The following is a 72,089-nucleotide window of genomic DNA, read 5'->3' as shown; positions in this document are numbered from 1 at the left end:
GACCCACTTTTAAGTCACTGTAATGGAAAGTTGGCTTGACCCTGATATAGAATCATAACTGTTTAAAATGTGGTTTAGTTAATTTGCAAGCTCAGGCGACTTAAACATTTTAAGAACCTACCATAGAAGGTATCTACTGTGGTGTTACTTTTAAAACTTACAGCACATACTGTCTAAAAAGAGTACGATGTAGAAAATGTTTTCCTTATGAGAATCCTATGAAAAAGAATAACCCTAGCAGACCGCTGAAATTAGATTTTATTTCCCCACGAATTGTGCTTTCATTCATCACATTATACCTTAGAGGATCTGATTGGTCAAAAGACAAATAACAGACATCAGAGTTGGACTGTATATGAAAAAAGGTTCCTTGGGGGTTCTTCAGCTGTCCTGTTGGGGATTTATTTCTGTTTGTTTAAAGGTAAAACTTTTTGGGTTCCATGTCTAAACTTGGTCCAAATGTAAGTGGAGTAGGCCCATTACGCATTAGTTCCATTTCAGGCCGTTGACCGACTTCGATCCACACTCCAGACGCTTTCAGTGTTACAACTGAATCGTTAGGTAACTGTGTTAGAAAACCCGTCCAATAGGAACCGCTGGCGGTGGTCACATGATACAGTTTATGTAACACTTTTTTTTTTTACAATGAGAATGTCTTTAATGGTGTACGATGATATCGTCTCAAAGTAGTGAGCTTATAAGGGAGAGAAGACCTAAAATAACTAAATGAACAGAACCCAACCTGTTACTTCCAAAAAGGGAGGCTTAATCTCGTGAAACTAATCAACAGCAGCAATCGATATGGAGACAAATAATACAGATGGTATGCTGTTTCTTGCGGCAGAAGCGTTTCAATCTAAAAACTTCGGGCTCGCAGCGGACGTATACGAATGCCAACTGCTGCACCTCCGAGACCCAAGTACGCAGCAAGATCTGCTGTTGAAGCGAGCAGATGCCCTGGCATTTGATGGGAAATTGACCGAAGCATTCGAGGTCTACCGGAAAGCTTCAGAAATCGAGAGACTACAGCCAGTCCAGCTGGATAATCTAATTGAGTATCTATCTACTATTATTAAAACAAAAGATAGGACAGACAGTCAAACCAGACAGGAGACAAACTCTGTTTGGGTTGGATATGATGCATTTGCCTGCAGAATTTGTTATGGATTTCTATATGAGCCAGTTACCTTGCCTTGTGGACACTGCTTTTGCAAAAAGTGCCTGGACAGAGAAAAAATGCCTCTCTGTTGCAAAGAGTGCAATGACTGTACCAAACTCAATGATGTTAAAAATTATAGAGTCAATGTTGTTCTTAGTAACTTGTTGTCGAAGTGGTTTCCGATTCAATTGCGTGCTGTACAGCTCAGACGTGAGGGAAATGGACTATACGCAGAGAAAAGAATGGATGCTGCGTTGGAAAAATACAACGAGGCAATACAATTGGGTAGGTTATTTTGCATGTACTTTTAAATCCGAATTAATACGGTAAAGGGATGACCTTTATCAAAATACCGCTACAGTAGCTCCTGCTTCCAGTCTGGTCATTGGGTAGTTAATTGACCGTTGAATCAGTGATGTAACGTCTGCGTTATGTAAGCTTTGCTACATAACAATTCAATATGGAAATTATTCCTAACAATGTGTCTTGTTTATTGCTAGGCTATAAACACTACTTAAATGTAATGATTTCAGACGCGGACAGAGTTGAATGTGAAGGCTGATTAAGCTGTTATGGCACCAAGAATTACTTAACATGTGGACAATGCATTTTTTCCTTCTAATTCTGTTACACAGCAAAAGGAATGTAGGTCAAGAAATGGTAGTAAAAGTTCAACCGCAGACGAATAAACTTAGATTGGTTTCGCTGTTGTGTGTCCTATTGATGTCGTTATTTAAAAATTGTCTTCAAATGTTGAACAATAATATTATCTTTAAACAATAATTCAAAATCCTGCATTTTCATTGTTATATAAAAGAAAATGAACATGTGTATAGTTGTGACAGAATTCTGACAGGATGCTGGTATTGAAGAGGTGATCCAGTTCAACTTCTATTTACGTTTCTATGGAATTTGACTTTGATACATACTGTATCTGTAACATGTGTATATAAATGTCCATCCAAGTAAATCTGTTCATTTTACTATCCAGCTCCAAGGGACCATGTGCTCTACAGCAACCGATCACAGATCAATTCCAGTCTGAATAATTACGAGGCTGCACTTAATGATGCAGAGATGGCTTGCAACCTCATGCCTCTTTGGTCAAAGGTGGGTGTTTGACATTTTCCTTTTTAATAATTCAATTTACCTTTTCAAATTCTCATTGAAACAAAACGGTAGGGTTGTACTGTTTACTGAACATTTGTATTATTTTCTTCCAGGGACATATTAGAAAAGCACAATCTCTTGTCACTTTGGGTAAATGTGAAGAAGCATTAAGAGAGTACCTGATCGTCATTACATTAGATCCTGAAAGTAAACTGTCAAGAACAGAGGCTCAAAAGATTCTGAGTGATCTCTTGTCCCCTGTCACTGATCAAGTACACAACAGAATCTTGGACAGCACAAACCTACTATCTTCCAGAACGAGAATCAAAGGTAGCATACTGAACACCTCAGCTTCAAGCTGCATCACCACCACTTCCTCTAAGTCTTACAAGGTAGGATCAGTAATCCTCCTGTCTTTATACATTACGCAGTATTATTATGCAGCAGTAAATAGCAATAAGTAGTTAAGAGCTGGTGATCTTAGTAAAATGTTCTTCTGTTACACTTTCTTCTAGGACGGCAAGAATGTCATCACCTCTGATGAGAAGTTGACATTGTTGCCCTTGCTGAGTGAATCTAAGAGCGACAGTTCATTTGAGACGATGTCATGCAGCGAAAAGAAAGGAGAAGATCAGGTTGACCTGAGTATCTGCCATCCCACTGTTATCGACAGGAGTGTCTTCTTCAAACGCAAACGTAGCTCTTCAGAGGACAGCCAAGTAGATAACGGTGACATCTGTAAGCGCTCTAAATCTGGTGAGTTTAAAGCTCTGTCGTTGGGCCTTTTAACATTTTCTACAATTTCAAACTAGCTTGAGATTAACAATCTTACTCAATTGGTTCTTCTTTACAGAAATGACCCAGAATGAAGAGGCAACTTCCTGGAGTGCAGTCCTTGCTGACCTCATAGACCCATCTGACCTGGAGTGTTCTCTGTGTATGAGGTAAAAACAGTCTTCATTCCTTTCATCTGTCCATGAGAATACTTGAAGAGGAGTTCTAGTATTTGCCACTTATGTCTAAAAGAATAGTGCCACAGAGGTCATCATAAGTCTATTTCTAAAAGCCTCAAGTGAACACAAGATATTGATCATCCTTTTTAATATTATGAAACAATACAGACGCATAGGTAAACATTTAGCCTTCTTTTACCATTGTAGTCTACACTGTACGTAAAATGAACTCAAATAAGATAACCTGATGGTAATCATTAATGGAGAAGTGAGAGATGTTTTGTTATACCACTCTATTGCATGATATTGTATTATTTTTCTGCGGTATGTCCCTAGGCTCTTTTATGAACCAGTCACCACTCCATGTGGCCATACTTTCTGTTTGAAATGCCTTGAGCGATGCCTGGACCACAACCCCAAGTGTCCCCTCTGCAAGATGAATCTGGAAGAGTACCTGGCAGAAAGTAAATACAACAAGACTGTCTTGATGGAGAACCTTATCTGCAAGTATCTGCCAAATGAGCTCATGGACAGGCAGAAAGTGAATGCGGAGGAGATTGAAGACTTATCCAAGTACGTCCCAAAGCAGCACACAGGTTCTTCCAGTGCTGTGTAAAAATTACATTTATTCCAAGTTTCCTCATCTGTTGCTAAATATAAAGTCGTCATCCACAAAATAATACTTTTCTGACAATACTTTCCTTCTCCAGTCTAAACAAGAATGTGCCTATATTTGTTTGCACCATGGCCTTCCCCACTGTTCCATGCCCCCTTCACATCTTCGAGCCCTGCTACCGGCTGATGATCCGTAGGTGCATGGAGATGGGTACCAAGCAGTTCGGAATGTGCCTCGGCGATAACCTCAAAGGGTGAGTAGACCCTGGACGCAGCAGAGAAAAGCAGTCTGGAAGGTTCTGTGGTTAGGCTCTGGGTATCGCTGTCACCTGGCAGTAGATTTGAATAGCTCAGGAGCCTTAGGATGGCACCGGAGCAGGTTTTGGATGTCATATTGGGTAAGCAACTTTAGATTGTGTAGCTGATACTCTGTGGCCCACTTGGCGGTCAGCCTTTGAATGTCTTATTTTTCTTACTATATTTACTTGTGCCTTCTCCATAGGTTTGCAGATTACGGTTGTCTCCTGGAGATCCGAAACGTGGAGTTCTTTGCGGATGGCCGCTCTGTTGTGGACACCATTGGGAAGAGAAGGTTCAAAGTCACCGAGCATCACCAGAGAGATGGATACAACACAGCAGATATTGAATACCTGGAAGACGTTAAGGTAAATATTTATCTAAAAAACGTAGCATTTGCAGGAGTCATGCGTGTTTCTTTATTGTGCCGCTAATAAAGGCAGTTCTGGTCCCTTATAGGTGGAGGGTGTGGCAGAAAAGGAGCTGCAGGCTCTTCATGATGCAGTGTACGACCAAGCCTTAATCTGGGTCAACTCCCTCAAAGCAGAACAGAAGGAAAGGATTGTGGGACACTTTGGGCCCATGCCGGAGAAAGACTCAGAGCCACAGGTACATTTAATTCTGAATTCTGAATCTTAACTCTTTCTTTTAACATGAAAAAGTTTGTCAGGATTCTTATGGTTGTTTGTGTCTCTCCCCCCTGTAGTCCAGTCCAAATGGGCCTTCCTGGTGCTGGTGGCTGCTGGCAGTCCTTCCTCTGGAGGGTCGAGCTCAGCTGCCTTTCCTAGCTCTGACCTCCTTGAAGGACAGACTCATAGGCATCCGGAGAGTACTTCTTTTCATATCCCGCAACCGCACCTCTCGGTAACTTTAAACCTCACACAACTACCCATCTCTTCCATCTGGGGGTTTGTGTTTTTTTGTTTTGACTTTTTGTTTGAAAGACCAAATTGTAACAAGCCTTTTGTGAAAATAGGTTACTATTGGCCAGTGGGCTCTAATTAGATTGCCGAAATGTAGTGACGATTGTTCCTTCTGAGGATTGGAAAAGGTTACTTACGGACTCAGTATTTTAATCGGTATGCTTTAAAGACAGAAATGATTGATTTAGCGTTTAGAATATCTTATTATTTATGAACAATGTGTGCATGACAACACGTTTACATCATGACAAACTATTTCAATGATGACTTATTTTTTCCAAAGGGTTTATTATACACAAACTGCATACTATCAATACCAAAACCCCTAAGAATATGTAAAAAAGAATGATAGAAATATTAATAGAATAAAATAGATAATGACAATACACTACATTACAAGTTCTGCTTATTATTATAAAAATGTTACCTGTTTTGGTGTGGATAAGTGCAACACACCTCCAGTTGAATCTACTTATGGAATATTTATTGGTATTTATATTATCTACTTGGCACTTTAGTTTCAGTAGTCACAGAGGTGCGGCACTGTTTTCCATGCATGGCAAGCAAAGGTGGGTTGTGCTTTGCCTTCAAGAAAATACAACTTTTATTGTTTTGTTGGATGTTACATATTTTTTTGCCTGCCAGGCTTTTTCATATATTTTTTTTTTTACTGTTATTTTTGTGTTTTATTGATCACCTTTTTTATACCGACGATATTGAACCAGGATGGTTTTGTTGTGTAAATGTGTTGTTGATCAAAAGTAATATTTTGTATTCCAAGGGCCAATTTAAAAATATTGTATTTATGTAAGGCTGCCTTTACTCCAATATTATATACGGCAGGTATGCTTATACAATAAGGATAACACAAGTGACAAAGAAACGAACAGTGATTGCAATAACGGTTACTACCCTGTGTAGCGTGATCGCTGGATAATACATAAAGGACAATGAAGTGAATGTGAACATGTAAATAATCCTGGACGAGGGTAATATCAACTTGAGTCTGGAATGTGCCGGATTTATCAGCCTTACCATTATTACCACTTTCCAATAGTGTCAATTTGATTTGAGAAAGAAGTCTTGAACTAGACACAATAACATTACTGTCCTGACACACATAAAGGGTCGGTTCAATACTGGACCGGTCGAACCATTCTATTAACTCCTGAACATCTTTTTGTCCCCTGGAATCATAAGCTGTAGCATACAAACCCTCAGTGGTTTCTAATCTTTTTCAACATTTAGTGCCTTAAGTTGAATTTCTTCCATGATGCCAGTACCATAAGGCTGAAACTCAGCAGGATTTAGACAAAGGTAGCATTCCATTGAGGAAGACCTGGCCCAAATATCATTTTGTTTTGCTGAATATGTGATATTTTCTTTCAGGAGGACTGTCATTTTAAGAGTCCTTTTTTAAAACAGTCCTGGTTCATTGTATGAGAATTTTCACTGTGTATCAAAAAAATGAAATAAACAACATTTTTTATTGGACTTTAAACAACAAAAAACAACATTGAGACTTTGTTGATTGGCATGTAAATTCAACTAGCTTCAATTTCCAAAGCCTTACACTTTTAAATGTATATTAATTTGAGCTGGCTATTGCATGAAAGCCAAATTGTCATTCATCAAATATGCATTTTACCTATTTACATCAGAAAATTCAAAAACAAATATACAAATTCCTTACCTTTTTGAATTCCACAGTGATGACTGAACCTTATGCTATTGATCTAAGTCAAATCTACCTCTGACATACTGACCTGTAGCTCTTCCACCACAGAACATGCTAATCCATTCATATTGACCTTGGTTTCTATGAATGGGGTGAACATGGGTCTTATTTTGATGGTTGTATAACACTTGTATAATTGCCTCTAACTGTATGTGTTTACAAAAATGAATGTATGTTGTAGGCATCTTATCCAATGTTATATTTCTGTTTTGATGGAGTTGTACTTTACAGTGGAATTGTATTTTACAATGTTAAACAATGTACAGAAAACAAACTTCTGAATAAAAAAGGCTATGCTCTGAGTTTGCAAAATTAGAGCTGAACCAAAGGTCATGAAAGTTTCTGTAGTCTGAATTATTTTCTTATGCGTTTGCCCATCTAAAGTTGGTTCAGTGTAGCTCCTCCACAAAGTAAAGAATGTTGGGTTGGAACTGATAGCTTATATAGAGCAGCATTGAGTTTACGCAATACTGTAAATGTAGGTCACGGTTAGAAGGAAGGAAACGATGTTCCACTCCCCCTGCCCCACTGACCCACATTCTGCAGTTCTACCCCCTGCCTGTTTTTGTGAGGAAATGACCTGACCTATACCCATTACTAACTACACCACAGCCGGCCTAACTGGCAGGGAGAGGGGACATACTGCACCAATGTAATTTGCAGGCTGTCTGTCTGTCTGTCTATCTGTGTTGTGAAAGGGAGAAGCCAGTAGGGAAATGTTTAATAGGGCTTACATAATGGGGGCAGATTCAGACGTTACGCAAACTTTGAAATTGGGTTAGCATTTGCAGTGTCAGGATATCTTATTGTCCCGCCTTTTAGAGGGTCCTTTTTCAGCAGTCAGTCCAGGAATCACAGCAAAATGGCAAGGGATAATTTCTAACTGGCTTTGTTCTTTTCTGTAAGGAGCCATGCTGTTTATTTGGGACAGAAAATGGAGGAACTAACTTTAGTGAGTGACAAGCTGGCATGAAGCAGTGTTGTCAAACTGTACAGAAAGTACAGCCAGAAATAGAATGCGTAAAGATAGCCTACTGTTTGTCAGTATATGCCATAAACCAGGCCATGTATCAGTAAGGCCTGGCCAGAGTCAGGCCACATAAAACCAGTTTTATATTACGCGCCAAGTAAGTTTATGTAACTGGTTGGATAAGGTTACTGGATGAAGGGGTTGCTATAGGAACTTGGCAGATACACCTACCCCCAATTTTATAAAACATGTAACACACTGACAGAAGTAGGGCAATGCAGTGCATTATGGGAAAGTGGTTACCTAACTCACCCAGAAAAGGCATCTGGGAGGTTAAGTGCCCTCTCTATGTGCTGGTGTGACAACAGAATGCAAGCTTAGAGCTAATAAGCCCGTCAGAAAACTGTGGGAAACTGCGTGAGACGGGTCTGTGTGGCGTAGAGGGTTACAGTGTGATCATGTGAGAAGTCGTAATGGCGTGTGCCCCAAGCTTGCGGATTTAGTGTGAGACGGACTTCATGCGCTGGTGTCTTCAATAAAATGACCAGTGGACAGCTGCTCTTGACAGGCTGGGCCGGGGAGGATCCCAGTAGTGGCTGATACCTTGCAATGCTGCCTGCATACGCAATGGAAGGCCCAGTAACTGGGCTCTGGTTGCGGTACTGTGGGCTGACTGCTGTTGATACACCCATGCTGTAACACTGTGCTTGTGTAACGTGCAGACAAGCTGCGCTAATGTCTCAGCCTTAAGCTGCTGGTGGGGCTGAGGCGTCAACACGGCAAATCAATGCTTTATGCATAATCAAAGTGTTGAGTAATGGTAATCATATTTAAGCTTTGATTATAATGGTAGAAATCATCAAAGATTTGGCACAAAAATAAAGAGCACTGATCTTAGTTTAGACTTGTTGCTCAACTTGTTTTAAAGCGAATGCGTACTGTGTAATGACCACTACAAGGGCCCTGGATGTCCTCAGTTTGTACAACACAGTTGTGATTCAACAAAGTTTGTCTACAAAGAGATGTTTACACAGGAATTTTGGCCGCAGCAACCATCGAGTACATGCTGATTCACCTCAGTTTACCTCAAGTTGCTGCGTGGCCATAGTTCATCTTGTATTACACTCACTCTAATGTGAAAAAAAGGCTTTTTGAACGTCAAATCTGAGAGAGCTATCGACAGGAAAGATTTCTACAAATGAAACGTTCTTGAATTTTGGGAATGTGTGCTCTCTGCCTCCAACAAAACAGTCCTGCACATAAGCTTAACACATGGACAAAATTGGAAGGTTGTGGAACACAAATGTGATTTCACGCATCAGTGCCTCAGTTAACTCCCCACTCCTATCCACTTTTGTCATCTGAATGTAAATGGTATTATGTGTGTGGTGTAACAAATACCCAATCTCCGGCCAGGTCACTCACAGTCAGTGGGTTCAGCATCGGGTGTATTGTGGAACAGCACAGCTTTACTGACCTGGCGTGGCCAAAGGGTGTGGCTCAGTGCACTAAGTTACAGTGAAATAATGGGCTGCGTACGATTTGGGAGGATTCTGGTGTGTGATAAAGACCTTGTTGTGAGTACTGTGCTTGTGTAACACCAAAGAGATACATCGCAAGAAGGTCAAGCAGACCACGCCACACCAAATGGGGTTGTATAACATGCCATTGGGTGCAGCAGGCTATGTGGTTATAAATACAATATGTTAAAAGGAAAGAAGAAGGTGTGGCCGCATAGTCATGACATCAAAAAATGTTATTCCATTGGTCGGTGTCGGACGGGAAAGCCTCACCCCATCAGGCCACGTCCACTCCCTGTGGTAGATGGGGTGAGAGGACAGGATTTTTTTTATTTTTATAAAGGACAGACAAATTTGACATGACCACGTGCCCATACCAGCTGTTTTTACTGGATAACATTACAAGCTGGCTGTTCCAAGTGGAAGGTAATGAGCACATTCTGGTTGTTTCCTTCCTCAGTGTCTTTCAATAAAACTTTTCACTGCATCCATCACATCAGGGATCATTTCGGAACATGATTTGGATAATATACATCCTATTTGGTTGTGAAAATAATAAAGAATTTACATCAATGCCATATATCAGAGGATTCTTAAGAGTCAGACGGATGAGGGGAAAAAATAAGGTCTTCACAACAAGCATGCAGAGCTATGTATAACGGAATGGGACGGTGTTGCAATCTCATGGACGAGACAGGAGTTTTGAAGGTGCTACACATGGAATTGTCCCCCATGTGGAAGACAGGTGAATGGCAGGAAGAATATGTTTTGTACAGAATTTGCATTAAGAATTCCTTTCAAGTTTCTGTTTTGAATAGTCATATCCACAGTATAACCAAAGCAAACCAAAAATACATTTCTTGCTTGGAGATTCCAGATGAACAGTGCTAGACGACATTAAATAGGCTTCTTATCAGTTAACAAATCAATCTCAGCTTGCAATCTTATCGTGATTATTGCCCGTATGCATTGTAACAATTGGTACCTTACTCAAAACCAAAATAAGTCCCCAGTGTAGAAATATAAACTGATAAATGTATCATTCATAGGCACTATTACACTTATATTTGTAATATTTCAGATTTCTTTCATATTTTCCATACACCCATTTTCTACACTCTTTGGAATGGCTGCTAGTTTAAATTGTTTTGTATATCTTATTTAGATTATTATTATTTTTTATTCACTTATTACTTACTTCATAGATGTCGCGTGCCATATAAGAATTTCACATTTTGCGCTTTTGACAATAAAAGACTTTGATATCTTACTTGATTTTTATAAATTCCCTCAACTTAAAGGTGAACTGTGGAGAATCCTTCCTCTAAACAATAAAACAATTTGTTTCCTTGTCTTCCCTTACCGAACAAGACCAAAATAGTATTAGTTAGTTTAGGGCGGGAAGGATAATACTGTATCTAAAGCAATCTAAAGCGTGTATACATTGATAACTATGCTGGAGTCACTGACAGATTGGCGAGAAAGTGTAATTGGGGAATATCTAATGCATTCTGATCAATTTCATAGAAAAAGATCATTTGAAACATTAACTGCAGATTTCTACTGGTCATTTCTGCTTGTATTTCTGCTAGTAATACAATAAAGTAGGTGGGAATTCTGATTTTACACTCTGATCAAATTGGTTGGGTAAGCAGGGCCTCTGATTGTGGGGTTCTTGCTAGTGTTGACAACTTTTTAGGCAGTTTAAAAACTCTTGGAGCTGGTGAGTACTTCCAGGTTTAGTGACTAGTGTGATTAGCAGAATGGTTTAGCGAAATGTCCTTGATGGATAAATCATCTTGGGACATCTGGGACTTCTCCGAGCCTGCTTGTAGTTGGTGCGATGAGGTGAAAGTAAGCTCTTCATGAAATTAGGAGAAACAAAATAAATACATGTAAATGATGGACACATTTATTAAATAACACAATTAATGTCATATATACAGTGCACTTCAGACATGGGCTGTCTTGCTAGCATCTGTACTCCCTCTAACCCCATTTCCATGCTACTGCAGTTCAAATGGAACAACAGTGTGTTTTCTGTTTAGGTCAGCAGAGCTTATCTTGCTAGAGACCAGAGATACTAGGAGTGTTCTACAGGCAAACAATGATGATAGGTGAGTGTACAGTCCTCACTTTACAGGCTTTCAGAGTTGAGTGACCACCGACATGGCGTGAAAGAACGATAACACTCACAGATTAGCAATAGCCCTGCTGTCGTGCTTGTTCTGCTATGGGAAAAAGAGTTACAGCTGCTCTCTTTAGGCTTCTGGACCGATCCTGTTTCAGGTGAGTTCTCCCACGCTCTGGGCTGAATTGACCGGTCCTGCTTCAGGTGAGCTCTCCCAGGCTCTGGGCTGAATTGACCGATCCTGCTTCAGGTGAGTTCTCCCATGCTCTGGGCTGAATTGACAAACCTGCTTTTTTTAATGCTCAGATTCCATCATAAAACGTGATTGCTGGCAAGCTGTTTCTGCATCTTTCTCATGATCAGCATGATGGGCTACATGAGGAGGTTGTGATCCAGATATCTATAATGACGATAAGCTTTTACAATGTTTTGTGTCATAAAGTGTTTCAAAAAATGGCTGTAAAGATTACCAGTGTACTGATTCATGTACTGCCAATTCTGTCATTTCAATGCAAACAGATGCATTGATTCCACTGGGACAATGCAGTAAGAAAACAATTCTGAGTAAGCACCATGCTTATATGGGACATCTACAGACAACATATTTAGATATCATTGTAGTCTTAAACCAAATATTTTGTATTAGTTCTAGCCTCAACAGAAAGACAAAGACCTAAACCGGACAGTGATGAAGGTGGACGCGTTAAAACAGGAACAGGTTTGACAATGTGTTGTTATTTGAGCTGCTGCAAGTGATACATCCACTGGTGTGCTTTCTTGGCGAATGCAGATTTTGTTCTTCCAGAGGTGGGTGGGTGGGGGGGTTCCTGAAGTCAACCACCAATTCAATGGTATTGTCTGGGTTGCATTCCAGGTTATGTTGACTGCACCAGGCAATCAGCTGGTCAACCTCTCCATTGTACATAGATTCAACAACATCAGTGATGGGACTGACCAGAGTGAAAACTGACCAGAGTGAAAACAGATGCGCAGCTGGAAGAACAGTTGCTGATGTCCAGTTGGGGTTTAAGTCTGGGATTTGGAGGCTGTAGATGGAACACTTTAAAGTACTAGATTGAACAGACCTCAGAGCCCCAACCTCAATATAATTAAAACTGTGTGGGTTCATTGGACAGGAAAAAGACAAAAAGCAGACAAGGAGAAGTTGTGGCAAATTCTGCAAGCAAACTAGATGTTGATACTTTTCGTTGTAGTAATGGTTCTTGTGTTAATCTGTGCTTTTTATTTCAACCAGATAAACACGTACTGCACAGATGAATGGCTTCAAACTATTTATATGGTGGCCTAAGACAGAACTACTTTCATGTATAGTAACAGTGTCTACTCTTTGTCAGCACAATTGTCAGTAGGTACAAAGAAAAGAGTTACTAACGTTGCTATATCTTGCAGCTTTTGAGGTTAGGACAGATGACCAACAAGGACAGTGATTCTATTTGTTCTTTACTGCACATTTTATGTACAAGACAATACAAAAATACATAAAACATACGAGAGATTTAATAAATACAAAGAAGAAACCTTAAGCTCTTTCCATCCATGCTTATTCATCCCTCAAATTAAAGATCAAGGCTTGGTTTAAGTTATCGAGACACTTGAAACTCACTCATACTAGGAACACTGACAGCATCACTTAAAAACTTGAAACATAACTCATTCACTCATTGGTTTTTCTGAAGACAATGTCAACTGAATGTAATATCATCAACATATAACTCAAAACTCATTTGGCCCAATTCCTGACTGCAGCGTGTCATTGGTCACATGTTGAAACCCTCCCAAATCAGAAGCTTGAAGATAGCAGGAGAGTAGAGGACAAAAGACGTACTGTGTGTATTCAAATGCATTCTGATCCACCAATGGGTGGATGGTTATGCCCGTCCTCACTGCACTATCTGAGGCATCTCGCTCCAGGCTTTGGCCTTCTTCTTAGCAAGGGCCATCCATGGGGGCTCGTCCTGACCCAGGGAAGTTGGGGCGGGGTGGGCCAAAGCTCTCTTCCCCTCATTATCCACCAAGGTAGGCTTCGAGCTCTCCAGGGAACACAACACTATATCCAACAAGAAAAACAAAATATTAGATAATCAATCACTCGAATTCTCCCAAATATTAAAATCAACCTTTCATCAAAACGGATTTTAATGTCAGTCACAGATCAGACATGTAATGTGCACACAGAATATGTTGTTTCTAAGAGAATGTTGTTGCAATTGCAAATTTGGTCCATGTTGGGGCAGCAGTGTATCAATCACACATTCCCCCTTTTCCGATTTGCCTGACCAGGAAACCACTAAGTCAAGAGTTTGATCCATGATACATCTGGGGAAGCACATTGTGAGGTACTGAAGTGTCTAACCTTTTACAGAAGATCCCGGAAGCTTGGTTGTGTCTTTGAGGACATGACTTGTCAATGCAGGTATAGATGTTTTGGTCTCCTCCTGGGAAGATATGTGGTTGCATGTTAAATCATTCCAAAATACCATCACATGAAGTAAATAGAAGCCACACAACTTTGCTGTCAAATAAAATCTGGTCTTTGGGTCAAAAAAGGTTGCCACGGTCACAATAGCAGAAAAACGATGAAGATTAGTGCATCAATGGAAGGATTGACAGAGTCATGCTTTCCTCAGAAACAATGGGCTTTTCATAAAAAAAAAAAAAGCCCTTTTCATATTTTTAAAAGAAAATATGAAACAGCATGGACTATCCCTACCATCTCTGAAGGGGCCTTCTTCTCTGTGGTTTCCTCTAATGAGTTCTCCTTGAAGATCCTCTGCTTTTGCCTGGCCACTGAGATCCAGCTAGGTGAATCAGATCCCCCACTGGGCACTCGACCCACAGACAGATCTGAGAAGACCACAGGAAAAACATTTTCAGATGTCTGGAGGTTTAACGTTTGGTTTGGTGTGAAAATATAAGGGCTTATTTACATTACGAGAGAGAAAATAAAAACACCAAAAAGACATGTTTGCACAATCCTATCCATGGCTTTTGAATTTACACTTGATGTTCGAGACGTAAAAAATTGATTACAGGATAACTGAAGGATATGTGTGAGCACTGTACAGAGACTTGGTAGAATTCCGAAACAATTGTCTTCACACTCGAAAATGGGGCGCATGCTACCTTGGACAATGGTGTCTCAAGCTATCAATATCAACAAGTTTACACCAAAAAAAATCAAAAAATTATATATATCTCTCTAGCGTCTAGAGGCATCTTTGATATCGCTTGAATGATCAATGTAAATATTCCCTAAGATTAAGAGGTATAAAATGAAAAGACAATTAGAATGCATGAAAGCAATACCATTCAAATACACACCAGCTAAATTGTGGTTTGATTCCATATTCCTATAACATTCAGTACATACTGTGAATACATATATTAATCTGAGCTCCATAAAGCTCAACATCGTCAAACAGATACAAACGAGGTGTCATGGGTTAATGTTCTTTTCCTGTATCACTTGTGTCTGATTGGTGTGACTAGGACTAACATGGTTTTAGTACCTGGTTTTCTCTTAGGCTTGACAATACAGTCTAGCTCTGTGGGCTTCCGGGGCAGAGCAGGTCTGCTGTTTGGCTGCGGATCGGCGCACGAGGCCCTCTGTGGTTCTATAAAAACGGAGTGAGCTGGGGAGGCAGGGGGGGTTTCACTCTCAGAGCCTAAACGCAGCATACCGAGGGAGGTCTTCCTCAGCCTGACACCAAACAGATTCTCAGGGGTCCCTTCCTCCTGGGCTACAGGAGTGGCAGGAGGAGTGTCGATGGGAGGGATGATGGTGGTGCGCTGGATTTGGCTTGGACTAGCAGGGACTTCAGACACCACAGGGCTTAGTGGCTCCTCTCTACTCGGGGAGTCTCCCTTGGCTGTATCCCCTGTATCGACAGGACCAGGCGCAGGCCCAGAGGGGGTGGGAGGAGGGGAGAGCGAGGTTGGGTCTTTAGTGGCCACCCTTTGCCAGGCAGGGGCGATGGTAAACCTAGGTCTACACTGCTCAGAGCCGCTAAATGGCTTCCCATGATCCTCTGTGGTAGTCTGTTCACCGCAGGGCTCACGGGGGCCCGGCTCCGGGCCGGCAGCGTGGCTTGTGACACTGGGCTCATCCTGGTCCTGGTCAGGGTGGTGGTAGGGTTCTGTAGTGGATGTCTGGAGGCTTTCAAGCGGAGAGGCACAGGTTGGTTCCGTGACCTGCGGGTCAGCCAGCTCAGCGGGGAGCTCAGGGCTCTCACGTGCTGTCTCCGGGTCGGTGTCAATGTCTGGAACCTGTTGTGCATCATCATCAACAGAGGTTGGCGATATGTCCTCCTCTTCCTCTGTCTCCAGGTAGGCTGTATGCACTGGTAGCTCTGAGACTGGTTCCTCCTCCTTGCTCCCCTCATCATCCATCTCCTGATCTACCTTCTCTTCTTCCTCCCTCCCCCTTCTCTCATATTCCTCATCTTCATCGACCTCCTCCCTCCACACCCTCTCATGTTCCTCATCTATCTCCTCCTCTTTTTGGTTGGTCTCATTGTTGTTTTCCTCCACCTCGGCCTTATACTCCTTACTCACTTTTTTCTCCTTTTCCATATCCACTAACGGCATGTCCTGATCTTCTTCAGTCAAATATTCAGGGTGGGTTTCCTCTGCAACTTCCTTTTCCTTCTTTGGTAGGAAATGTTCTACAACCAAGTCCTCAGACTCATAAGGCTCCCCCTCCTGGTGGGATTCTGTTGTGCAGGAAGGGTCTTCTGTTGGGAGACTGGTTTCTTGCTTGGGGGTTGGGTTCAATGGCAGGGAGGGAGTCTCGGGCTGGGCAGCCCTCTCATTCACCCAGCTCTCCGCTCTCACCTCCAGTTGCACCTCCTCCGTTTCTAGCACCAGGCCAGATGTCAGGGGACCCTTGAGTGAGTTCAGCACCTCCTGAAGTAGAGAGCCTCCGTCAGCTGCCTCGCACCCAGAATCCAGCAGTAGGTCATCGTCATCACCAGTAGGGGGCTCCAGGGAGTCCAGGGAGCCAGTGAAGTGGGCAGTCTGCGTGTGGAGCTGGGGTGCCGGACCCTCGGCCTGGCCATGGATACATTCCTCAGAGCCAGAATCATTCTGTATTGAGGGGGAGGGAGCATCCTGAGTCTGAGACACTTCCTGTTTGTCACCATGCTCGTTGTCTTCCTCTGGGTCTGAGCGCTCATCCTGTTCTTCGCCCTCTTCGGGAGTACCGGTCTGCATGCATTCCACATCTGGAACATATACAACTGTGTCAGTCTATAGCCCCACTAAGGCACGTCTGCATTATCATCACTTCACTGTCATTGTATAGAGTATCAACAATTAAATATTTTACCAACGTCAGCTTTATGTACATCTGATTCAAGTTATTGTGATGAGGCTTTTACCTTCTTCATCCTCCGCCACAGATGAGGTAATGAGAGAACCCAGTCCTTCCTCTTGGATTGACTCTCCCTCAGACCTGCCATCAACCCTCTAAACAGCACAAAGATGGCAGGGTTGAGTCACAATCTAATTTAACGACACCATACATTTAAAGAACAAAGTTTCCAGCTTTGGTTATATAGGACACGTTTTAAAACATATTTGGTACACTCATGAGCCATGCAACTTGATGGCCGGCTGGTGTGCTGTGGTTGGGCTAGACGAACTAGACTTAGCCCAAGGGATGGATTTTCGGCGCAGTTTTGCTCTAGTGATCCGTAGGGAGTTGGGCAAGGTGTGGAACAGCGGTGTGTTGGCCAGGAAAGGGGTGGTGGAGAGATTGTTATGGTGCCATTGGATGGTATAACGTACAGTGGTGGGTTTTCTCGTCTTGATGCAGGCCTTCTGTCGGACATCTAGGCGGTGGCGAGCAGCAGAGTTGTCCAGGCAACCCACTGGACTGGCAGGCAGGCTGAAGTCTATAGGCAGGGAGACCAGGGGACTGACTGATCTGGAGCCGGCTTCATAGGACATCTACGACAGGAGTAGAGAGACACCATTACGTGGAGGTATATGATGAATACAACCTTGTCGTCCACACACACACACACACACACACACACACACACACACACACACACACACACACACACACACACACACACACACACACACACACACACACACACACACACACACACACACACACACACACACACACACACACACACACACACACACACACACACACACACACACACACACACACACACACACACACACACGGCTGTATAGATTTAACATAGTTTCTTGATGAATCTTATCCTAAGACACAGGTCAGTCGTAATCAAGGCAAATGAGGAGCATTGAGACACAGGAAGCACAGACTCTGTAAACAGACGGATAAACAGCCTCTTAGCAGCATCATAACCTATTTAAGTCCCAGGCAGTCTGACATACTTTCTTCATTTTTATGTTACCTTTTTACAGTGATGACCTGGCCAGAGGCCTAACAATAGCAAGACAACACTTACTTAGACATTCCATTTCCTGCTTAGTTCCTCCTGACATTACTTGAATAAATACAGGCCTCTTTTCTCAGCCCTCTGGAATTGACTATTTCTGACAACAATTCAACTCAGGAGTCTGGAGGGTGAATGAACTTCAGTGGCATCCTGTCTTATATAATGCAATAGCCACCCCCCCCCTTGACCATTTCAAATGAGGTCAAACGAACAGAAAACAGAGATGGATTAAACAACACTTCTACTTTTATTACAGCTGTGTCCAGCAAGGATAATCAAAACTGAGTTCCAGGAACAAACAAGTTATTACTAGACACCGTCTAGCTATAGTATTCATTGCACTTGATATAAATTGAAATTAAAGAAGTGTAAAAAGCTTATTTTAAACTAATTTCTAATTAGAAAAGACAGCTCAAGAAAAATAAAATCTATCATACACAAAAATATACAGAAGATACTGTTGAGTCTGCTTTTTGAGGGCAGTGCAAGCCTTTGTAAATAAATAAAATACAAGTTCTGTTCTCCTTTTTGAGCACATTCCTTTTAGAACTTTAGAAAATAATTTGAAGCCCTTTGGCAGAACATCTTGAAAGTTTCAATGAGAGTTAATAGACACTAGCCTTATGTCTCTTCATTCCAATGATCCTACTGTGCAGAATACAAGAGTGCCAGATGAAGATATAACACAAATGTACATGCTGAGGTAGCAACACTTCACACAGCATTATATTGCAGTCTTTAACACTTACACTCAAAAATAACTTAATGGAATCCCATTTTGATTGTGCACCCAAATCAGAACGTGTGTCGTTTACATCCTGATGCAGTACAATTGCTCAAATCATCTAATAGAAGGTTTTTATTCCTCTAACACGAAGAGCTTCATTTAAAAACATTCTTCATAAAATTACAGTGTACTCTGAGACATAACCTCTTCTAATATATCTGGGGGAGATGAATGCACTCATAAAAATCTAATGGCAATCCCATCCACTCATCCTTATCCATCAGTTCCCCATCGACAAGTCACTCTAGTCATTCCTCTCTGGACTTATGATGTGTTCACATTGGTGATTAAATGACCAATGTGGATTATTTACTTCCCACTGAATATGAATATTCCATTATTACCTGGTCCTCATCACTGTCTGTTCCTTCCAGGCTCAGGGAGCTGTTCCTCTGCATCAGACCGGAAGACTGGAAGGAGAGACAGGATAAGCGACTATGCCATCAGAAAAAGGTGGTTGCCAGTAGCATAGCTGTACATGTAAGCATTTGTCATCCTCCATGGACACTACATAGGTGTTCAACAAGTTCCTTGAGGAATCAATGGGGTTCTTGGCACTGAAAAATAAGAATCTCATAAGCGGTGGAGTTTATTGATGAACTGGGGGTTATTATGGCCCTAAAGTGCCGAATTGAAAATGTGGTATTTGACAACATGTGGTATTTCACACTATTTATTGAAGACGAAAGGTAATAATTTGTGAAAATAAACATATCAATTTTAAGGTTCTGTTCTGTTCATAAGAGCAAATTACCGTTTGGACACTATCTTCCTTTCTAAAACTGAATAATTACACAATTAGATATCAAGTAGCAAATACACTGCTCCAAAAAATTAAGGGAACATTTAAATCACACACTGGGTCTCGAACTAAATATTTTATAGATCAAAAATTGAGAACAAAATTACATAACGGTCATTGGAAACCAAAATCACCAACCGATTGAGGCCTGGATTCAAACTCGCACCAAAAATCCAAGTCAACAATTGAAATCACAGGTTGTTCCAATTTGTGTGAATTTCATCACAGCAACTCAATGTGACGCAGTAGTGTGTATTGCCCCCACGTGCCTGTATGCACTCCCGACAACGTCTGGGCATGCTCCTGATGAGACCGCGGATGGTGTTCTGGGGGATCTCCTCCCAGACCTGGATCAAGGCATCAATGAGCTCCTGGACAGTCTGTGGCGCTACTTGGCGGCGTCGGATGCACAGATACATAACGTCCCAGAGGTTTTCAACAGGATTCAGGTCGGGGGAACGTGAGGGCCAGTCAATGGCATCAATGTCTTTGTCATCCAGGAACTGCCTACACACTCTGGCCACCTGAGGCCGGGCATTGTCCTGCACCAGGAGGAACCATCACTGACCCACCACCAAACTGGTCATGTTGAATGATGTTGCAGGCAGCATAACGTTCACCATGGCATCTCCAGGCTCTTTCATGCCTGTCACATGTGCTCAGTGTCAACCCGCTCTGATCTGTGAAGTGAAGAGAACAGGATGCCAGTGGCAGACCTCCCAACAATTCTGGTGTTCTCTGCCAAATGCCAATCTAGCTGCATGGTGTAGGGCTGTGAGCACAGGTCCCACTAGAGGATGTCGGGGCCTCATGAGGTCTGTATCTGACAGTTTGGTCAGAAATATGCACACCACTAGCCCGCTGGAAGTCATTTTGTAGGGCTCTGGCAGTGCTCCTCCTCGCACAAAGGAGCAGATACCAATTGTGCTGCTGGGTTGATGCCCTTCTATGGCCGTCCAGCTCTCCTCATGTAACGGCCTGTCTCCTGGCATCTCCTCCATGCTCTTAAAACTGTACTGGGGGACACAGCAAACCTTGCGACGGCATGTATGGATGTGCCATCCTGGAGCAGGTGGACGGCCTGTGCAACCTGAATGAGCTGCCGCCTCATGCTACCAGTAATGAAAAAGGACAAAAGCAAAACACAAAACTAGAGAACAATAAGTCAGGAAGGCTAAGGAGAGAGCAATTGTCTGTGGCCACCACCTGCAAAACCATTCCCTTTTTGGGGGTTGTCTCGCTGTTCCTCTCCAGTCCACCGGTTGTCACTTTCATTTGCACCAAAACCGGTGACACTGATTCACAATCGCTTATGCTTTCTAACTGGACAGATTGATATCCCTGAAATGTTATTGACTTGGTGTGATGAGTATGTGTTCCCTTCATTGTTTTAAGCAGTGTAGCTCAGAATACATTGAAGGCTAACTACACAGAGCACAGCTGACTGATCTTTTCACTTTTGTGTGTGCGCAGATATACTGACAGAGATAAACAAAAGACAAAACATTTGGAGAGAAACTAACCCCAACAGGATATTAAAGAAACAATTAAAGGGTTATTTGAAGAACATCTAAAGTACCTTATGTGTTTAGAACATTAACTTGAAACAGAGGCATGTCGCTAATCTGGTACGGTCCTTGCGAACATAAACTTGAGCCCATGAAGACTATTCCAATCTTGACTGCATGATGAAACATACCCTATGGGACACCCCACCAAGGACAGTGTGCAGAGTGGAATACTCTGGCGGGCTGCACGGTAGGCCGTCATCCTCCGATAGAGTCCCTGCATCATCCCCCTTCTTCACATACAGAGTGGGAGAGCCCAGCCCGATGGTCTGTTTCAACTGGAACTGCAGGGGAATTATTATTTTCAAGAGTTATCAGTATGCTACATTCACATGCTAACAGGGAGTTCCTATCATGAATTGAGTGCAACACTGGTTGATTAAGCAGAGTGTTTTAGCGGTCCATAAAGTGCAGTATAATAAGCCAGCACAATCCAGGTTCGGGGGTTTAGTCATTTAATGTGGCTTCCTTGACTCCTTGGATGCTAGCAACTTGGGAGTCTGAGTTCATTTGAGCTTGAAGGGTGGTGTGCGTATTCCTTTCGGCATGCAAATATTGGGTAATATGCTTCCTGGTTAAGCGAGCACTGTGATAGAACAGTTGATGTCGAGAAGTCTTTCAAAGCACATCCAGCCATTCTGGTTGAGTCCACTGAGAATGGCTGTAATGAAGATGTGTCTTAATTCCAAATATCAATATCACAAACTTGCAGAGAAAACTGGGGTATAAACAAGTGGACCCTGCTAGAACAGCATGAAATGCACATGCTTTCAAAGGGCAAACATTTGCAGCCGTTTTTGGTAATAACATTAAACTAATTTGTTCCCAAATGATTTACATTCATACAAGGTCCAGTATTCAAAAGTATGCACTCACAACAGTAACTTTTCTGGATATGTTTCCATTTGCAACATGTTTCATTGCTGTTGCACGACAGCTCTGGTTGTGGCTTCCGTGCAAAACATTACTAGCATTTTATTACCCACCCCTGAGTGAAAGTTAATTAAGCAACAATTCATCTTCTACAGCTGCGAAAAAAAATACTTTTTGAGTGTGAACGATATCAAATACACAAAATGACTGGCAATTTAATTATATGAGCTCAGCTGCATGCAAGGAGGGGCTGAACAACACCAGCAAAGTCTCTCTTATCTCCTCCCTGTTTTAGCATGTTGTTGGGCCTATAGCCAACACTGTTGTGCTTCAGACATATGTACATCTTAGCCTGGGCCATGTGGGAGACTGCCCAGAACACTCCAGGTGGTAAAACCTAAGGATGAGCTTTAGCTAGCTATCGGCCAGTCTACCCGGCTTATGACCAGCGTAGCTAATGTTATACCCAGGTAGTAGAGACAGAGTGCTGACGCTAATACAGATTAAGAGAGCTGAACGTTAGATAGAAAAATTAGCTACGGAGAGGAGAATGTATAATACCGTGGGTGTAACAGGTTGCATTACAGCCAGTCCCAAAATGCAGGAGTGGAACAGACAAATTATTAAACTTTTAAAAACATTTGCAATAGATTGAATAAACAAACATTTACAAAAATGGTGTTACAGTTTTCAGACAGTGACCGCTATACTGCCTACCTGTAGCGACTTGACTTTCCCATGAATGCTGTCCTGAGAAGCCCCCAAACCTTCAGTCCCCTCTGACATGGGAGAATCAGAGACAAAGACACTGTCATGTGACAGAGCCTTATTTCCCAAGTTGATTTTTGACCTTGGGAAAAAAATAAATATTACAATCGATTGAGATTCCACATTAAGTTACAAAATCAGAACATGCGAACTCTCCCCTAAACAGCAGAGGCTGGGTCAGACTCAATTCAATCTAGGTCAGATCACAATTTAATCATGTAGAAATGTATCTGATAATGTTTGTAAAGAAAAGGTATAGGTGACATAATGACAGGTCACCATCCTTGTCAGTGTCTCAAATGGCACCATATAATAAATAGTGCACTACTTTTTTTAACCAAAAACCCTGGATCCATGATTCTGGCCAATTTTAGTGCATTAAACCAGAGTAAAACACAATGTCTCTAAAATTAGGAGAGAAGAATTGGTTGATTGTTCAACAGCTTGGCCGAACTTTAACTCCCAACAGCCAACATTAGGACAAACACGTGAATTTCAAGTTGTAACCAAACAGTTCATAGAGCAGAAGTGGGCTATCGGGTAGAAATTGAAAGGCACATGTTCTGTGTAAAGAATTGCTAACATTGTGATAAGAATATTATCTTACCCAGAGCCCTTGTCTTTCTCAGAGCGGATGAAAACCCCAGGTTCTGAGACGTTGACATTGTCACTGGACTGGCTAGACTTCAATCCACTGTCTCCAGCAGGAGAAGCAGACTCTTTTCTCTTCTTCTTTGCAAAGAAGTTCTTGAATGTCTGGAACCTGGACTTCTTCTTGCCTACAATTTAAATCATATACAGTTTGGATCATGACAGAGATTATTAATCTTCTGTTGATAATGAGACATTTTCGTAACAACCGTGGTCACTATTGGATTTTATACAAGTGAGAATACAATGCTAAATAGATTTATCTTGGTTTGCATACGCCTACATTTGACACAACATTCAGGATTGTTGCCGTCAATTGTGAGAAAACTTTAGCAAAATACGTGCGCAATACACAGAAAATGTATACAGCTCAGACAAAATTGTCTTCATACTTGCAAAACTCTGAGGGTGCTTTGCCTCAGAAGGTGGTGTCTTGAGCTATTGATAACGGCAAGTTTACACAACAAAATTATCTAGCATCTCAAGTCTTCTTCGAAACTAGGGAGTATTTCAGGGCCAAAATGTTATTGACTGGCTACGTCAACATCCAGATTTAAATCCAGTTGAACATGACTTTCATTTGCTGATAGTGGTATTCGGCAAACCGCATCAAAGAAAAACATACCACGCGTCTGGTAGGGTAAATGGATCAGACGTCAGGCAATATTGACAAATAATCTGTGGCAAAACACCAAAGATACAAGTCTGTATAAATCGGTCTCAAAGCGTTTGACCGGGTGTTGCCATTTCAATATAGTGAAACCAATGTGTACATAAATCCCCAAAAAAGTTTAGACTCTATAACTGAATAGTTCCTACTAGATGTGAAATCCAAACGTTAGGATTGTACAGCCAAAAGGGGGGGGGGGGGGGGGGGAATCTTCACTATCCCAATAATTACAGAGAGCTATGTAAATGATGCCCTCAGGGAATTTAAGTGAAGTGAGTCATTTAGCCTGTGTTGGTCATGAACCCAGGTAGCACTAATGACTAAGGGGTAGTAAAATATTCCCACTGTTCCATTTACATTAGCACCTCGTGGAAAATCTCAACACCCCTTTTTAACAACTGTAAGTGCTTTTTCGTCTGTAAAATCCCCCACCCCAAACCTTTGTTAAGAAAGCAGGCCGATGTATGAGACATTTGCTGGGGTATGGTGGTATTTATAATTCATTAATACATCAAGCCATTTTAGAAACAATATGTTGACATAATCAGTAACAAAAGCAGAATAGCAGAAAGGCCATTCATTAAGGAGAAGGTCAACAGCATTGAATCCATAGAAATCTTGCCAAAATCTGGAAGGGATGACTAACATTAACAACCCTAGGATGGAGACCTTTAGCAGCCAGAATCGCAATTGTCTGATTAAAGAGTTAGTGCTGCCTTGGAGCAGTGAAGGTTGGTAGTGAGAGTCTATATTTATATACAAAGCCACACAATCCTGTGGCAGGCTCACATGCTCTGGAAAACACTTGAGATCCAATTACAGACAAGGCCTAAAGCAGGCATGATCAGACCCTTTAAATTGGGCCATTCAGTGAAAAATGAAATCCCAGTAGTACTACAGATTTATGGGACCACAGATTTATGGATAAAGTGGTCCAAATGTATTTGTAAAGTGACATGTTGGTTTTATTTGCCTCTTCACTTCAGGAATTTATATATAAAATGATATGATGACTATGATTATAGTAAAAAATTAAGTATATTACCCTAAAATATTAAATGTTCCAAAATGAGGTATTTGACTTGATACATTTTTCAAGGAAACCAAACAAAAATGGAAGTGTCTCAATTTATATATATTATAATATATTGTCCACCCTCCTAACATAAGGAGAATGTCAAGAAGCCTATTCCCACAATTTTTGGAGATAGTAGAGAACTAAGGGCTGGTTTACATTACACTACATTTTCGGGAGACATATCGCAGAAGACTCAAGCTGCTAGATAAACTTGCAGATATCTGAGGTAGCATGCTGCACATTTCTGATAGCAACTGCTCTATGTAGGAACTGTATCAAATGTTTGTGTAATGCGCACACATATTGCTAGATCTTCCCGCAATTAACGGACAGAATCCTGCGTGTTCTCAATAATGAGGTGTAAATTCAAGTGCTATGGAAATGATTATGCAAACTAAATTATAAATCAGTCTAGTGTATCGATACATTATTTTCTCTTGTATTTAGATGCACATTTCAAATATGCTAACAATCCTTCACACAAAGGACCAATCCATTTAAAAAAAAAAAAACATCCGTAAATCATGGTATTTTTGACAGACTTTCATGATGTATCACAGAATTTTCCCCTCCTTGCTGCACATCAGAAGTTCAGCATGATCGAGGGGATTATCCCCCTTGTCAGTGTGTGTCTTATTCCTGAAGGAAATATGTAATCCACATTCTGGCTAGCCCTTCAGCGACAAGGCCCAGTCTGACCTTTCAGTTCCGAACTTCCTTTTTCCCAGAGCGCATCATATAAGTGGGGAAGAGTTTGTGGACAGAGAGTGGGAAAATATGTTCTTGTTGGAGTTGAGATTATGCGTTTTTAGTACTTAATTTCCTGGCAATAAAACTGCAAGACCTTTTTAAGATTGACCCGATCCTCCCTAAATCCCAAATATTTTTGAGAACGAGATAGAGAGAAAACAAGAACTAATAGCACACATTTAGAAGCCCCACTGAAACTTTTGCATAGATCTTCTGGACAGATTCTCGCCATGAAAAGCAATCTTCCCAAATGAACTTTTAATGAACCCCAAGGATTCTCTGACAAATATCCAGAGGACCCATAGATCCATGTTCACTATGGGGACAAGGAGTATTGCCTTTCCCACCCTAGAGATTGGATATACAGTGGTGGAACTGGATTTGGACCCGTTCAACAGTACCAGTCAAAGGTTTGAACACATTTACACATTCAAGTGAATCCAAACCTTTGACTGGTACAGCAGATTCGAACAGATAGGATCTGAAGTCAGCCATCATAGGACTGTTAGACAGACAATGCCGTGTTTACCAGTGACAGGCTATTCAAGCCAGTAAAAGTGTGGGTCTACCTGTGCACTCTTCTGTGGCGTCTGCAGAATCCTGGGGGGTCATCACATCTGATGGTCCAGAGGCCATGATGCTCAAGTCGTTGCTGGGATGGAAAGGGAGAGAGTGTTTTACTATTCAGAGAGTAACTCCAACAATGGCAAAACCTTCCAGGGATTAAGCAACTTGTATTAAGACCACGGTTGGTTTGGACCAACAACAATAACATGGTCAATCAGACAACATTTCATCCACCCTACTTGCACACCGCAGAGTACAAATATTTCAACTAACGGCAACAACCCTCTATGAGGCCAGATCAGGGATGGTCGTAGTCAGTCTCTCTCTACCACAATGCAACCCAATGCCCATGCCCTGCCTGCGGCACAGGAAGAGGGAGAGATAAGAAGCCGGTGTCTGGCTGGAGCAGATTACTGAAGGGGCTGGCTGAAACCAACTTTGGTCTGGTCTAAAGCTCCCACCAGAACAGCTTCAGACCTCCACGCTGACCAAGCAGGAGGAAGCCATCAGTGGGTTAGTGACAGCAAGTCTCAGGACTACAGAATGGCTAAACAGGATGTGGAGGCAATTTAGAATTAGACCGCACATACTATACCAGTTACACCATTAATACGAATTATTCAAATGCAATTACCTCTTTGACATATAATTTCCTGCCAACTTTGTTCATAACCTGATGAGAGCTTAGAGCCGTTGACAGCTGCTAAGGTTTGTACGAATCAATATCCGTGGCTCAGGAGAAGAATTCTGAGATGCAATCAGTGACTCAAATTGTCACTATTGTCGCTAATTGGCATTATTTTCAGACCAGAAGCAGTATTTACAAAACGGGGAACAACAGTGAATTAAAATTATAATACTAACGCTTTTCGTCACTGTATCCAGCAGCATAGTAAAAACACCTGAAGTAGTCAGAGAATAAATAAAAACAAGGCTGAGAATTTCCAGAGGCGATACGGTTTCATAGAAATAAGCAGCTGCTGAGCGTACTGCAATCCACTTCCTGGTGTGACATGAGCTGTGGAGAGCATTCAGTGTCTGCTGTTACATGACATCTACAATTATATCCCTGCTGAATTCTAAGCCCCTCTTCATTCACCTTTTTGGACAACACATGGAATTCTACTTTTTTTATTGTTAAAGTTGATTTTTATTGTTGAATATGTTAGTATTTTTACAGGCAAATTAATGCTTATAGCCCAGATAAATCTTTAAACTAATTTGCTCAGATGGCCCAAAACATTTGATTTATGCTTAAATAATACCTTTATTTCTAATGACATGGCAAAAAAAATTCTTCTGTGAGAATATCATACACAGAACCCGACTGCAAATGCCACAAAAACATTTGATTACATTACTTTGATTTGCTTATTTAAACAACCAAAAAAACACTTGAAAAATATAAACATACATTCCAAACAGCCCTGCTTTTCCTCTGAGAACTCCCGTGACAAACAGAACCTACATTTACTACAACAGAATATGCTACTTTCAGCTAAGAATTGTTTAACTTTTTCTTACAGACGCTTGTGTTTATATTAAAAGTATTGTTTTTCTAATGGAAACATTCCATAGTGTTTCTCACGAGACAAATGTTGCACAGTCACTGAGAGTTGAGAGATATATACATCCAACATAAGGAGTCTGGCCTCTCTAGACAACAGCCATCTTTAAAGTCACTCTGGCAACTGATAGTACTTATCCATTTCCTGTTATTCTCCAAGTAAATGTTCCCAATACAAGCTTCACAGATTTACAGAGAAGTACAACCAAGAGAGAAAACCCCAACACCCATAACAATTTTTTTTAAAAGAGGTGCATATTAACACAGGGACTTGCACAGTTGACTATGACTAAGGGAAAACAACAGAGATTGGAGACAGAGCAGGGGAGGGGTGTATTGGTTGTGCTTGTGACCAGCAGAGACCATTGTGGGAAGAACGGAACCTGGAGTTGTCACAGCTAGCCAAAAGACCATAACCTCCCAGACTTTGACCATGTGACCAACCCCCTGCAGTAATGTTAAACAGCTTTGCTTTCACAGAGGAACATCCTGCAGAAACGCACAGAGCACAACGAACTACGCACTATGCAGGAGGGTCACATGGTCAAGCGGCAGCAGGGTTAATGCACTGACCTTGGTCTGCCTCCAATACTGACCAGCAGCAATGACGTCCTCCGTTTCATGTCTTAACTTTTCAGGAGTTGGAGGGAAGGAGAAGCGTTAAATGATAAGGAGAAGAGAGCTTGTTAGGTTGACATTATTTAGAAGAGAAGACATTTGAAAACAGGGGATTAAAAAAAAAATGGGCCTGCCAGATCCCTACAAGGACACAGGTTTGTGTTGTTTCTGTGCTGGATGTCATCTATTTCAAGCCAGATGCCAGGACTCACCTACGTTATGCAAGCGAGGATTAGAAGTTGGCAACTTGCAAGGTGTATGAGATGTTGATTATAACATTCACACACACTCACTCAGTAGTGCCATCTGGTCTAAGTCTTTCACAGCTGATGTTGACAATATTGAGGCCCCAATCCATAGACAAATCCACATATTGTGCGACTGCAGGGACATCTGAGATTGTGTTCTTGTCAACATACAGGGTTTGTTGACAATTTGTGGAATAGGAAGTATAAAATGCATGATATTTTAAAGCCTACATAAAGTTAATCCAATACATACACCTCTGCCTGCGTACAGATTGCAAACTATTAACATGGTTTAAGAACCCATTGCAATATTTATATTACTACTCAGGCCAGTCGATACCAGAAAACCTTCCACTCAAGAATCCCCTAAAACGGCATGATCTTCATGGCTGTTTTCAAAGGTTTTCATGTGAATATTGTTACTGGACAGTAGGGCCAAACAGTGAAACAGGGGCATTGTGTTCGTTAGTTTATAAAGGCATGCCTTTAATTTCAACTGCCACAAAAGGTCCTCCGGCAGTCAAAATTATACATCACGCCTGTGGAGCAAGAGGCAGCAAGGACACAGTCAAAAATGCAGAAGCTCACAATGACAATCCATGCTAAAAATGTGCTTTATTCCAATTGAGCCCTCCGACTAGCTCTATGGAGCAGATATAGATCATGTGCAAGGGCGCATTATGCTGTGTGTACTAGGCCAATAGCCATACATTAAAATGTTCATACTGAATCCAATCTTGGCAACAGATCCCAAGTATTCATTTTTAGCCCTGGGCAGGGAACCATCTATTCCACGGAACAGAACTAAGCCTCATATCAAGACAACCAACATAACCAAACCAGAAATCTAATAGACATCGTAAGAGAAGCGCAGTACCCATGGAAAATTCCAAAAAAGGCTTCTGCAGTGTCCAGCAGCCTGGAACAAGAACCTACATACCATTTGAAAAACAGTTCAGATAAAGGCCATGTTGTCTTTAATTGACCTAAGTTAAATGAATACTTTCATTAGGTGGAGTCTTCGTGAGGCATATCCAAAGCAGTTGTTCAGCTCATCCCAGCACAGTTCTGCTTTTTAAAAGTTATTTCAGCTGTTGAAAAAAAAACCTCACATACCTTGTTAAGAACCAGAGCCTCAAAACCATGGAATTTCCTTTCCTCCCGGTTCCTAAATCAAAGGAGTGACTAGTCTATGAAAAAAAGGACCTTGAATTTACAACTTGTATCAAGGGGGCATTCACTCAAGTAAACGTGTCAGTAGTATGGGGAGGCTACACATCTGCCCCAAATACAATTCATGTATTCTGATTGTTGCATCCACATTGATATTGGGAAAGCAAAGTCCTAAACAGCAAGACTTTGCAATAAAACAGATCAGTATTCCATCTGGAAAAAGCCAAAGGCTTTTAAAGAAGACCGTCTGTTTAAAAGAGCACATTATGAAATGGCGCTGAGGTTTCCCCACACATTTTAGACAAGCTGTTTACTTTAGGATGGTATGTTTTGTACTCTACTGTGCTTGGCATCCATACTGTATATGGTCTCCATTTCTAAGTCACAAAGTGTATTAAAGCCAGTACTTAGCCAGAGTGCTGCTGAAAGAAACTTAGTTGGGACAACTGACAAACCATGAAATGGGTGTTTGGGATGTGGGGGGTGTCTTGATTTGAATAAACTGTGGCAGTCACTTTGGGGGAGAATAGTTGATCCCTTTGAGGCTGACTTACTGTTAAGTGAGTCAGTTCACAGAGTTAACAAAAGACTGCCTGGCTCTCTTTCACACATTCTGTCAATGAACTAAGCAAGGGGTCAATGAGGCTTTTGTGTTGCATTTCACTGCATAATTTTTTTTTAAGAATAAGGGGGAAATCAGTCTCTGATATTGCAAATAAACAGCCCCTATACATAGCAATTACGTACAGTCCAGTCCACATAGCTACTACATTGCCCCTTTTAAATTCCTTATTTCTTCAAATGCTACAACTTGCAAAGTCAATGCAGGCCGGTTGTCTTCACAGTTGTGTTGATAACATTAATGAAAGTTATTGTCTAAGAAAGGAAATCTACAAAATTCCATGTGCACTGAAGACTTTAGGAACAAACAGCAGTAGAGAGTTTGTTCCCTCCAGGAGACAATCGATACCTTTCTTTCTGTCCTCATAACCAGACAAGATATCAAACATTGCTACCAAAAGAAAGGCCACACTTACTTCTTGCCCCGTAAACAGCCATAAAATCCAGCCATGGTTTCTGAAGTAGATTGGGGATCCTCAAAATATACAGCAGGATGCTTCTTTCTTTAGTACATCCTTCACCAGCTTCTCTGATAGATGAGAGCCGATTCTCTGTACAGCAACGTTAAAGGCCACCAGTCCACTATAAACAAATACCCCTCTGCTTCACGCACGTTAAGACAGAATTACAGAAAGTGCAGCTGGTAGCAAGATAAAAACACAGAGCTATCTTGGAGTTGTAGACGCCTGCCTGCCTTCCCAGGGACTGGCCTACAGTGGGAGGACACAAGTGTGAACTAACAGCCAGCCCACCCCGTCCCCCTCCCACCCCCTCCCCGTCACACAGCCTAATCCCCGAGCGGCAGCCTGCAGCTATTGTCTTAACCAGGCAGCTTACTTCGAGCCGATCAAACTCGTGTCTCCGTGAAAATTAGCTAGGGGGGTGTCATGAGGAGACGTAGGGATTGTCCTGGCTGGGAACTTTACTCCATTCCATCCCCGAAAGAAAAACAAAAACACACCAATGAACAGCACCACCCTGGAGCCGGAGCCGGAGCCAACACAGGCAACATGTCAAAAAGCTCTAACACTAACCACTGGACATGTCACATGATCGAAAAAAGATACAACACTATATGTGGCCTACTGATGCTCAGGTCTGATAATAGGCCTGAATCTTGTTCAAAAGAACAGGAGTGTAAAATGAATGACTACAACAATGGATACTCACATTTGACTGAATAAAAATTAAATGTGTTGTTACTTAATGGAAAATTCACTTTGATGAAACCTAAAGATTTTCAGTTTGAATCCTTGAGGAAACTGCCTCATACGTTTGAGATATTATAATAACAACCAAAAAAAAAACAGACCACGTTTGAAACGTCACTGCACGACACGACATTCCTAGCATGAAGGCTAACAGAAGAACAGAAAAGCAATAAGAAACAGAAAGAGGGGAACAATGGCACTGTTTCACGTCTCCATGTGAGATTGAGTGCTGTAACTCTAGCTGACTAGTTTCATTTTCCAGTCTTTAAAGGATTTTGTAAAGCTGGATCAGAATACCACCAATATGGCCAGATCTGCTAAGAGGGTATAAAAAAGAACATCAATGTGAATGAAGAATGTGTTCATGTAAAACTATTTATTCCAGATCTCAGATGTTCCATTTCAAGTGTAAACATATTTTAAGGTTGTGGTAACACAAACCAATCAACCTTAATGGTATTTTCATAAGTTACGATTTTGGTCACTACAAAAAAAAATTGTTTTACCTGATCTCACGAATGGGAAAGTACGCTGCATGTGGACAATTTTTAAAGCACATCTCATATGCCGTATACCACTGTTTTTAAAGCTTGGAGGAATGTCGGTCAGTTTTCCTCCTTGAAAAAGAAAAGGTTGGTATTTCCTGAAATATTTTTTACACTGCCCAACAGAAACCCTGCTTGCCTAGACTCCTTCCACGGCCAAAATGACAGAATTCTGCTTAGTGAAAAGGCATTGATGATCTGATTTAGTGTACATGATAAAATACAAATGCACATTTCAAGTTTATATAATCCTTGTAAACAATAATTGACATTAAAATGGTTAATCAAAGTATAAAAAAATAAATACACAGCACACAAACATTTAAGCAGTTACTTCCAGTAGTTAACTCTATGCCCATTATTGAGCAAGAGGCCCATTTTTCCTTTTTCTCTTGAATCCCGGTTCCCTCAACAGTGTGCTCTGACTCAAGTTTCTTGAGTCAACCCCTGCAGAGTACTGTTTCTTTTCTTTTCAAAGTGCTCCGAATTCCTGCTCACATCTGGAACACATCTTCTACGAGCAACAAACTCTCTTGCCCAAACTCTAATTAAGGTCATGTATGCAGAACTGTAAATAACACAACAAAAAAAAAAGATACTCCAAAGCTGACATAGGGAGCTTGCCATGCTGGGTTGAGGAGTGAGGCTGAATGGGTCCCGAACAGACAGGGATTTGAATACAGCAGCTACAACACACAGCCCTCCACTCCTCCCTGCATAGCCTGTGGTTATCTTATCATTTGGCTGGAAAACTTTTAGAGCTGACCCTTGAAACAACCCACTTTGCTCGCCCACTCTTCACATGAAGAGGTCCCGTTGGGTTTACTGCTTGATAAAACTGCTAAAAGCCCTCTGGACTGCCGTTTACCTACTGTTGTGCCAGTTTTCACAAGGCATTCCTTCTACTCCAAATAATTGTCTGCACAGTATGTGTGGGCCATGAGAGGTGATATATCTGAAGGGTTTAACTGCATGGTGATAATCAAATAATTACTGGCCTCTTTTTTCCCCCCCTGTTTTTTAAGTGTTTTGCTTTTTGCTGTCTATTCCTAGTTGGCACAATGACAATTTAATGTTGTGCAATGGCTCAATCTGTTTGGTCCTAATGGATGGCTGGGTGTGGTTTACAAGGCTAGAAGCAACTGTAATCACTATACTGACCCCTTTTCAACTAGGCGGACCAGCTGAACAAGCCAATAGGCTTAAACTTTGAAATAGATTAAGAAACAAGTATCAAATAATCAAAACAGAGCTATATTGTATGCTTGAAAATACAATTATTAGTTTATACCAATACAACTGATAAGAAAATACTTTTTTGCAAAGGTAATTATTTTTCCAGAAAAAATAAAAGTGCAATATAATACCGGTTAAGAGATTCAAATATACCTCTCCATGAAAGAATAACATCACTGGTGGAGAATACATGATATTACATAAAATAAATTGAAATTTACCAGGCACTATTTGTTTCCTGAATAGTATGTGTAATGATGCTTAAAGAAATAATGTGATATATTGCAATACAATATACAGTGAACTTCAAAAGTATTTGGACAGTTTTTGTTTGGTTCTGTATTCCAGCACTTTGGATAAAAGTTATACCATGACTATGAGGATGAAGTACAGGCAGTTTGTTGTGGGTTTTTTCATTAATATCACATTAACCATTAATACATAACAGCCCATTTTGTACTGGGTTCAGATTGCCTTGAAAAACTCCCTAGTTGCTATGTTATTATGGTTAGTCACTAGCAGTGTGATGAAGAGGCATTAGCTTATACTTTAGTAGGGAATATGTTTCTGTACACATCATAATTTATTCCGCTGCTTACATCAGCAGTTGCATCATCAATGAAAACATGTGAGGCAGTTCCAGTGGCAGCCATACATGCCAAAACATACAGCAACGCACCTCCACAATATTTTACAGATGAGGCAGTTTGCAGGTTGTTTAATTTCTTCACACCTTCCCCTTGCCATCACAAATCCATAGTATGTTTTATATTCCATGTTTCACCTGTCCACAAATTCGTTTTTAAAGAACTTTCAAGGCTCTATTATGAACTACTTCGGTGAACCTGTTTTTGAAGGTAACTAGTGTTTTCCCATTGCTAAGCTCACCTGTGCTTGCTTTCATCCTCATAATGTACGTAGTGTTTTGTCTTCAATCGCTACTTCTTTGGTCCTCAGGTTATCAGAAACCAGCAAAAGACTCCAAATGCAAAGCCTAGAATCAAGAGTAGACATTGAATTGGGCATGCTCTAACAATGCAAAGGAGCACAAAGCATAATTAGAAACAGCTGTAAAGCCAGTTCTCCAAATACTTTTGGTAACCAAAAAGAGGGGGACTATGTACAAAAGATGTACAAAGCTGTAATGTCTAAATACGTAATCCGATATAGAAGGAGATCTCAAATGAAAGCTGACTAGGTATCCATAGTGCTGGTATACAAAGCCAATGTAACTGTCAAAATATTTTGAGTTTTACTGCATATATTTTAACCAAAATATCACAAGAGAGAAATTCTCAGTTGGTTGGGGGAAACTCTCCCTTAGAAGAATTACAGCAGCTAAACAAACAACAACAACAAAAAACTACCATCGCATCAATCCTGATTCAACTTTATATATCAGTGGTAAAGTTAAGCATTGTTTTAATAGCGACATCAAGTAGTTCGCAGTGCGTAGAGAGCCCATCACTCATCACACTTCAGATTTGTTTTTGGCAATTGCATTCAACCGGAGAAATCTATCATTACGGAACATATTAAAACGTTTCGTTAGATTACTTTTTCCAAAACTTATTTCCGTAACTTTGTAGCAAGGCAAGCAGGACTAAAAAGAATCTAGGCTGTGGACTTCGTTATGTTGACCGATATGTGGCGTCCGTTTTGTAACAGAGGCGTCAACCACTAGGGGGCCTTTTGATTCCACTGTCAGTTGTGGACGGTCTTCATTGATATGAATGACGTAAAACGCATCATAACAGAGTGCAAAAGTTACAGGTAAACAAGCCTTTATTCCTCACCTCCTGTGGTACAGTCTTGTGGTTGTGTCTACCCAATGGAGAGGTAAACTGCACTGCAATTACAGTCTGCAGAAAGGGTCATTGGTTGCTCCCTGCCCTCCATTTAGTTCCAATACGACTCCAAGAAAAGGAAGCACACGGGCATAATTTTTGAACCATCTCACGTGGTCACCCAATATTCCAAAAATGATCTTCCATCAGATGAAGGACAGTACAGGTCCATCAAGCCGTCTACCTACACAATTGATCTCCCTCCCACCACCACCCTACACTTTGGCCCTGAGCGATCAGCCATCTGTCCCACAGAGAATAATAACACTATTCTTACCATCAAACTAAACAATACAGGATTGGTTAGTACTTGATACACCAAGGATAGCCTCAGAGTTAGGTTAAACTGCTTAATTTCTTTCCCCACCAAAGTTGAATAAGCTCTAGCTTGGAAAATAAATACATTTTACATTGTTAGGGCTGTTAAACCTACTTCATGTTTTCTTTCATTGTGATGATACAAAACAGTTACTGGTATCCTCCCAACCCTTCCCCATATACATATTTTTAACAGTTATTGTGATTTCATCAAATGACTATGGGAGCTTCTTAAAGCTCTATGATAGAACTGAAATGTTGCTGCATAACAACATGGCACCACGTTCTTCTGACTTGCATAATTGCATCTAGGTATTATACAGGTATAGGTTTTTGAAAGCAACTCCATAGTTGGACCTCCTGCATCTGCATGCCTAGAACCACTGCAGCAAGATGCACCAAGGGGGGTCACTATCAAGTCATCCTCCCCAGTCTATTCTGCAACAAAGGATCAATGCACTGACCCAAGACCTGGTTTAAATGCACTAACATTTTCACAATTGTTGATGTGTTTGGTCAGTTGGCCCCTTAGCAATGTTGGGGACAATGTAAGTTACTAGAGAATTAGGCTAGTTTCAGTTAAAAAAAAAAGATTACAAAAAATTTAAAAAAAACAGCATGTTTTTAAATGCCTAGAAAACGACAGGGGCATGATGATGTATTTGAATACATTATAATACAACGGACAGATTATGGACGGACAGATTAGACACGTCTAATACTAGAAAAGGACCTTACTAGAGATAGCTGTAATAAAATAATGAACAGCCTTTCAGAAAGGAATATAATAAAATAAATAAAAATCACCATTATCCTTCCGTGTTGCAAAGTGAATGCAATTGTGTTATTTAAAATCAGCCTTAATGTGACATAAAGCAAGAACCAACTGCATTTTAAATACATTTAAGAGGATAATGATTCACATAAATTAAACATGATACATGTTATACTGTTCCAATCAAGACTTGTTTGAAGTCAGGGGTGTATCATTCAAAAATCGCATCGGTATTAAAAGCGACCAATTTGTGATAACTTTCTTCAACGTAAAGTTCGAGAAACGATCTAACAAAGCAACATTGAAAAAGTAATTGGAGCGAACCATATGGAAGCTTATCAAACATTGTAATGAAACAAGTTCGTAATGAAAGAAAGTAGGAGACTACTTACAAAATGACTCTGAGTTGTGTAGATTTTAGAGTATGCAGTCATCCATCAAAGTAGACGAGAAACATTTGTGATTATTAGATCTGTCCCATAGAGGTTTCGTGTCTTCAACTAGCCTGCAAAAGCACTTGAGTACCGCCCATACTCTCTGCGAGGAATTCACCTAATTGTGTGCACCAGCTGACTCACAAAAAGTTGCTCTTAAATATCACGAAGCTAACGGTTGATGCTGTATTTTAACTGCTCTTTTAGGTCTGCTCCGCTTTAGTGTACGCTCAGCGTATTGCTCAGTAATCAATAACGTATGCCAAAAAACTTTTACCAAAAAAAAATCATGAAACAAGACTATGTACATATTATATGTATGATTTAATGGTAGTCATTTGCGAACGAACGGCTCGTTGGGGGGGACGGGGGGACGGGGGCAACGACGACATTGGGAGCCGATTCGCATTGGTGAAATGAGCCGTGCATTGGCTCCTTGAATGGTTAGGTTTTTTTTATTTTAAAAGAAAACTTCGATGATTTGCATATACATTAAAAGATGTTTGACTGAAGATTTGATATACACTTTGCAGAAACAATAAAACGTTCTTGTTCTGTTCCACGCGAGTTTTTCCTAGTAGAGTAACTTCACCATCAACATATACACTTTATTCTTGTTCGAGAATAGGCATTTTAAACAGAGACTTCAAAAACTGAATGAGCCATCTCTTTCAGGTGAACGGAGCCACAAGAGCCGGTTCACCAAAAAGTATCGGATCCCTAGTATCATGCCCCAAGTCTTTGCGGTCCCTCTTGTGTCTATTGTTTTTTTCATGTTGCAATTCCATTAAAAGTAATTTCTGTATGGAATAATATTTTTACAAGATTTCCAGATTAAGTGTCCTCATTTTATATACTTTCTATGTCCATAAACAACTCTGTGCAAGAGAACAGGGATACTTGAGGGAAATATACGGGCAGTAATGCTCTCTGGTGGTCAATATCTTTAATAATCTTCGAAGTAAACAAAAATGGATGTTTATATTCAAAAACTAGACAACGTTTACATTCATTATATTTAGGCAATTTAGTGTATACTATATTATCAAAAGCAATTAACAGTTTGTGCATTCAACAAAAACAAACACATAACTCGTTGCAATTAGCAAAACAAATACATATATATATTTTTAAAGCAGTTATGAGAAAAATCAATGTTAAGAAGACATTATAAAATAAGACTAACTCACAAACTGCTGGAAACATTCTTAAGTATTTATTTAAGATTTCAATAACCCTGGCTTTTGAACCACTGGGCTCTGGCGACGACGTCATTGGAGTAATCGTCTCCAGTGGTCCCCACGTCCATGTGCTCATAGGTGCGCACATTTTTGTCCCCAGCATTATAGGCTGAAATACCCCCTGAAAATACATGGCATCCATTGATATACGTACATACACATGGTTCTAATCACTTCTAACAAAATAAAAAGTAATCGGGTGGGTGATACCTTTCAGTTGGTGCTCCTTGGGCCATGAAGGGAATTTCGCCTGGATCCTATGTATGAACTCAATAAGAATCCCAGTGCCTTGACTGACATGTTCTTCACTGTCCCACGCCCCTACTATCTTGTGGAAACGCTTGTCAACCTTTGAAAATAAAATATTTAGAAACCAATCACATCACATCTATTCATACAATTTAAGCATGCCTGAAATATGTATTCCCTAGCTCATTTGAGCAATTGTAAAAGATGATATAAAGAGTTTATGTAATACATTAAAAAAGAACAATAGGAAGAAGCTCTATTACTCTAATTTTGCTTCCTCGTTCTCACTTAACCAACAAGATACTCACACAAATCAAATCTCAGTGCCAACCAACCTGCATAAGCCCAAAGCCATTCCCCTTGTCTCCCCAGCCACGATCCAATGCAGCCCCCGCCCGGGACTCTCTAGAGATGATGCCAGCAATGATAGCTGGGTCCAGGCCATGCTTCAGCCCCACCCTGGTGATGAGGTCCTTATACTGTTTCATTCTCATTGAGTCAATTCTAGCCAGATTGTGAGATGCATCCACTCCTTTAGGAAATTAAGATTGATTTTAGAAGTCATAAAGATTTCTGTCTTTGTATGTCATTTATTTCCTACGATACTGTATGGATTAATGACTTATTGATTTACCAATTACAATAATTGGAAGGTTCTGAATACAGGTCCAGTCTGACCAGATAGTTACCTTGGACAGCAAGCTTGTCTTGTCTAGCTGTTCTCTCTGAGGCACCACTGGTGTCAATCTTAGTAATGTCTCCAATGGAGCCTAAAATCAAGAATGTGATTTTAGGTCACATGCTATATCCACACTTATGCAACCAGGTTATTGTGAGTTTTTTATTTTAATTTTTTTCCCCCTCAAAGATTTCAGTTTGTTTTTCAATTTAATTGTTCACGTTATAGGTCACATTAAAAGGTGGAAAAAGTTTTGACATGATTTATCTTTGTCTCATTCTTTTACATCACAAGAACCTGGCATTTTAACAGGGGTGTATATACTTTTTATATCCACTGTATATATTATTTATATATGTATTTTTACTAATAAACACTTACTATCCAAATAAATGATTTTAGTTCAACTTTTAGAAGCCTAAGACTTTTGCACAGTCCTTTTAAGATGATACATCAACAAGTTTAACACAGCTCACCCATGTTGCTGTCTTTCCCTTGGGGATGTCCTTTGAAAATGAAAGTTCCTCAGAGTGATCTCCAGCCTAAATCGATTTAATGTGACTGTGCTTGCAACATGTCTCTACATGTTTAGACAAATAGCGGAAGCAAACACAATGAAAGAGATGCGGATGTGTTTAGGAGAAGTTGAGTTATTAGGTCACTGTACAGAGACTACAGGTATGAACTCCATATCATGATTGACGTGATAAGTTAATCAAAGCATATACTGCATATGGTGGCACAACCGTGTTAGACAGTCATACAGACTTGGAAAGGGGAACCACCCATATTTCACCATCTTGGTTCCATGGGTCACATGACCCATTCACTTTTACAATAGACGTTTCATAAAAGGACTAGTTATGGGCATTTGTGATGATCAATCAGTCTGCAAAGCTATCAAGTGAACGATAACCTTGGAAATAAATTTCAATATGTAGATATATTGGAAAAAAGTAAAGGGTACAAGACCGTGTACCTTTCAGAGAATGAGTGGGAAAATGAACTACGTATCCCATCAAACATTGCGTTCAGTAGTGTCCACTCAACAACTGAATACAAGTCACCTGGTCTATCTCCTCACAGAGTGTGCACATAGATCTGGAGTGCAAACTCTGACGTCAGTCAGCTACTAGCTAGAATAACTGTATTTGGTAACTAACAGTGGTTAATTTGAGCCTGCTGTAACAGGATCCAGCCCCTCTCAGATTTTCCTCAGTTTGTACCGGCACCTACTTTTCACAGATCCGGTCAGCTGCGCATGACTTGTCATTTTCCATAAGTGAACTGTGTTCACTTTGCACTGTAAACATTCCACTAGAAGCAATAAGAGTTTAAAAAGTTGCCTATTCCTGCAGCCTAGCTTTTTGTGGTCTGATCCATGTATCTTGTGTGCCCCAATGTGTTCCGTGACCAACCAATTTACAAATTAAGCACTGATTTAAAGATCATAATGTTTACTATACATTGTGTAATTCAGTGAGAATAAAATGACGTTACAACAGTCAATGGAACCCAGAATTACAAACCGATTGAGGGCTGGATTCAAACACACCAAAAATCTATGTAAACAATCGAAATCACAGGCTGTTCCAACTTTCATCACGACATCTCATAATGTGACTCAGTAGTGTGCATGGCCCCCACGTGCCTTTATGCATTCCCGACAACGTCTGGGCATACTCCTGATGAGACGGCGGATGGTGTCCTGGGGGATCTCCTCCCAGACCTGGAACAGGACATCAGTGAGCTCCTGGACAGTCTGTGACGCTACTTGGCTGTGTCGGATGCACCGATACATACTGTCCTAAAGGTTCTCAATTGGATTCAGGTCTGGGGAACGTGAGGGCCAGTCAATGGCATCAATGCCTTCATCATGCAGGAACTGCCAACACGCTCTGGCCACATGAGGCCAGGCATTGTCCTACACCAGGAGGAACCCAGGGCCCACTGCACCAGCGTAAGGACTGATGATGGGTCTGAGGATTTCATTCCGGTACATAACAGCAGTCATGGTTCCATGAGGTCTGTGCAACCCTCCAAGGATATGCCTCCCCAGACCATCACTGACCCACCACCAAACTAGGCATGTTGGATGATGTTGCAGGCAGCATAACGTTCACCATGGCGTCTCCAGACTTTTTCACGTATGTCCCATGTGCTCAGTGTGAACCTGGTCTCATCTGTGAAGTGAATGGGGCGCCAGTGGTGTACCAATCGAGCTGCCAATCGAGCTGCACGGTGCTGGGCTGTGAGCACAGGTCCCACTAGAGGATATCGGGCCCTCATGACACCCTGATGGAGTCTGTTTCTGACAGTTTGGGCAGAAACATGCACACTTGTAGCTCGCTGGAGGTCCTTTTGTTGGGCTCTGGCATTGCTCCTACCATTCCTCCTCACACAAAGGAGTTGATACCAATCCTGCTGCTGGGTTGATGCTCTTCTACGGCCCTGTCCAGCTCTCCTCGTGTAACGGCCTGTCTCCTGGTATCTCTTCCATGCTCTTGAAACTCTACTGGGAGACACAGCAAACCTTGCAACGGTACGTATGAATGTGCAATTCTGGAGGAGCTGGACTACCTGTGCAACCTGAATGGGCTGCAGGTACCGCCTCATGCTACCAGCAATGACAAGGACAAAAGCAAAACAGAAAACTAGAGAAGAATCCATCAGGAAGGGTAATCATTCCCTTTTTGGGTTTGTCTTGCTGTTGACTCTCCAGTGCACCTGTTGTCACTTTCATTTGCACCAAAACATTGATTCACAATCACTTAAGCGTCCTAACTGGACAGATTGATATCCCTGAAGTTTAATTGACTTGTTGTTATACTGTGATGATTATTTGTGCGAGGTGGTAATTATCACTATGGAGTGAGTAATTGCAAATAGTTTTTACAGTTTCCCAACAACAAAGCTAAGAGGCCCTGGTAGATCAGACTGATAAGGGAAATAGCTAGGGACCTAGCTAAACGTACAGTGACGTTACACTTCAGTACTAGCTATGACAATGTACCTACTTACCTAACTGCCTGCTTGTAGCTGGCCATCTTCAAATAAACTGGATGAAATTAGCTGAATTAGCTACCACTTTGGTTAGCTCTGAAGATAATTAATAGCTAAGGCAGTGCCGCTAAGGCTTGGGGTTAGTGTAGTTTTTGCCACTACATGGACATATGAATTGTTTCACCATCTTTACAAAGAACAGAATGTCGATGTTGCACAGTAATATAGGTATTCTTAATCTCTATGGCTAAAAACAATTTATTTTTAAATATTTTTCTTCTGGAACCTCATTTTCCAGAAATAGTCGACGCATCATAATCCCCATAATACCGAGTGGCAAAATGTGATACTGGTTTGTTTGGCATTTCACCATTCATTTTTCCCGTAAGGGATTTTATAATGGTTTCAAATAAGGTCTATGTTTCGTGTAGACATCCACAAAATCTTGTCGGAAGCAGGTCACACACGTCAGCATATTTCCTTTAGTTACCACCACGCAGATGTTATTTGTGGTGGAAGTAAACTTCATAAGAAACGTTAGTCAGTTTAACACAATGCCTAATGGTGTCTAGCTAAATAATCAAACTTTTCATGATTATCTAATGCTTAGACGTATTTTGATGATGACATAGAATATCCCAATTGGCCCCAATACTGGCATGCTAGCTTACTATATACTAAACAGTACATACTTCATCATCACCTGTGAAGTATGTACTTGCAGTATGTAGTATGTAGTATGTGATTTGAGATTGAGCCTTAGGCTGAATCTCAAATCACATACTTGCATACTATTTAGTATGCCAGATTTATATGCGAGAATATTAATATTTATCAAAAAATAGTACCTGAAACCATAGTTTCTGATGGATTTTCGAAGAATGCATCCGTACATGCTTTTTGGGGTAATATACACCAAGTTATTGAGTCAGTCATTCACATATGAAATAAAAACAAATGTTGTGCCATCAGGATCGGCTCTAGGCATTAGCGACATAGGCGGTCGCTTAGAGCCCCTGACCGCTAGGGGGCCCCAGGCTGCTAGTGAGCCACAGACCACTAGGGTAGAGGGGCCTCAAATAAAATTTTGCTCATGGCCTCCAAATGGCTAGGGCCAAGAAATTAATAGCTTTGGCGGTGTAAAATTTGTCTTCAGCCTCTTTAACGTGGGCTCAATTCCTATGACTATTCCAAATAGCAGTAGTAAGTTACCAGTATTACTGGCTTGTAAGCAGTTAAAATGGCCAGTGGCAAAATCCATACAATTCATAGATGGTTTTTGTGGTGGAAGTAAACTTCAAAAGAAACATTAGTCAGTTTAACACAATGCTTGTGGTGTCTCGCAAAAAATATCAAACTTGGCGTGGTGTTAATGCACGACAAAATAATAATAACACAATTTTGAGACGCAATTTTATGAGCAGTATGTCCCAATCAGTCCCAATACGGGCATACTAGTTTATTATATACTGAACAGTAAGTACTTCACCATCATCCGCGAAGTACGTACTTGTAGCACACTATGTAGTATGCGATTTGAGATTTACAGATACTATTTCAGTCTATATTTGTCAATGATAAATACAAGACGAAATAAAGGCGGGGCGTCAAACAACTTATTGTGACAGACGAGTTGGAAAGAGGGGCGGGGCTTTCAGTCCGGAAGATATTTCAGCACGCGTGCTTAGATGTTTTGATAAATACTTGTTGTCTGTATTTTTGTATTCTTTGCTTCCATGAAAGACCATGGAAGGGTTACATAAGCCTATCGTCCGTTTTGATAGGAGCAGTAGGCTCAAGATATACATATCTGCTCAGAAATGGATTTGCGTTTTTAGTTTGTGTTTCATTTTCTCCCATCACGTTGGTGCAAGTAAGTACTGCAACCCAACATTAATAACAGAATGGATTTTGGTTTAAAAACGTCATGGACATATTTTGTGAAGTTTCGTCCATGGTTTCTTATTTCGTACGTTAATAATGAAAGTTTCCATCAAAAAAAACTATTTGCAATGTACGTTTTTGGAGTCAATGAACGATGAGTACGAAGCAGAATAGTTACTGGTACATTTTTCGGGAGATTGGAAATTACATTGGAATTAATTTTTTGTTTCACGACCCCTAAACTGGCACATTGGGTACCTAGCCTGAATAGCGTTCTGATAATAGTGGAAACCTGGTTTTGCCGTCACAATAAGTGTCCCAAGTTAAAGAAATTAAAGTCAATACAATCATTTGAAACATTACACATTGAACTCGAAAATGGATGTTGGAATGTTGTTAAATAATTATGAATTACACGTATTCTTTACGAAGAAATCCTTTCAATGTTTGGGTTATTATATACATATATTGTGAATACAACTAAAGAGTTTGCACAAATATTAGCAATTTAGCACTCACTACCGGTCTTCAAGGATATGGATTCTGCCTATTAGCATTAGGAGCATTGAACGTACGTATTTGTTTGTACCACCTTACCTGGAGATTGTCTACTAATGAATGGGGTAGCTTTCACTGAGTTTTCTGGTACCCCTTTTATGGGTGTGCCAACACCGTAATAGCGTTAAACCGTAATGTTTTAGTCAAAATATAATTAATAATGACTTAACAACGTTACAGCATTGTTTAGCATTACCTAGGTCAACTGTGTACCCTTTCCAATGGTTTTATGCATTATTAATACTGTTAATTGGGGGCATTTATATTGAAGGTGAAAATCGAATTTTACTGCTGTGACTAGCCAGGTCCCATTGTGTCTTTCTATGGGTTAAACTGGCTGTCTACAACCGCTTACAACAGTTTCGTGGCGATTAGAATAGCAATCGTGTGACGCAAGAAAGATTAGCTGGTCGAATCACACAATGGGTCTAAGGAAGTAACACTCATTGGACATTTAAAAAAAAAAAAACATGTGTGTTACGTCACTTTATAAACCATGGTGACCCTCTTCGGTCTCAGAATTCCAGCCTATAGCGATGGCTAGGCTTCTATAAAATGCACATGCTTCCAAGAATGTAGTAAACAGTATAAAAAGGGACCATACTAAATATTCCAAAATGATCGTTCAGGAAAAACACCGCAATTCCTTAAAGTTATTATTAAATTGACCATAAATTGTTGGTACCCTTATTAAATATATGTGAACAACTTTGGATTGTAATATATTTCGCTTTCTTAATAATTTAAAGGAATAATTTCCCAAATATAGTCGTTCAGTTATGGAATGGATGGTACCCTGGTTTTCATAACGTAGCACCCTCCCCTTGCAAGGAGTATTTTCTTGTATATTTGTACGGATTGGAAGGGTATACCATTTCTCCATGTAGAATCTTTCCAGATCCTTTGGTCTGCTCTTATTTATTGCACAATGGGATTTAAGGCTGGAGACAGATATGGCCATTGCAAAATGTTGATGGAAATACTTGAGGTGTACCTTCTGTACATTATTTCTTCATGGTTAAATACTTTGAGTTCAGCAGCAAACCACAAATTACTGGCCGGGCAACTGGCTAGACAAATTAAGACTGATTGTTTAATCCACAAATCAAGACTGTTCCTAGGGTAGTATTATATCCCAAGGTCATTGATGGCAGAATCAAAGTTTTTAAGTACCTGTGTGCATTTACAGTAAAGGAGATGAGGATAATTGCTATTTTTACTAACACCGGGGACAGCTGAGACTGGTGAAACAAGCTGTGCGAGTCCTTTATATAAGGTATAAAATATGATTGACTGAATTGAATTTAGATCTGTTACAGTGGGGAGAACAAGTATTTGATACACTTCCCGATTTTGCAGGTTTTCCTACTTACCAAGCATGTAGAGGTCTGTAATTTTTATCATAGGTACACTTCAACTGTGAGAGATGGAATCTAAAACCAAACTCCAGAAAATCATATTGTATGATTTTTAAATAATTAATTTGCATTTTATTGCATGACATAAGAATTTGATCACCTACCAACCAGTTAGAATTCCGGCTCTCACAGACCTGTTTTTTTTTCTTTAAGAAGCCCTCCTGTTCTCCACTCATTACCTGTATTAACTGGACCTGTTTGAACTCGTTACCTGTATAAAAGACACCTGTCCACACACTCAATCAAACAGACTCCAACCTCTCCACATTGGCCAAGACCAGAGAGCTGTGTAAGGACATCAGGGATAATATTGTAGACCAGCACAAGGCTGGGATGGGCTACAGGAAAATAGGCAAGCAGCTTGGTGAGAAGGCAACGACTGTTGGTGCGATTATTAGAAAATGGAAAAAGTTCAAGATGACGGTCAATCTCCCTTGGTCTGGGGCTCCATGCAAGATCTCTCCTCATGGGGCATCAATGATCATGAGGAAGGTGAGGGGTCAGCCCAGAACTACACGGCAGGACCTGGTCAATGACCTGAAGAGAGCTGAGACCACAGTCTCAAAGAAAACCATTAATAACACACTACGCCATCATGCTCAAGCCAGTGCATGTCCAGGCCTGTCTGAAGTTTGCCAATGACCATCTGGATGATCCAGAGGAGGAATGGGAGAATGTCATGTGGTCTGATGAGACAAAAATCAAGCTTTTTGGTCTAAACTCCACTTGCCATGTTTGGAGGAAGAAGAAGGATGAGTACAACCCCAAGAACACCATCCCAACCGTGAAGCATGGAGGTGGAAACATCATTCTTTGGGGATGCTTTTCTGCAAAGGGGACAGGACTACTGCACTGTATTGAGGGGAGGATGGATGGGGCCATGTATCGCAAGATCTTGGCCAACAACCTCCTTCCCTCAGTAAGAGCATTGAAGATGGGTCTTCCAGCATGACAACGACCCGAAACACACAGTCAGGGCAACTAAGGAGTGGCTCTGTAAGAAGTATCTCAAGGTCCTGGAGTGGCCTAGCCAGTCTCCAGACCTGAACCCAATAGAAAATCTTTGGAGGGAGCTGAAAGTCTGTATTGCCCAGCGACAGCCCCGAAACCTGAAGGATCTGGAGAAGGTCTGTATGGAGGAGTGGGCCAAAATCCCTGCTGCAGTGTGTGCAAACCTGGTCAAGAACTACAGGAAATTGTATGATTTCTGTAATTGCAAACAAAGGTTTCTGTACCAAATGTTAAGTTCTGCTTTTCTGATGTATCAAAAGCTTATGTCATGCAATAAAATGCAAATTAATTACTTAAAAATCATACAAAGGGATTTTCTGGATTTTTGTTTTAGATTCTGTCACTCACTGTTGAAGTGTACCTGTGATAAACTTTACAGACTTCTACATGCTTTGTAAGTAGGAAAACCTGCAAAATCGGCAGTGTATCAAATACTTGTTCTCCACACTGTATATATTGGTAGAATTCTTGCAATTTTGTGCATATGATGGTAAAATTAAAGTCTGCACTCTTTTGAATAATATGGAACATTGTTCAATTGGGAAATCATGACATTGTTAGATGCTCAGGTTAACTTTTGTATGGAGTCACCTGTAGCAGTTTTAACAATGATTAAACAATGCCTCAGTCATATTGATTACACAATATGATATGTTTTATTGATATTGGTGCCAACTGCTAGAAAAATTATTCTTCCGTCCCCACTGTCTTGCACTGAATAGGTTCTTGTGCATGTCATATTATGGATTATCTTTGTCCTTTCAATCTTACAAGTATTATTCACATCTATTCACATTCATTGATTAATTAAATGTGCTTAATGGATTCTACTGAATTAACATTGACAAATGTTTTTGCCAAATGTCTGCTATGGACACATGTTTAGGTGAGGTAGCTATGTCTGCTTTTACTGCCTTACCAATTCTGATCTTTTGCATAATTACTCTCAAAACGGCTCATCTGATTGGTCAAAAGATAAACGACTGGACAAATAATTAGAAATAAGCTGCTTGTTTAATGCAGTCATCGTTTCCATGACTAATTTGTGTTTTTCTTTAGACAGGCACAATGTTGTTTTCATCATGGCTGATGATTTAAGACCAACATTAGGATGCTATGGGGATCCTGTTGTAAAGTCACCAAACATTGATCAACTTGCCTCTAAAAGCAATGTCTTTCAAAATGCTTATGCCCAGGTAGGCCAGCAGTTGATTAGTGATTTAAATCATTAGTCTGCTTTATTTGGCATTACATTGTTCTACAAATGTTACACATTTCTGACTTCATCACCATGATTTTTTGTTATTCAATTTGTAGCAAGCAGTGTGTGCACCAAGTCGGACCTCCTTATTAACAAGTCGTAGACCTGACACAACCAGGTTATATGACTTTAATTCCTACTGGAGAGTCCATGCAGGGAACTACACAACTCTTCCTCAGTACTTTAAGTCAAAGGGCTACACTACTATGTCAGTTGGGAAAGTTTTTCATCCAGGTAATTAGTTCCTATCCATTTCCATTGAACTTAATTTCTTAGTGTTAGTTCGTATCCCATCAATTTACACAGAAAATATGTAGCAATCATCTTGTGTTCTCCACCCTGTCCACTGTGTTTATAGTTTCAAAACATCTCCCAGCTTATTTTTGTCCGATATGTCTTGTCGTGTGATTCAAGCCGCTGGCTATTTTCCATGTATTGTTAATTTGTGTCCTCCTGAGTCAGTGTTTTGCTAATGTGGCTGTGTATTATGTGCTTGTGTTGAAGGCATAGCCTCCAATCACTCGGATGATTACCCGTACAGCTGGTCTGTACCTCCTTATCATCCTCCTTCTTTCAAGTATGAAAATAGGAAGGTCAGTGTTGCTTTGACTGCTGCTATGCTTCCCTAGTCTTCAGCGACGTTAAAGCCATGTAACTTAAATGAATGTCTGTATACCGAATGGATTCTATTCGCTATTCAAAAATGTATTTACTATGTGAATGGCTTAACGTGCCAATGCTTGTCGGCTAAGAGGCATCTTTCTACTGAGCCAGTCTAACTGTAGTCTAATTCTAAGTGTTTTTACACAATGTAAAATGTGAAGTATTTAAATAGGATAAACGGGATGCTTTGTTTAGGTTTGCCTGGGCAGTGATGGCAGACTGCATGCCAACCTGCTGTGCTCGGTGAATGTGTCAGAAACACCTCTAGGGACACTTCCAGACATGGAGAGCACTGAGGAAGCCATCAGACTGCTCAAGTCCACAAGGGATTCTGACAAACGCTTCTTTCTTGCTGTTGGATTCCACAAACCTCACATTCCCTTCAGAATCCCACAGGTATTGCACCTGAGGCTTTATAGCTAAATCATAACACGAGGTGAAGTTCATTATCAAATGACGTGAGGGAACCCGGCTTTGCACTTCTAAAACATCCAAAAAATGTAATCCCTGAGTTGCCTAACAATGTGTGTGCATGGATTTATTAGGAGTTCTTAACGCTCTATCCCCTCGATGAGATGACACTGGCTCCAGACCCTGATGTTCCTGAAGGCCTCCCCCCTGTGGCCTACAATCCCTGGACTGATATTAGGAAAAGGGAGGATGTGCAAGCGCTAAACATCAGCTTCCCATATGGGCCAATCCCAAAAGAATTCCAGGTTTGTTGTGTGTAGGTTCATGATTGTTGCTACTTTTCTATATAGCTGTTGCTCTAAATCGGGGTATTAAACTTTTGACCTCAAAGTCAGTTCCACCCCATATTTTAATTGCAACCCTGTAATCAGGGACTTATTTAGACCCGAGACACCAGGTGGGTGCAATTAATGATTAAGGTAGAACAGAAAACCAGCAGGCCCTGGACCTCTTTGGGTAGGAGTTTAATTCCCCCTGTTCTAGGTGGTCCGACAGTGTAATATAACAGCGGTCAGTTAGAGAACAACCGTGGTGAGGATGTTCCCAATACGACAGTTGACGGAAAGAAATGTTGTGGCTTGTTTAAACATTTGTTCATAATTACATTACAGGACGCTGTGTAGTAGGTTTTGTATTATTAATAAACCATCAGTGTTTTCATTCAGCTTCAGATCCGCCAGCATTATTATGCCTCTGTGTCGTACGTTGACTCCCAAGTGGGAAGGTTGTTGAATACTCTGGATGATCTAGGCTTGGCCGAGGACACCGTTGTGGTCTTCACTTCTGACCATGGTAGGTCAACTCTGCCACTGCTTCCCTCTGAATGCATTATGGGGACATTTAAAATCTGCTGCCTTACTCAAATGGGGATATAGAATGGATTGACTTTTCATCCGGCAGATTCTTTGTGTCGTTCCCTTTGTCCACTAGATGGGGATGTGACAACATCCAAATTCTCTTTATTTTTCAAACAGGCTTTTCATGCTTGAATCCGTTCATAGAATTTTGGGTTCTTGACTCTGAACTCTTTCTTTCTTTTTTAATTTCCATAACTATATGTATGTTGCATTGCTACAATTACGTTCAGTCGTGTTGTGTTTATTTGTACACTGACGTTCATTTGTCATACAGGATGGTCACTTGGTGAGCATGGGGAATGGGCCAAATACAGCAACTTTGATGTGGCCACTCGTGTGCCCCTGATGTTCTATGTACCTGGGGTGACGGCAGTCCGGCTGAGGCCAGGGCAGAAGATGTTTCCCTACATGGATGTGTTTGGCCCTACCCCGCATCACTTTACACAAGGTTTGCTGTACTGCCAGTTAATAACTTGCGTTTGTCCCTTGTGCACATTTCTTTTATCACTGACCTGTCAAGTCCTGACAGATGAAAGCGGTTTGGTCAACACCCTTAAAAGTATTTGTGCCTATCAGTGGTAGTGAAGCGATGGGAAGCCATCGAGTTGTTTAATGCACACTATCATTCCTCTTTCTTCTCCCTGTCCACGTGAAAGCCATTCTCCCAATGAACCGATTGTTGCTAAATAAATGTGTGCGCCGCTGTGTGACCATATTATCTGGTCCGGCTGCTACTTGCGTGGTCACTCCCTCTACACCTCTGTTTTCCACAGGGGGAATAGTGAGGAACGTGAACGAGCTGCTGGATATCTTCCCTACCTTGTCCTACGTGGCCGGACTGAAGCCCCCACACCCCTGCCCTGACACCTCCTTCAACGTGGAGCTTTGCACTGAGGGCCAAAACCTGGCGTACGCCTTCAAGCGCCGCGATGACAGCAGGGACTCTGAGGCCGTTGCCTGCAGCCAGTACCCGCGGCCCTCAGACACCCCCCAGGAGAATTCCGACTTGCCTGACCTGAAGGACATCCGGGTAATGGGCTACTCTTTGCGCTCGTGGGACTACCGCTTCACTCTGTGGGTGGGCTTTGACCCTGCTAGCTTCCAGGCTAACCTGTCGGACGTGCATGGTGGGGAGCTGTACCTCCTAGAGGGAGATCCGGGCCAGGACCACAATGTGTATAACGGCTTTGAGCACAGCCAGCTTTTCTACAAGCTGAACCAGAGCCTTCGGCTGCCCGGGGCCCAGGCCCTCAAACAACATCTTCTCTATCTCACTGACGGGACTAAATCTAAAGGGATAGCATGATTCTTTGTTGGGATAATGAACTATTTATAAGGGAATATCTGTTTCTATGTTAATAAGGGATGTTTTCTGTCTAGACATGTGCCTAAGTGAAAAGATTATGATTCACTATTTCATTGGGACTTTTTTTCCATTAGAACATTCTGGTGTTATGGTTTCTGTAAAATACACTCTACAGTACAGGTGTTTCGGTGCAGTTATTCTTAGCGTTTCATGTTTGTGGTTAAATGACAACAGTGCTAGATTAGTACGTGACTGTACTCCATGGAACTCAAGATAACTCCCACTGCTTCCTGTTCACTGGTCATCAGTTTGTGACCTGTACAGTTAGTTTTGCAAGCATCAAGATCGGTATCTTATGGCACTGTGAAGAAAACAATTTCAATTGTGAAACGTTCTGTATCATAACCTGTCACCTAGGGAAAATGGATGGAACATGACTTATATTGGCTTCTGATCATTGGCCAATGTTGTGAATGTTGCTGTGACCATGGAGTGCTGTACTGTAAAACCATCCAGTTGCATGCCCTGCCTGTAGAAATGTTATATTTATTAGCACTATGTATAGATACAAATGTTCAAATTAAAGTTATGTACCCAATTCATGTCTCTCTGTGGCTCTCTGTCTCCCTCTCTCTGTCTTTTAAAAATATTTTGTCAACGTGCAACAGCAGCAGATATTTAGGTGTGTCCTTAGGGAGCACCAGTGTATTCGGCTCCAGCAGACAGGCTTCATTGCCAGCTGGGGCGGAAAATTCCACTGCCTTGTTTTTTTTGCCGTTTGGACGCAAGGTCAGGCTTGTTGGAGATTGATTCATGGGCTGATTGAAGCTGATATTTTAATTGCTCATGCCGAAGTAGGATTTTGTTTGTGCTCTTTAAACTTTGTTTTAATTCTCTTTCAACCCAGGTTTCTGAGTTCTGTTACAAATCTTCCACATTAATAGGATTTTTCTTCCTCAATGAGGTAGTGTCTGTTGGCTCCCAGACAGTGGGTTAACGGGAGAGAATGTGTATCTCATCAGATATTGTAATGTTGGACCAAAGTAATTATTCTGTCTGAACTCAGTTCTGTTTCCAAACGCTAAAGACGTTGATCCTTCAAAACGTATTGACTCTGTCCCTAGGCAGACCGACACAAGTTTATTTGTATTGGATGATGAATTTTAGGGTCATCAAGACCTTGACCATGTTAGTCATAATGATCAGCAACAAATCCAAGTAATTCTTCATTTATTTTCCCTTGATGAAAAATAAAGCAAAATAATGATTTTCATAGTTGCAGTTGTTTTTGTTTTCCTTAGGAAATCATACTTGATGCTCCTCAAAGTAACTCTACATGTCTCAAACTTGATAAGTGATGGATTCCTGTTTACTGGTTATGTTAGTGATTTCCCTGGAGCTCTATTATGTTCAATGAGTCAAACGGAGTAAAATTCATGGCCCTTAATTTGACCACTCCTTTAACCTGTGATCGTATGGCTTTGGGAGGTGGTGAGTTAAGGTCCAACCCACCATCGAGTGCATGTTGCTTGCCCTGAAGGATATGTTCCTCACATGGTACTGCAGAAATGTCACAGAGATTATTATAGATCTCAACCTCCCAAGCAATGTGCTGTTTGTGCTTCTACCATAGCAGAAAGAGATGGAACAAGAACATTGCTATCAAGACAGAAAGATTCAAAAATAGCTTCTACCCCCAGGCCCTCAGACTGTTAAACTAACTGCATATTTTCTCTGCACCCTGATCTACACTTTGCACATTCACACTCATACATAAAGTCACACTCCAACTCATCTACACATATTCACCATGCACACACTCAACCATTCACACTATCCAGTCTGTCTTCACTCACATAGTTTGTGGATTTTTACAAGGCTATTTTGTGTGAGACTATTTTCAATGTCAAATCAAGACAATTTATAAAAAATAGTAAAAGTGCTTTAGCTATCCAGTGGAATCTCAATAAAAGACACAAGTATGTCAAATTTTCCCTTTTATTGTTTTTCTATGTCACACTCAATAAGGAAACTGTCTCGTGACACTTATGATCATGCAGAAGTCTGTGGTGAAGTGATGGATTGTCGATGATATGAACATATATTTGGATTGACATCCATACAAGCATCACATTAACATTTTTACCTCAAAATGTGACATTTTCATCCGTCAGGTGCTGACCCTCAGTTTTGTGCTGAACCACTGTTAAAACATGGTGCATTATTCATGCCCACAAGAATGGAATCATTCTTAAGTAGACAAACATTAACAAAAGCACAATGTGACCTAATGGCTAACACTGATAGATGATAGGTATTAACCATGTAAACCTTAATATGATTACAAACATGGGATCAATGAGGAAGTGGTCAGGGATCACTGCTTAAGATAATATATATTGATCTGATTAAACCACCAAATGGGATGAGCTATCACAGAGGTGCGAAGAAGAGCCCTTTCACATCACGTCTAGGGTTGGTTTGGAGAATCACATGCAAATAGTTTCAGTGTATTTCAAATTTAATTTTATATGAAATTGCCGCTTCATTCCCTTGATTCAGATACAACGTTTTGAACAGGTTCTTGTCTTAGAGTTCAGTAATCCTATTCACGGAAACATTCTTCTCGGATCAATAACTAATGGATTGAGAGGAAACCACTTTAAAGACAGAAATATTTGTTTGGGAACTCAGGTTTCAGCAGCACTGGGAGGAGTGGAACGATGTTGTTTTTACGTTGGCCTTACGTCGGACAAATGAAAGACAGCTGGACTGTGTTATAAACTAATCCAAGACGTACCACACTGGCAATCAAAGGCACTGGCTAGGCTTATTTTCTCAAACTTCAGCCTGCCTGATAGATGTCCTACAGTAAGTTTGTATGGAATGAACCATGTCTCAAGAGATTTTAGAGGTCAGAGTCTGGTGTTTGTAGCTTGGCAGAGAAGAGAAGCTGGTAGACAGCGTATAGCTCCGGAGGGTGTTGGCTGGCAGGCAGCAGTGGTAAAGTGAACAGTGTGGCTGAACCCCAATGCGATGGATATTACATCCCAGAATATGAAGCCCTCCATTTGGCCTAGAGAGGGAGAGTCACCAGCCATGCAAGCAGAGAGATTTTACCCGGTGTCTCCCGGTACCCTGGTTAGTTAGCCAGTGAGCCAATGCACCCAAGGTGGAGGGGGTAAGAGTAGGTTGCGTGTAGCGCACGGCCAAAACAGAAGCTTGACTCAGCAGTTGAACATGTTGAGATACAGCTGTGTTCATCAGGGCTGTCTGGGATGTAGAAGACAACTGATGCCTAGATGGCTGTTAACGTAAAGTACAGTAGAAATGAAGGGGATCTTTCTTTTGTGTTGGGCATGATGGCTTAAAGAAATATGAATACCGTATTTCTTTAAGCCAATACTTGAATTTATAAAATGATATATTTTCCAATTTACACAGCTGCTGTGCACCAGAATCTGTCTGTGTATTTAATGAGGAAAACATCTCAGATGCATAATTAATCATTTTTGACCTCCTTTTCTACTGGCAGCTGCCATATGTTTAATTTCAGTCACATCCGTCTCCATAGAGATGCTTTGAAAAGTAAAGTTGGCTCTGCATGTAAAACATTCCATGTCAGACAATTAAGTCCACATACTAACAGAACCCCTTACTGTTTTGTGCAAACACAGAATTTATATATACTGACTGATTGATTCTAATAATATGACACTTTAAGAGGGTAAATGCGCTGTGTTTTATGCTTAAAGATGAACCAATGTCCTAAATCTGTTGACCTACTTAAAGAGTGAAGTAGTAAAGTATTTGTACATTTTCAACTAGTAATTGTGAAAGTGGCATTAAAGACCCAAAACGGGTCCCTATCTTTCTGTACAACGACAACCAATCGTGTATAATATCACCGTTTTTTTATGACACGTTTTGATTGTGACTAATTCTAGGAATTTAGTCTGAAATCACGGGGTGCTACTTTCAATCAATTCATTGCATAATTTCTAATAGGGTTACTATTTGAGATATCAGAAGGTTCAGTCCATGGTTCTGATCCACTCCTTTCTTGTGTCAAAAACCCACTCCCCTTTTCGGTCCCCTGTCTATCCTCAGCCTGGTGATGTGGGGGTCTGTGCCCTTCAGACTGCCATCTGCTGTGATGGGTTGTCATCTCAGATAGTACACGACCATCTGTTTACACTTTACCAAATCAGGGATGGAGGTGCTGGTGGTGGCACTGGCGGGGAGCTATAACAAGAATCATAATGACCTCTGGGAGTTGGAGTTAGTGGTAGAGGTAGTGAATGAGTACACTACACCTATTCAAAAAACTTTGGCTAATGATAATACTACGAGGCTATGGAATTAGAGGGAAATGGATCCCAGGGGCATTGCTATTCCTTAAAGCACTCATACACTTTAGTCTAGTGAAAATAGCAATATATCACACTGCTGCTACAAGAACAACTGGCTGCTTCTGTTTTAAACATGCAATTAAATTAGCTTTTGTGGTGGTAAAACTGTGAAAATGACTGGACAGCGTTACAGCACACAGCCATGATGTAATTGGGGGAAATGCATCATTTATTTTAGCAGAATCCACTTTAGCGGTACATCATCAAGGGAACTCTATTATTATTGAATGAAAGAAATAATGGCAATGATATATTATTCAATGAAAGAAAGTATGGCAACCAAATATTATACTATACACAGTTCTATTTGAGAAGAATAAAGTCCTAATGTTGAGTAGTGACATGTTTATATCAATTTACCACCTGTGATAAATGTCATCCCCTAAATATGTACTGAAGTGACTGATTCCAATTTGTTCTCATTAACTGGTCCAAACTAATTTGCCTTATTCAGCTAAACGCAAATATTTATTTGCTAATTAAAAAACACAAAAACATCAAGTCCATTCCACGGTTTTGTGTTCCACCAAATCAGGGTCTGGATAAGAAGTGTTTTGTGATACAGATTCGTAAATAATACCACCATCTGTAAAGTCTCTAATCACATTATGACAGATAAGAGTCATTCATTCTTCCCTGCCAGGTAGAGACGATAACACAGTAATGGGAGTGTTTATCTTCAGTAAACAGCGATAAACAAAGTAATAAAGAAAACTTTTACTCATTACAGATGGTAAGGGAAGTGTCTAAACCAAAGCAGCACAAGGAGACAACTCTGAGAATTACATAGATGGGCTTCACTAATTGGCCTATTAGTGATTTTATTTCCCCCCAAAGTTTTCTGAAAAATATAGTAATTTTGTATAGTTTATTTTAAATTAATATGTAGAAGTGAACTGTTGGACATTTAACTATACGTTTAACATTGTTCAGTTGGCGGAGCATGGTGCTTGTTTGATTCCCATAGGGGAATCTCATAAAGGAATCAAACAAGCCACCAAAGAAAGCTGTAAAATAAACAATGCAGGTAACTTTATTTAATGCCAAAATACAACAATTTATACTGCTGGAACTGTCTTGCTTCTGTTTGTTTCCTCTGGTCCAGTGGCCCTTGAGCAAAATCATTTCTAATACATCTTTTTAACATCATTTCAAAACATATTTTCAGTGTCATTATAACCCTAAAGTTATCTTTTTCAGTTTGGTTTGCCGCAATTTTGTGATAAGAGGGCTTCATGTTGTTCTCCAAAACACTCTGGTACAAAATGGAATTCATGGTTGACACAGTGATGGACGTTGGCCCTTAGGAGGAAAGTAACCCCAAACCATAATGCATCTGCCTCCATGATTTACTGTTAGCATGAGGTTCATCTGTTAAAGACAATGTTTTCAATAATACATGGCATCTGGCATTTCAGCCAAACAACTCCACCTTTACTCATCTGTCCAGAAAACATTGTTCCAGTAGTTCTGATCTTTACCCAGGTGTTATCTGGAAAATGTAAGTCATGTCTTGATATTCTTTTTTGAGAGCGAAGACTTCATCTTTCCTGACCCATGTAGGCCCAGTTTTTGCAGTTGTCTTTCTGACAGTTAGCTCATGCATTCTGACAGTGATTGTGGCAAGAGAGGCCTGTAGTATTTCTTGATATTAGCCTAGGCTTCTTTGAGACTTGTATGAGCATCTTATAAGTCGGACCTTGGCCTGAATTTGGTGGTATGAGACATTTCTCCATTTGTAGATGATTTGTCGGAAAGTGGAAATAGATATGTTTAATAGCTTAGAAATGGCTTTGTAGCCCCTTGCAGACTCATTGCTATCAATAATCTTTCTTCTAAGGGCCTAGGTTAAGTCTACTGGTATCTGGTGTTACCACACATCCATATTGTTAAAACCACAGCAGTCTAGGTTTCTAACATTTATGTCAGGCTGGACCCTACCATGTCACTTGCTACTGATTTTCTAATAATCTGCACAATTCTTTACCAGGTGTTCATCAATTTTAATTGTGGTCTTGAAGTTAATTTTGTATTTGTTAAATTTGGTAGAATTTGGCGATGTATGACTAAATATGTTCCCAAATATGTATAAAAAATACTATCTTGCAGGGGGGTCTACTTACTATTTCACACGACTGTATGCATATTTAAATTAGTTGGTATTTTCAAACATTATTCAATCAATGTTATCACAAAACATATAAAATGGCAAACTTTGGCATGTATAATTTCTCAAGATATGTTATATGTGGAATTCAATTGAATACCTGAAACCAAAATGTCTGGATACAAATGACTTTCTGTATTCAGTGCTGTAGTCAATATTTTGAGGTTTCTTATTGATTTAAGCATAGTTGAATAACTAAGCTTTTAGTATCTTTTACCTTTTATGATTTCTGGCAACCTTCACATTTTTTTTTTTACAGTTGTTGGAAAAAACAGAATCATCAATCAGAGAGACAATTATACAAATTTGATTGACGTTCATCTCACATACCTGTGCATGAAATAATAGACAATACATGTAGTAATCCCTGGATAGAACTAGATTAAAATGTTCCCATAGTAAAAAGACATGACAGAGTGAAAGCAAATGACTTTTGGTGTTTAAATGGATAATTACATTTATGTAACTTAGCTGGTGCCCTTATCCAGAATGTCTTAAAGAGAAATGAGTGTTTACATTTCAGTTCTGACCCCGGTGATAATCAAACTCACAACCCGGGTGATACATACACAATTCTCTACCAGCTGAACTACAGTACACAGGAACATCATTATAATCTACCAAGATGTGTTTGAGCTACCAATCAGCGTTCAATTCAGCTTTGCTCCTATTTGAATGACATTCTTCTAACTCCACATTACCACAGCAGGATATGGCAAACATGCAGCGTCTGGCGTAAGTGAACCAAAGACGAATTATCAGTCTGGGAATGGTGTGACTGTGACAGAGGCCACCATTTCCAATGGCACTTCAAACTGTTCCTGAACTGGGTCACTCCTCAGGCAGAGATAAAGAGCAGAAACAAGACAGTGTTATTAGCAAATCCCTGAATCTTTGCTCATTATCAACCACTTTCCCAGCACTAAAAAGGAATATATTGTCTGATCATTACAACTGAAAACAATAAAAATGCAAATGACCCCAAAAAACAATCACTTCAAAGACATTGGAGTATCTTTGGATATGGTGGTTAAGAATCTGGAGGGTCAGAGCTTTTCTATTGAGAATAGGCCTGAAATCAAAACAATGCAATAACTATTAGGAGCGTTTTGAACATAACTCAAGGACTACTTATTGCCATGCCTTCCATGCTATATGCAACCCAACTGCTCTTTCCCCTCCAAACAAATTGAAATGAAAATGCAATAAAATTGTATTGGACATGTTGTACCGATTTCTCAAAGGTGCCTCTTTGAAGACAAAAAATATATTGAATTGACACATCTAATAGAGGAATAAAAGTATTTATGAATTACTGTTAATTTGTGTAATTTAGATTATTTTTAAACTCTGACATTGAATTAGATTCTTGTCGAATCATCATAATTTTTGTTAATCTCTTATCTGGCTTTCCTGAATACAAGGGGACTTAACAGGGTTATAATGGCACATAAGCAGTCATCAACACTCACTAACTGGACTAAAGTAAATCTAAATTGGCATACTTAGAGTATGGTAATGTATGACTTAACATGAACGATTGATTGATTGACTGCAGCATTGATTGACTGCAGCGTTTTTTACATTAATTATTTGATATTTTCACACTGTGTGGTTGAGATAATGCTCTGATCTGGTGAAAATACCCTTTCGGTATAAAAAATAGTTTGAAGAAATCATCCTAGAATTTCAGTCTGATCAGGTGAGACAGAACTTTGGCTTTTCAAATATCTTTTACATTTTATATCTTTTTTTTGAGGAGTATATTGAAATACAGGCAGAGAAAATATCCGACATTCATGATCAAAAAGAAAAACAACAATAACAGAACAGGAAAAGGACAGGTAATCTGTTCAGAGCCTGTGACGCTTCCAGGATATTTTCCCACAGGTCTGTGTCAAATGGCGTTTAAGAGGTTCCCAAAGAACCCATAACAGTGCCCATGCAGATTAGAGCACAGCAGCGTGGCGTCACATAAAGAAGAGGACTCAGGGAAGATCCACAGTGAATTTCAAACCCAACCTTATCCCCTAGCCGTTGGTTTGGAGTGCCCTACATGGTCCTGTGGTGTTGAAGAAACTTAGAGGGTGATTTCCACAGAGCTTCCTGGGGTTTAATACACGCATCCAGTCCGGGACACACTCTTGACTTGTATGATGCAATTAGTGGTCCAGTATTACTTAATTTAAAAAAAGCATGAAATTCAAACCACTTGTTTCATTGGAGAAGAAATTAACACAATCAATTGAACATTTCATTTCGGACATATAATTTTTCTTATGTGTTTCACGCCTTGAAATCAGATGCAAACAAATGCACTCCAATCCATTCTATTGTGTGAAATTGCACAAACTCAAACACAGCCCATTGCCTCAGAGGATTCCACTTGGCTAGCCACTTGGCTAACGGAGTCTTCATCAGAGCAAAATCGCTCGAAAGGGCCTCTAAAGGGTCTAATTAGCCCCTAAAACCGTACTTACTTTTTGCCCCCTAAGGTTTGGGAGACACATGCAAATGGCGGAGGCGCGAGTGAATGCACAAATGGAGGGCCAAGGGAGGAGATGAGGGTGGAGGAGTTCATCGCAGATGAAACGCCTGTGTGTCATTTGGCTTTCAATAATGCAATCTGTGTAAGACCTTGAATTCTATAAGTCAACATCTGGTTCATTGAACTGGTATGAATGCATTACAAGCTATCCTCCCAGTCTGCTAATGAAATGTTGTGGTGTGCCTAGATATCTTTTTCCATTTTGCCTTGGTGGCATCTGTTAAGGATGAGTTGACAGAGATATAGACGAGATACAGGTTTAAGGTGGGGCATATTTGAAGCCCTTGTCAATTAAAGGTCAACAACCTCCTGAGCCTGAGCCAGCAGCAACTAAAGGAGTAACAGCCTAGTAATTCCAGTCTCGGTCGCTGGCTGGAGTCTGGGGAGCGGCCGGCATGAGAGGTGTTGGAGGGAGCCAGGCGAGAAGCCTCCCTCTGCCCCTAGGTCCTGTAGGCAGTCCATGTCTTGGTGGGGCAAGCCATCTGAGAGTAAACAAACCACTCCATTGCCTCACAGAGGAGCTACTGAGCAGGTTGCACACAAGACACTATGTTGTTTGTTAACTGCACAGGGTTGTCTCTGAAGTTTACCAGCCCTGGGAATGGCCACGCACAGTGCTGGAGTGGTTGTCTGACAGTCTGCAGTATGGAAACCAAGACCAAACAATGGCTGATTGTATTGGTACTTTTAGTAATATTCTATTTTAATCGTGATCAGACCCTACCTAGACAGCAGTTTCTCTTCTGGGGGTACTGCATTGGGAGTGGCCCCTTACCTCCTCCTTGCATGCAGACTGATGGCATAGAGGAAGTGCAGGTTTCTCGTCTAGTTGACTCGCCACGCACCTGGTCAAAGGGACTGTGTGACTTAAGGTTTTGCCAAGGACATCGGACCATTGAGTTCAGGCCAGTGTAGTGGTACCTGTTGTTCTGGTTTGTGAGTGTCATCCCATCATGATTTACCGCTGTCCATTTAAACTATTATATACAATTCTTGCTACAACAAGAAAAGTGCATCTCGCCAAGCTATTCTGCTTCTTATTACACTGCATGCTCAATCAGAAATTATTTGCTAACCCATATGTGCTGGAGGAGAGTGTATTTCTTTGCCAACAACCAGGACTGAGCTTGCAGTAACCTGACCTACCACAAGGAGTCGCCAGCGCTTGACGAGTCAAGGCAGTCCTGTCTAACGTCCATCCATCCACCCTATGCGGTCCTTGAGTAAATCTGCACTGCCCTCTGCAGGATCCCCAGTCTTGGTGTGCTGTAACCAGGATATGGACACCTGGCCTTAATAACGTTACCAAACTACTAGGCAGTAAATTACACCACTGTGCCACTCATCGGCCCCCATTGCATGTTTAAGACACAACCAACAGGATAACACTTCTACAAATAACTTCTAAAACATCTATTGATCTGGAAAACCTTTTATCCGTACCCCCTCCTATCTTTTCTGTCTCTGTTGCTCTCTCTCATTCCCCACACATACCAGCTTCTCTGTCTACCACCTCTCATGCCTTCAGCATGTGCATTTGACATGTTGTTTTGGAGAATGGCTAAAGGCCCTTTCTCTGTGGTGTGTCACTTTGCCCTGGTGCAGAGGCCCAGCCTGCCAATCAATCTCTGCCTAACTGTCCTCCAGCTGATCAGCCACTTATGGTCCCTTAATTGTTAGCAGTTACTTCCTGAGTAGGTGAAAAGATGGGTTGGAAGGGAGATAAGAGATCACCCAACAGGCCAACATGGAGGCATGTTTCTCTCTCTCCCGCTCTCTCCCGCTCTCTCTGTCTCTTGCTCTCTCTAAACACATTAAAAACTGCAGAGGCACATTGCTTAGTGAAGTACAGGTACAAAGGGGATTTGATGTTAAGAAAATATAAGCACAATTATTGTTCAATCTGGTTTGAGAAGACCTCCCGTATTTTACTATAGAAACATTTCTTATTAGCCTTCTCTGAACTGATCCTTATATCCTAATCACATAATGTTCTGTGAACACAACAATAGACCAAACACAAGGCACTGGAGCACAGGCTCACAGAATGTATTATTAGACAATATTCATCAATATTGCACAAACATAGTCATCCGCAATACAGAAAGGAGCAGTACATTTCAATGTGTAATTTGTGTTAAGCACTTAACTAAAGATCTATTGATGTTAAATGTCCCAGTACAATAGGTTAAATTGTTATTATTCAATCTTGGTGTTGTCTTTTTAACAAACTGTAACTGGTAAGGTGAATAGGGGTGCCGTTAGAACGAATCAGTGGTTAAGCAGTACTGAGGTTTCTGCCAGTGGTATGTTGTCAAACGGACTTGCATGAATCCCTAATAAAGCTGAACCTTTACTAATTGATGAACTGTCACAACAGTTTTTGTTGGAGTGGACGGTTGCAACATCAGGTGGTCTAAACATAATAATATATAAATATTGTTGTACACTGAAAATTTACCACAGCTAAACCCATACATTTTGTTTGAAAATGACACTTTCATACCTTGATTACATTGAGACATAATCACAAAATGTTACCAGTGGGAATACATGGGAAAATATTTCATTTTTTCCCCTTAATTCCTAGTGTCCGTACAAATAGAATTTGTTAATAATGCATGATCATATCATCAATATCAATTTCAATGTTGTTACATAGATAATAGAGTCCCCACTGAATCTGGTGCATTTAATATATGCACATTATTAGATAATTCCCAATTAAATACATACATATCGACATATCGACATTGAGGTAAATAATCAACATTATCATTATCATAGTATAAAGAACTGTATCCTCTATGACTGTTTTGACATTGTTCCACCATTGGAGGTGGTTTCTTGTCTCTGTGTATTGAGAGTGTTGAGAATGCAGTTTCATTAGGGTCTGCTAAATGAACCCTATTATGGGGGGCCCTAGGGCCCAGCCTGGGAGTCTAATCGGTCTGTAGCACCCGGCCTCCAGCCCCCGCCAACGGCCACAACCACATCTCCCTTCCCGGGTGTAATTAACCAAGTGGCACGCCACGAAGCAGAGGAGAGCACTGCTGTTCCAAAGCCCAGTAATGAGCCTTTGCTGCTCCCGAAACACACATTAAACATTTACTGGCAGAGCAAACACTTTTAGCTCCTTCTCTGTCTCCTCTCAAACTAGAAAATGGAAAGGCTTTTTATATCATGGTTATATAATCAGAGAATCATTACTTTTACACAGATTTTTTTTGTCATTGTTTGTGTGGCCATTTGTGCATGCCCCAATGTCATTGCTTTCAGCTTAGTTTGTACTTGGAAATCTTTAGAATAACTGTCAGGTGGGACATGGAAACAGCTAGAATTACTGTCAGTTGGGATATGGAAACCTTTAGAATAAGTGACTTGATGTCAAGGGCATTGTGGGACATGATTTTTAATGATGATTTTCAAGTTCCCAACCTTAAACTGACAATTTCTAAATGTTATGTAGCAAAAACAGAAATATATGAACATTGGAATTGACTGCCTGTATTATGGGCTAAGCACCTACAATAAATAAATAATGACGATTTGACAAATATCCCTGTTGTTAGATCAGTGTCCTTGTTCTATTCCCCAAACTCTGCGTTCCATTGACGTTTCTTTTACCTACCGGGATGCAATTATTTCCATGGTAATGTAGACTATTCATTAAAAGGCTAACTGATATGTCCCACGCTCACAATGGCCGGCCCTCCACCCATTTGCATTAATGGGTTCCGGTTCATTCTTATGTCTTTGTTTCTGTTATTTGTTTTATTGAACATACATGTCAAACCAACAAACAATTACCTCAACAAATTTGTGTTTCATTTTATTATTGGTTGAACAGACATAATGGAGACAATAGATATTCTCAGCATATATCCTCACAGTCTGCTATTGAAATATCATAGCCTAGTGACTTTTCACATTTCTCCTTATGTGGTTGGGCTGACAGATTGACATTTTTCATATAGATTTAGAAATATAATATAGATTTACAGTGGGGAGAACAAGTATTTGATACACTGCCGATTTTTCAGGTTTTCCTACTTACAAACATCAATTAATGATTAATTTGCATTTTATTGCATGAAATAAAAGTATTTGTATTTGATCACCTACCAACCAGTAAGAATTCTGGCTCTCACAGACCTGTTAGTTCTCCGCTCATTACCTGTATTAACTGCACCTGTTTTAACTTGTTACCTATATAAAAGACACCTGTCCACACACTCAATCAGATTCCAACCTCTCCACAATGGTCAAGACTAGAGAGCTGTGTAAGGACATCAGAAAATGTAGACCTGCACAAGGCTGGGATGGACTACAGGACAATAGGCAAGCAGCTTGGTGAGAAGGCAACAACTGTTGGCGCAATTATTGGAAGTTCAAGATGACAATCTCCCTCAAGATGTCAATCTCCCTCGGTCTGGGGCTCCATACAAGATCTCACCTCGTGGGGCATCAATGATAATGAGGAAGGTGAGGGACCAGCCCAGAACTACATGGCAGGACCTGGTCAATGGGAGAAGGTCATGTGGTCTGATGAGACAAAAATAGAGCTTTTTGGTCTAAACTCCACTCACCGTGTTTGGAGGAAGAAGAAGGATGAGTACAACCCCAAGAACACCATCCCAAACGTGAAGCATGGAGGTGGAAACATCATTCTTTGGGGATGCTTTTCTGCAAAGGGGACAGGACGACTGCACCGTATTGAGGGGAGGATGGATGGGGCCATGAGATCTTGGCCAACAACCTCCTTCCCTCAGTAAGCGCATTGAAGATGGGTCTTCCAGCATGACAACGACCCGAAACACACAGTCAGGGCAACTAAGGAGTGGCTCCGTAAGAAGCATCTCAAGTCCTGGAGTGGGCTAGCCAGTCTCCAGACATGAACCCAATAGAACATCTTTGGAGGGAGCTGAAAGTCCGTATTGCCCAGCGACAGCCCCGAAACCCACCGAAAGTGGGAATACCTGCAAAATCGGCAGTGTATGAAATACTTGTTCTCCCCACTGTATATATTTAGAGATACTTTACTTGTGATTGGGCTAATTGCAAAGGAGCAGTCAAACATGATGTCTAGAGTTTTAAAATACAGGACGATGATTTCTAAAATAGTTTCATGTAGGTATCTTAAAGAAAAGTATAAAGATCTTATACCGTATGTGTATTTTATAATCTCGAATGAAGTCCATTTGTTTACAAAATGACAGGCAGATATTCCTGAAAAGGTAAAGCAGTTGTAGGAGGAAAATCTAATTACATTACCCCCACCTAGCAGGGATATTGACAGAGTTCTCCCAAATAATTTGTTTGCTTTGGGTTTATCCATCCGAGGGAGAAATTCTCTTAAAATAGGGAAGAATATTTTGTTGATATCTTCAATCCCCAGATAGGCAAATTTGTCTGGCGAGATCTAAAATTAAACCTGTTCAGATTAAGGGGGTTTTGCATCCAGATGCTGTATTCAGAGAAGGTCATCTGTGATTAGAATTCTAGACTGGGGTTCAGTTTGATAGTGCACATTACATTTGATTAAGTTTCAAGTTTGTAGTGATAGGTGGAATTGGATACAAACGGTAAACCACACAACACAATTTTTTTTGGTCATACTGTTTATTACAAATAATGTAATAAAAGTAATTAATATAACTATTAATACTAACAATAATAATTACACAGGGTCAGTGAGTATTTGTGGGTGTGTGTCCGTGGGTGAGTGTCTGGGATAAGTGTCTGTGGGTGTTTGTCTGTGAGTGACTGTTTGTGGGTGTGAGTCTGTGGGTGAGTATCTGTTAGTGCATTAGTGTATTTTTTTGAATGGTTTAGTGAAGTTAAAATAGCTGTATATTGCCAATGTTACACTTCTGTAGGAACAGAAATAGGTAGGGCCATAATAATGCTTAATAATTGATTAGCCTCAAGTGATCTAACTACAAATTCCACATTTTCAGAGTGCATCACATTTTTTGGAAAACAAAATGTATTTGGTGATGAAGCCAGTCTGAGCCAAGTTCAACAGTTTTTTCTAAATAATCTTTATATACTTCTTATTTCTTTGTGTTATACACTAAGACATTTTTTAGAAACTCACTTCACAATAATTTTTTTGTACTAGTACTTGGTTCAGAGGTTATCCATGGATCAGAAAGGTCACCTGGGCAGAGAGCTCCAGAACATTTAGAAAATATCTGACGGCAAAAACTATTTTTTAAGATCGATAGTTAGTGATGCTTCCAATCTAGCTAGCAAGAGTAATTTGTTTTAAAACACAGCATCTATTTTTGTTGTTTCCACAGCCTCTTGATTCATTCAGGACTACACTGTAAGGCAGCTGGATTTTCCCCAGAGGTATGAGCTGACTCTTATCACTGATCCTGAGTGAGAGGAGAGCTTAAAAACACACTTAATCCCATTCCAAGATTAGAGAGTCAATGGCTAGAGAGAATACGCAGTCCATGTAGACCACAAGCTGTACAGCGTCCCTCTGCTCAAATGGTTCCCTCTTCTGCTGTTGGGGTCTTTAACAAGTAAAAACACTCAAATCTGTCTGAAATGTGTCACCCAGACCTACTCTATTATAGCTGTTATATTTTATTATTTTGAGTTTTACCTTTTTCTGAAGGGAAAAGGACTGTAGAAGTTGAATAAATTATATATATTTTTATCAGTAAACAATGCTATAATGTATATTAATTTATCAATATACACCTCACCCATCTTGAGCATAAACACGATCAGGTAAGCTGTCGTCTACGACTCTTTTATACATATACCTGCATATGTCTAATAACATTGTCTGTCACACCCATTTCTAGATAGTGAAAGATCCGGAAAACCTTGCAAATGGGAAGTAGAGTAACAGGTCACCCTGTTTTGTAAGGAGTACAGATTATTGACTCGGCACCGCAGCATACTTCTGTCTAGCTACACTAGAGAACAGAAGAGGGGAGAGGTTTCCATGGCAACAACCCAGAAAGCATTTTTTTTTCCAAGAGTAGTGAGTCCTCCTTGTATTCCATTGTCTATAGATGAGAGAGTAATGCAGCAGCACCTAATAAGGTGAAAAGGAGATGCATATAGGCAATTTTATATTCCTCAATGGAATTAAGCCTAGTTAACAACACAGCCTCGATCAAAGTGTCTATCAGGTAACGGCGTTAGATGAGGCAAAATAGTAGTTAGGAATTAATTACTGCTTGTCTGCCAGAAAATATACTACAGACTCTGGGCTCAATTCCATAACACTAACATGACTGTTGTTACTGTAAAATAGCATGTATTTCCCTAAAACGTTGCTTACAGTTTTCAGCGTAATTATATTACTTTTACTATGTAGTAGTGCTACAGATTTACTAGAGACCCCGGGTTCTATTGAATCAAACTGACATGACAGGCTGCATATAACCCACTCCACCGTTTCAGAGAACCACTTGCCTGATTTTTTGACATGCTTGTTAGCATAGGAAATTCAAAGCAGTTTTTGCTTCCATCTACTCAAAGACTAGACCAGGGATGTCAAACTAATGTCGTGTAGGGCTTAATTTCTTATTTTTTCTTTTTTTCTTTAAGTTTAGACCTTCAGTAGGCAACCATGCGATGGAGGAACAAAACCCAGCAGACACTCAGCCCTCTGGGGAATGAGTTTAACACAGGTTGTCTAGTTTATGGAAGAAAACACTATTGCATGACTATTTCATGCAATCATTGATCAGTAGACCAAAAAATAATCAGTTAGTTTGTGTAGTATTCATTTAAACAACGTGGCTAAAAGCCACAGGTTGTGCAAACATGGTCCAATTTTATAAGATATACTACTATATGTAAAAAAAATATTTAGATTTGTACAATCCCTTGATAAATCTAAATGATGTTGTTTAAGAAGGTATACATCCTTGCATCCTGCCTAAACATTATTTTTACAAAAGTTCAAAATGTGTTCAACAAATTGTAACAAAATGTACCAAACCATATTTCAGAGTATGGCCAGCTTATTCAGTACACTTATCTAATACCGGACAGAACCCTTTAACTTCAGAACGGCCGATTTATCCCCAAGGTATTGAGTACATATGAGCCTGACACAACAGACACTCAACGTTTGCTTTCATGGGTGACCACATCAGCCTTTCGGAGTGAAAATACTGTACACATTATTTGTCAGAGAATCAAAATAATGTGAGACATAACAAACACAGACACTTAAATCCAGTAACTTCCTGTTGTCCTCTACTTCATAGACATCGCAATCCAGAATACACAACACAGTACTGTAAGCCTGTTGGCTGATTAGTGTCACGCTTTGACTGAACGTGACTTCCTGTGTACGGATAAACGGATGTTCTGTTGTCATCTAAACATAACAAGCATACATTCATGCAATTCTAAACTACAAAAGACAAGTTAACCAGACAACACATAATGCAATATTCCTTCAATTTGTTAGCCTGCTAGCTACCTTAGTAACATGATGTTTTTCTCAATTAACAAGTTTAAATAAAACAAAAACAGCCTATGTATACATACAGCTCTGGAAAAAATGAAGAGACAACTGCACCTTTTTCTTTCCTTTCCAAAAAAGTTGAAAAGGAATGTTTTGAGTGAGGAACGGAAGCGTTCAATTTGTATCTCTTAATTTTAAACCTTCTGTTCTCACAAAAGTGAGTACAACCCTCACATCTTTGTAAATATTTGAAGATATCTTTTCATGTGACAACACTGAAGAAATGACACTTTGCTACAATGTAAAGTAGTGAGTGTACAACTTGTATAACAGTGTAAATTTGCTGTCCCCTCAAAATAACTCAACACACAGCCATTAATGTCTAAACCGCTGGCAACAAAAGTGAGTACACCCCTAAGTGAAAATGTCCAAATTGGGCCCAATTAGCCATTGGAAGTTCAACATGGCACCTCATGGCAAAGAACTCTCTGAGGATCTGAAAAAAAGAATTGTTGCTCTACATAAAGATGGCCTAGGCTATAAGAAGATTGCCAAGACCCTGAATCTGAGCTGCAGAACGATGGCCAAGACCATACAACGAATTTTGCAGGACATGTTTCACTCAGAACAGGCCTCGCCATGGTCGACTAAAGAAGTTGAGTGCACTTGCTCAGCGTCATATCCAGAGGTTGTCTTTGGGAAATAGACGTATGAGTGCTGCCAGCATTGCTGCAGAGGTTGAAGGGGTGGGGGGGGGTCAGCCTGTCAGTGCTCAGACCATACACAGCACACTGCATCAAATTGGTCTGCATGGCTGTCGTCCCAGAAGGAAGCCTCTTTTAAAGATGATGCACAAGAAAGCCTGCAAACAGGCTAAGGACATGGATTACTGGAACCAGGTCCTGTGGTCTGATGAGAACAAGATAAACGTATTGGTTCAGATGGTGTCAAGTGTGTGTGGCTGCAACCAGGTGAGGAGTACAAAGACAAGTGTGTCTTGCCTACAGTCAAGCATGGTGGTGGGAGTGTCATGGTCTAGGGCTGCATGAGTGATGCCGGCACTGGGGAGCTACAGTTCTTTGAAGGAACCATGAATGCCAACATGTACTGTGACATATGAAGCAGAGCATGATCCCCTCCCTTCAGAGACTGGGCCGCAGGGCAGTATTCCAACACGATAACGCCCCCAAACACACCTCCAAGACGACCACTGCCTTGCTAAAGAAGCTGAGGGTAAAGTTGATGGACTGGCCAAGCATGTCTCCAGACCTAAACCCTATTGAGCATCTGTGGGGCATCCTAAAATGGAAGGTGGAGGAGCGCAAGGTCTCTAACATCCACCAGCTCTGTGATGTCGTCATGGAGGAGTGGAAGAGGACTCCAGTGGCACCCTGTGAAGCTCTGGTGAACACCATGCCCAAGAGGGTTAAGGCAATGCTGGAAAATGATGGTGGCCACAGAAAATATTGACATTTGGCCCCAATTTGGACATTTTCACTTAGGGGTGTACTCCCTTTTGTTGTCAGTGGTTTAGACATTAATGGCTGTGTGTTGAGTTATTTTCAGGGGACAGCAAATGTACACTGTTACACAAGCTGTACCCTCACTACATTACATTATAGCAAAGTGTCCTTTCTTCAGTGTTGTCACATGAAAAGATATACTCAAGTATTTACAGAAATGTGAGGGGTGTACTCACTTTTGTGAGATACTGTATAAATGTATATGTCTCACTACAATGTGACACTAAAGTGATTGGTAAGACAACTTAGCCAATCAGGCTCATTTTGCTATTAGCTAATGACATTTCAAGAACATTTCCACCAGACCTTTTGCAAATTTGTGCAGATGTCTCTGGGAAGGAGATTCATGCTGATCGGGCGGTGGCAACATCATGGTGGAAACAGCCCAGAAGACTGCCATTGACTTGATGATGTTTGTTTGTTGCACCGTTCTTTGTAAACCCTAGACACCATTGTGCATGAAAAGCCTCGGAGGGTTACAGTTTCTGAAATACTGGAACAAGTGCCGAGCACTTACACTTACACAACACCGGTTTCACCTACTCCAACATGCTTTGACAATGCTTTGATGCCTTTATGCTTGTTTTCTATAGCAATCCATGGCCATGTGACAAGCAGTCTGTAGGAGCCATCCATTTTTGTAGATGCAAATTTTGTGTACCCAATAAACTGGCCGCTGAGTGGATGTCCATACAAATGGACTTTGTTTATTCCATATACCTTCGCAAATATCAACAATTAAAAATACATCATTTTATAAGTCTCTTTTTCGAATGAATAATAATACAGGGGACAATGCATAAAAACACATTTGTAAAACGGAGGTGTTTGGAGCTTCGCCATTCCATTGTCATCGGTCACAGCCCCTCTCTGACAATGTTGATCCTTCCAATGAGATGAAGAATGATAAAGAGCAGGATCATGTTAAAGTAGGTCACCCTGTAGCAAGATGCCGCCAGGAGCAGGGACACCGGCTAATGACATTACAGCAGGATAGGAAGTGGTTATGATCAATATTCTCAAGCACTTCATCATCAGGCCTCTGCATACACACACACACACACACACATACACACACACACATACACACACACACATACAGCGTTCAACAGTTGAAAATGTCCATTTCCACTGTCAGGGCAATGAAAAAGTTTAAAGCAACTGGCTTTGTTAACAATCATTCTGGAAGAGGACGTGTGTCTATTCACGCAGGACAATGATCCAAAGATTTTGTGAATATTTTGAATGACCAAGAGGAAAAACAGCAAATAAATGTTTTTTCACAACCCTTTTCTTTAATATTTACCAAAGATGCCGACATTAGTGGAGGGCGCTGTATATGTATGTGGGATCGGAATCATGTAACATGAATATTCGTCACATTTTCCCTATTCCATTTCCGTTT

The 72,089-nt window shown here is 40.6% G+C and overlaps 4 protein-coding genes across 11 annotated transcripts; 2 read left to right on the top strand and 2 right to left on the bottom strand.

The window, feature by feature from the left end:
• The first annotated feature begins 625 nt into the window (after positions 1-625).
• LOC105027385 (LON peptidase N-terminal domain and RING finger protein 3) lies at positions 626-7,126 on the top strand. Its single transcript, XM_010899485.3, has 10 exons — positions 626-1,444; positions 2,151-2,269; positions 2,383-2,661; positions 2,785-3,025; positions 3,123-3,213; positions 3,559-3,795; positions 3,933-4,091; positions 4,340-4,502; positions 4,594-4,743; positions 4,841-7,126. Exons 1-10 carry the CDS (start codon positions 802-804, stop codon positions 5,000-5,002), a joined length of 2,244 nt encoding a protein of 747 aa, XP_010897787.1. The 5' UTR covers positions 626-801; the 3' UTR covers positions 5,003-7,126.
• Positions 7,127-12,860: 5,734 nt separating this feature from the next.
• Positions 12,861-37,154, bottom strand: zgc:66433 (uncharacterized protein LOC321250 homolog). 7 transcript variants are annotated; one of them, XM_034291726.1, is made up of 13 exons: positions 36,943-37,154; positions 34,499-34,604; positions 26,394-26,476; positions 23,283-23,454; positions 22,625-22,757; positions 21,166-21,318; positions 19,009-19,074; positions 17,225-17,386; positions 16,816-16,903; positions 14,947-16,659; positions 14,148-14,281; positions 13,791-13,872; positions 12,861-13,484 (listed from the first exon to the last, which is right to left on the bottom strand). In XM_034291726.1, exons 3-13 carry the CDS (start codon positions 26,458-26,460, stop codon positions 13,318-13,320), a joined length of 2,937 nt encoding a protein of 978 aa, XP_034147617.1. In that variant the 5' UTR covers positions 26,461-26,476; positions 34,499-34,604; positions 36,943-37,154; the 3' UTR covers positions 12,861-13,317. The 7 variants fall into 7 exon arrangements, with proteins under 7 accessions (XP_034147617.1, XP_019901587.2, XP_034147615.1 ...); XM_020046028.2 differs by lacking the exons at positions 34,499-34,604; positions 36,943-37,154 and adding exons at positions 29,941-30,014; positions 31,035-31,330; XM_034291724.1 differs by lacking the exons at positions 34,499-34,604; positions 36,943-37,154 and adding exons at positions 28,532-28,588; positions 31,035-31,330.
• A 775-nt stretch (positions 37,155-37,929) lies between these two features.
• Positions 37,930-39,716, bottom strand: lygl1 (lysozyme g-like 1). The gene is given in 5 exon segments (NM_001310920.1): positions 37,930-38,346; positions 38,436-38,574; positions 38,810-39,006; positions 39,164-39,244; positions 39,630-39,716. Coding segments are annotated over 5 exon segments (555 nt in total). The 5' UTR covers positions 39,634-39,716; the 3' UTR covers positions 37,930-38,212.
• Positions 39,717-43,808: 4,092 nt separating this feature from the next.
• On the top strand, positions 43,809-52,177 carry ids (iduronate 2-sulfatase). 2 transcript variants are annotated; one of them, XM_010899495.3, is made up of 9 exons: positions 43,809-44,029; positions 48,087-48,223; positions 48,345-48,522; positions 48,793-48,881; positions 49,147-49,347; positions 49,497-49,667; positions 50,088-50,214; positions 50,554-50,727; positions 51,053-52,177. In XM_010899495.3, the coding sequence occupies exons 1-9, from the start codon at positions 43,903-43,905 to the stop codon at positions 51,583-51,585; spliced, it is 1,737 nt and encodes a 578-aa protein (XP_010897797.1). In that variant the 5' UTR covers positions 43,809-43,902; the 3' UTR covers positions 51,586-52,177. The 2 variants fall into 2 exon arrangements, with proteins under 2 accessions (XP_010897797.1, XP_010897805.1); XM_010899503.2 differs by lacking the exons at positions 43,809-44,029; positions 48,793-48,881 and having other exon boundaries at positions 48,115-48,223.
• The last annotated feature ends 19,912 nt before the right edge of the window (positions 52,178-72,089 follow it).

The sequence above is a fragment of the Esox lucius genome, chromosome 4, assembly GCF_011004845.1.
Source record: "Esox lucius isolate fEsoLuc1 chromosome 4, fEsoLuc1.pri, whole genome shotgun sequence".
Lineage (NCBI taxonomy): Eukaryota > Metazoa > Chordata > Actinopteri > Esociformes > Esocidae > Esox > Esox lucius.
The sequence above is the reverse complement of the archived record's forward strand: the minus strand, read 5'-3'. Positions and strand labels throughout refer to the sequence as shown.

Coding starts and splice junctions, on each gene's coding strand:
- zgc:66433 (XM_034291724.1), bottom strand. CDS start 28,581: ATGAAACGGAGGACGTCATTGCTGCTGGTCAGTATTGGAGGCAGACCA. Junction 16,660..16,815: donor TGTGGCGGAGGATGAAGAAG/GTAAAAGCCTCA, acceptor TATATGTTCCAG/ATGTGGAATGCATGCAGACC. Junction 14,282..14,946: donor CAAGCCTAAGAGAAAACCAG/GTACTAAAACCA, acceptor TGGTCTTCTCAG/ATCTGTCTGTGGGTCGAGTG.
- ids (XM_010899495.3), top strand. CDS start 43,903: ATGGAAGGGTTACATAAGCCTATCGTCCGTTTTGATAGGAGCAGTAGG. Junction 48,523..48,792: donor TGGGAAAGTTTTTCATCCAG/GTAATTAGTTCC, acceptor CTTGTGTTGAAG/GCATAGCCTCCAATCACTCG. Junction 50,215..50,553: donor GGTCTTCACTTCTGACCATG/GTAGGTCAACTC, acceptor TTTGTCATACAG/GATGGTCACTTGGTGAGCAT.
- LOC105027385 (XM_010899485.3), top strand. CDS start 802: ATGGAGACAAATAATACAGATGGTATGCTGTTTCTTGCGGCAGAAGCG. Junction 1,445..2,150: donor CAACGAGGCAATACAATTGG/GTAGGTTATTTT, acceptor TTTACTATCCAG/CTCCAAGGGACCATGTGCTC. Junction 3,796..3,932: donor GAGATTGAAGACTTATCCAA/GTACGTCCCAAA, acceptor TTCCTTCTCCAG/TCTAAACAAGAATGTGCCTA.